The sequence below is a fragment of the Cibotium barometz genome, chromosome 51 (assembly GCF_041138505.1).
Source record: "Cibotium barometz isolate CiBa-2024 chromosome 51, ASM4113850v1, whole genome shotgun sequence".
Taxonomy (NCBI): domain Eukaryota; kingdom Viridiplantae; phylum Streptophyta; class Polypodiopsida; order Cyatheales; family Cibotiaceae; genus Cibotium; species Cibotium barometz.
Genome location: NC_141096.1, coordinates 30411430 through 30483518, shown reverse-complemented (window position 1 = coordinate 30483518; position 72089 = coordinate 30411430). Strand labels below are relative to the sequence as shown.

General features: G+C 38.9%; 1 pseudogene; it reads left to right on the top strand.

The window, feature by feature from the left end:
• Positions 1-39934: 39934 nt before the first annotated feature.
• Positions 39935-41552, top strand: LOC147609524 (phospholipase A1-Igamma1, chloroplastic pseudogene; annotated as a pseudogene).
• The last annotated feature ends 30537 nt before the right edge of the window (positions 41553-72089 follow it).

Below are 72089 nucleotides of genomic sequence, written 5' to 3'. Positions count from 1 at the left end.
AGAAATTGTGTTGTAAACTGTTTGTAAATACTGTTTGTAAATGCTGTTTGTAAATGATTGTTTTATGTCAAGAATGCTGGGGGGAGCATTTTGACCGTCTTGTGATTAAAGTCGTGATGGTAAAGTTGCAACTGCTGACGGGGAGTCAATGAAGGACGTCTCGCGTAGCAAGGTCGGCCGAGGTCTTGACCAGCCTCGGTGCGATTAAAATGGTGAGCTTTCGGTACGGTGGATGAGGGGCCAAGGAAGCGGCCTATGCGTGAAGCGCTAGGTTACCTGCGAGGGATCCTAGAGGGTGCTGACCATACGGTGCTCGGGCTCTGGGTTGCCTAGGATACCCACGCGTGCGTCGAGGAAGATATTAGAACAGAGTTGGAGTTGTTTTCTGAAATCGAGCATGGATCTGGTTGATTGACCTTGCTGGTCTTCAATGGATGAGTCCATGGCTCCTTATATGGATCTGTTGGTTGATCTTGCTGATCTTCAACGAGAGTCCATCATGTTAAGTGATTATATTGCCAAGTATTATGGGCTAGGAACTATCGAAACGGCTCCTGAGCGTTCTAGTTGCCAATGATGCCATAGATACTCTGATGAAGGAATGATGGGAAATTAAGAATCAATTGGATAAATTGGAAGATGGTGATCAATGATACTATGGTTTTATTAAAGGATTGTTTTAAACTGGTTGAATCTGGTTGAAAAAGGCAATTTCATATTGGGTGTGTGAGTGGTGTGACTAGTTTTATTTTGCATGAACATCCGGCTAGGGGGCCTTGGAACTCTTTTCCTTGGTACCCGGGACAAAACCTAACCAAATTTTTAATTGGATCCCATCACTACAGTGGTTGGGCGGTTGGCTAACCCATGGGATTGGATGGGGTTAGGCTGGACTGATGGATCCGTAAATCGAGACTCAAACTTTTGTTTTTACGATAGAAAAAAAATAAATCCCGGATAGTAACTGTTCTATGGATAGGAATCAACGGCTGTGCCTCTTGAATGGGGAAAAAAGCGTTGATCCCAATGATCCAAGTGCAAGTTTCTTCCTTGAACTGACTAAGTACCTTATAGATGTAATTGGATCATCTCGATCAGAAATGATCTTGACTACGTTAGAGTAAAAAGTTATCCTGGTGGAATCGCCCGTGCCTTCCGGTAAAGGAAGTTTTTTCGGGTTCGGTTTTGGAACAACCGACGGACTAGTCTCTTATCTGGATATCCGTGGGCGAGGCCCCGAGTGTGGGACCCCTGTCCCGCGCGAGAAGCGCTACTTCCGCTGCCAGTACCCCGAATCCGTTGCTCGGTGGGAACAGGGATCTTACAGTTGGTATCAGAGCATTTGGTTAATAAAGATCAACTGAGAAGACAAATATGTCAAAAATTTATCAAGAAACACAAAAAGGTTATAATTATGTGAGATAATTCATACAATTTGATATTCAAACGAAAATTCGTAATTTTGGTAATTGGGTCTTCAGATGGAAGTGCCGCAATTATATAGAATCCCTGACTTGCTTGAGGCCTAGACATGATAGTATTTACCTTATAATTCCAAGGACCGTGACTACCCGTATATACCGAGAGTATACTGCAGCTCTTTACTGACAGTATATACGAGTAAATCTAAGACTTGAAATTATAAGTGTTAATGCTATCTAGATGATGATTTCGAATGTGATTGATATGATTTTTAATTCTGTTTGAGAATGGATGAATTGATTTGGATTCTGATTGAAAATGCTGATTGAAAAATGTTGATTTTTAAAAAAATTAGTTGAAATATAATGAAACCACAATGAGGGGGAATGGGACGAGTCCCTGTGATGATATTCATAACTAGAATGATGATAATGAATTCAGCAAATCACTATGAGGTTAGTGGGTTGTACTGTCAGATTGCTACTGTTAATACTTGACCGGTAGATCAAGTTAAGGGATGTCAAATTGAGAACTTGCTTGACTGAAATTTCCGTGGAAGAATGTTCCGAAGGAAACTTTTCGGTCTAATGGACCATTATCATGTTAAAGATATGAATGATATGATCTGAATGAATTGTTATTTAATGATGAGTTCTATATAAGGGATATTTATCCCAGTGTTCTGTTGGGTTGACCAGAATATAAGGAACCCCAGAATAAAATTGGATCTTAAGAAAAAGAGCTGTCCTTTACCTTGCGAGATGAGGACATCTCGCATTTTTTAAGTGGGGTAGAATGTAAGATTCCTCCCCAGCCTTTGAGGTATACAGGAGTAAGAATCTCCCTTTCTGATCTTATAATTATTCCCTCTCTAAAATAAAATAAAGTTTCTGTTTAAAAAAGGAAGACCCTTTCCCTAGAATACTTCTCAGGAGTCCCACCTGTTTTAAGGCTTTAGAACAATGAGTCCAGAAGTGAGAATCGGTGTTTTGGGATACCAAGGTTTTGGTTTTCATTTGAGTACGGCCCAAAAGAAGTTCTTTATCTCTTGGGGAGTATAAGAAGTTATCCCCCAGATATTGTGACCCTTATATCTGAATTCAATGAAAGTAGGTGACTTATCCTACAAGTTTCTTTTATTCCCTCATCTCAAAATTCTTAATGCCTTCTATAGAAAAATGTGTCAAACTCAAATCATGGAAAGACGGTAAAACTTCAGTGGCAAGTTACCGTTGGCTTCTAGGTTACGCTAGCTCCTTCCTTTATATAAGTCGTAACTTTTACTTGTCGCTCACAGTAATCTTACTCCCATCAATCTCCTTTCTTTCTTAATCTCCTTCATGGCTTGGCAACAGGAATTAGTTTTATCCCTGATGATTTCTCACCTTCAAGACGCAAGAGAGTCTGTGAAGAAAGACTTTATAGAACAGTATGAGCGCTCACTTTTTCCTCACCTAGGAACTTCTGTAGCGCAGACCAAATGGCGGACCTATCAAAACATAACTAGGGTAACACCCTGGGGTCAGCAGCACCTTCGTAACAATGTCCGCTTGGCCATGGTTATTGAAGCTTTGGGTTTGGGTCCCCGATACTACTGCGTCATGAGATCAAGACATCTTGGGTTTTCTGAGCGGGTCTTCTTACTGGCGTGTTTTCTTCCTCATGAGAAGATATGCCTTTACCCCGTTTTTGGCTTGGCTCTCAGAGGTCCTTTTGTTAGATCACCTCATACCACTGAGATAGGTGCGGCAATAACCAGTAGAATCATTCCCATAGATGAGTTACCCTATACTTGTGCAGCTTGTGAGGACTGCTTTTGTGACCATATGATGGACGGGCTTATGGAAGTGTAAAGAGTTCTTCTATCTTTACTGTATAAGTTCCGAGAATGAATAAAGTTTAAATCTTGTTCTTATTTTGAATCTTGCTCTCTTTAAGACTTTTCTTGGTGGTTAATCTTGATTAAAATTTTCCTCTAAGTCTCATATTCGTTCACCTTGCGAAATTATCCCAAGTTGCGAGATGAGGACATCTCGCGTTTTTTAAGTGGGGTAGAATGTAAGATTCCTCCCCCAACCCCTTTTTGATGTCTAGTATATTCCCCTGTAATCAATTCCTTTTCTGAAATATAAGAGATCTTGTTTGTGGCTGTTTTAACCTAGAGAGAGAAAATATGCTAGAGAGAGAATATTCAGATTATGAATATTTTTGGATAGAAAATTAACTCATCTTATTAAAATAAGTTTCCCTGAAATAGAAATTCAAAAAGAATTTTCCAATGTGCAATTGGAATTAAATGGAAATAAGTATAAAGAACCTTAGTCTAAGGGTCTAGATTTTCAGAAATTTTTAGATTATGGTCCAATTAAGGTTCCTATGGGCCAATAGCATCAATCCATGTGTAGGGAGGAGATAAATCCAATTTGTAAAAGAAGATACCCAAAAATGAGTAAATGCTCACATAAGATGAAGAGTTGAAAATGTACAAGATTTATTAGTAAAAAACTATGAGCAATATTAAAAATATGAGATATTTTGGGTATCCAAAAATGAGTAAATGCTCACATAAGATGAAGAGTTGAAAATGTACAAGGTTTATTAGTAAATAAACACATATGTAAGGAAGGGGAGTTCTTTAAAGGAGGTGCATATTTCACATAAGATGAAGAGTTGAAAATGTACAAGGTTTATTAGTAAATAAACACATATGTAAGGAAGGGGAGTTCTTTAAAGGAGGTGCATATTTCACATAAGATGAAGAGTTGAAAATGTACAAGGTTTATTAGTAAATAAACACATATGTAAGGAAGGGGAGTTCTTTAAAGGAGGTGCATATTTCACATAAGATGAAGAGTTGAAAATGTACAAGGCTTATTAGTAAAAAACTATGAGCAATAAAATTTTGACACATATGTAAGGAAGGGGAATTCTTTAAAGGAGGTGCATATTTCACATGCTTGAATGAGTTTTAAACTCAAAAATAATGTGATATTTTTATCTCTCATTTCTCTTGAACCAAACCAAATCAAAATGGAACCAAACCGAATCAAAAAGTAACCAAACTAGGTCCAAATCTAGTCCAAATTCAACCAAACTGACTTGGAAAATTCTAGAATCAGTTTGTTTGGTTAGGAGCTCAAATTTTCCTATAAATAGAAGCCTCCCCTTGTTGAAAAAAAACATAGTGTCATATGCTTTGTTACTCTACCCCACCTAAGCCAAATTAGATAGAGTCTTATGCCTTGTTACTCTACCCCACTTAAAAAGTGCGAGATGTCCTCATCTCGCACGGGCAATTCCACCAGGATAACTTTTTACTCTAACGTAGTCAAGATCATTTCTGATCGAGATGATCCGATTACATCTATAAGATACTTAGTCAGTTCAAGGAAGAAACTTGCACTTGGATCATTGGGATCAACGCTTTTTTCCCCATTCAAGAGGCACAGCCGTTGATTCCTATCCATAGAACAGTTTCTGTCCGGGATTTCTTTTTTCTATCGTAAAAACAAAAGTTTGAGTCTCGATTTACGGATCCATCAGTCCAGCCTAACCCCATCCAGTCCCATGGGTTAGCCAACCGCCCAACCACTGTAGTGATGGGATCCAATTTTTAATTTGGTTAGGTTTTGTCCCGGGTACCAAGGAAAAGAGTTCCAAGACCCCCTAGCCGGATGTTCATGCAAAATAAAACTAGTCACACCACTCACACACCCAATATGAAATTGCCTTTTTCAACCAGATTCAACCAGTTTAAAACAATCCTTTAATAAAACCATAGTATCATTGATCACCATCTTCCAATTTATCCAATTGATTCTTAATTTCCCATCATTCCTTCATCAGAGTATCTATGGCATCATTGGCAACTAGAACGCTCAGGAGCCGTTTCGATAGTTCCTAGCCCATAATACTTGGCAATATAATCACTTAACAAGATGGACTCTCGTTGAAGATCAGCAAGATCAACCAACAGATCCATATAAGGAGCCATGGACTCATCCATTGAAGACCAGCAAGGTCAATCAACCAGATCCATGCTCGATTTCAGAAAACAACTCCAACTCTGTTCCAATATCTTCCTCGACGCACGCGTGGGTATCCTAGGCGACCCAGAGCCCGAGCACCGTATGGTCAGCACCCTCTAGGATCCTTCGCAGGTAACCTAGCGCTTCATGCATAGGCCGCTTCCTTGGCCCCTCATCCACCGTACCGGAAGCTCACCATTTTAATCGCACCGAGGCTGGTCAAGACCTCGGCCGACCTTGCTACGCGAGACGTCCTTCATTGACTCCCCGTCAGCAGTTGCAACTTTCTCATCACGACCTTAATCACAAGACGGTCAAAATGCTCCCCCCAGCATTCTTGACATAAAACAATCATTTACAAACAGCATTTACAAACAGCATTTACAAACAGTTTACAATACAATTTCTATTTTAACTTTCATTTTTCCACATTATCCCTCCTCAATCTATATTACTTATTCCATATTCCATTTATATGTATACTCACCCCATCACATCATTTCCATCTCATCACTGCAGATTCCCTCACATCACAATCGTATATTCACATCCATACATCCACAACTATATGCGTACATTCACATCTACATGCATACATCTACATCCCTATGCATACATCCACATCCACATTCACATTCACCTCCATACATCTACATCTACATGCATACATCCACTCCACATTCACATCCACATCTATACATCTACATCTACATGCATACATCCACCTCTACATCCACATCTACGTCTATATACCTACATCTACATGCATACATCCACATCTCCATTCACCTCTACATCTATATATCTACATCTACATGTATACATCCACATCTCTGTTCACATCTACATCTATACGTCTACATCTACATGTATACATCCACATCTCCATTCTCACCTACATCTATACATCTACATCTACATGCATCCACCCACCTCCACATCCACATCTACATCTATACATCTACATCTACATGCATACATCCACCTCCACATTCACACTCACATCCATACCTCTACATCTACATGCAAACATCCATATCTCCATGCATAATAATATTCTTTTAATTAATCTAGGATGATAGTTCCTAGGATATGGTAGGAAGTCCTCTTTTTAGGCTTTGAATGAAATTATTTTATGCGTAATTTCTATAAAAATTTTGCCATAGTTCCGCTACTATGACTGATAAATCTCAATTTTTTTTCTAAGGGATAAGGCTTATCATTAAAGAAATAATTAGAATGGTCTCTAATTGGATCATCAATCCGTAATGGTCTCTAATTGGATCATTAATAAAATAATTAGAATGGTCTCTAATTGGATCATCAATCCATAATGGTCTCTAATTGGATCATTAAGAAAATAATTAGAATGGTCTCTAATTGGATCATCAATCCCTAATGGATTGAATCATCAACATACATAAACTAAAAGCATAGAAAAAAGCCATTAATTTGGCCTCAAGCATAGCTTAATCTTGGATTAAGGAAAAGCTTTATGAAAAGCTTCATTTGGATTGAGAATGTGTCATGAGTATGACCATTTCTTGAGTGAGAGAGAGAAATTACATAAAAACCATTAGAATTTAAATATAAATGGAAATTAACTTCTATAGCATTTATTAAATTATGTAACTCTTCACTACTATTCACCAATTAACTTCAATAGCATTTAAAAAACCATACCAATTAAACTTCTCAAGCTTGAGAGGGGTTGAGAAGAGAGAATCATTGAGTAATTATAGAAAAGACCAAAATTCAATATACTTACCTTATAATTTGCTTGATTCTTTATTCACGGTAGAGGCCCCCAACCAATCAATTGGTTTAGTATGTTGATGGAGCCACCAATGGGGATTGAAGAAGAGAGAAGTATCAAAACTAGTGAATTATTAAAGAATTCACAGTTCTTGGCTTAGGTAGAGTAGAGTAACAATGCATAAGACACTCTATATTTTGGCTTAGGTGGAGTAGAGTAACAAGGCATAAGACACTATCTAATTTGGCTTAGGTGGAGTAGAGTAACAAAGCATAAGACACTATATATTTTGGCTTAGGTGGAGTAGAGTAACAAGGCATAAGACACTATCTAATTTGGCTTAGGTGGAGTAGAGTAACAAAGCATAAGACACTATATGTTTTGCAACAAGGGGAGGCTTCTATTTATAGGAAAATTTGAGCTCCTAACCAAACAAACTGATTCTAGAATTTTCCAAGTCAGTTTGGTCACTTTTTGACCATTTTTAGGTCAATTAAGCTAACTTTTTGGAACTAGACTTGAATGAGGAGAGAGGAGAGATGAAATATCTTAATTTTTATGAGTTTAAAACTAATTCAAGCATGTGAAATATGCACCTCCTTTAAAGAATTCCCCTTCCTTACATATGTGTCATAATGGAATCATTTTAATATTGCTCATAGTTTTTTACTAATAAACCTTGTACATTTTCAACTCTTCATCTTATGTGAAATATGCACCTCCTTTAAAGAACTCCTCTTCCTTACATATGTGTCATAGTTTTTTTTTTACTAATAAGCCTTGTACATTTTCAACTCTTCATCTTATGTGAAATATGCACCTCCTTTAAAGAACTCCCCTTCCTTACATATGTGTTTATTTACTAATAAACCTTGTACATTTTCAACTCTTCATCTTATGTGAAATATGCACCTCCTTTAAAAATGTAAGATTCCTCCCCAGCCTTTGAGGTATACAGGAGTAAGAATCTCCCTTTCTGATCTTATAATTATTCTCTCTCTAAAATAAAATAAAGTTTCTGTTTAAAAAAGGAAGACCCTTTCCCTAGAATACTTCTCAGGAGTCCCACCTGTTTTAAGGCTTTAGAACAATGAGTCCAGAAGTGAGAATCGGTGTTTTGGGATACCAAGGTTTTGGTTTTCATTTGAGTACGGCCCAAAAGAAGTTCTTTATCTCTTGGGGAGTATAAGAAGTTATCCCCCAGATATTGTGACCCTTATATCTGAATTCAATGAAAGTAGGTGACTTATCCTACAAGTTTCTTTTATTCCCTCATCTCAAAATTCTTAATGCCTTCTATAGAAAAATGTGTCAAACTCAAATCATGGAAAGACGGTAAAACTTCAGTGGCAAGTTACCGTTGGCTTCTAGGTTACGCTAGCTCCTTCCTTTATATAAGTCGTAACTTTTACTTGTCGCTCACAGTAATCTTACTCCCATCAATCTCCTTTCTTTCTTAATCTCCTTCATGGCTTGGCAACAGGAATTAGTTTTATCCCTGATGATTTCTCACCTTCAAGACGCAAGAGAGTCTGTGAAGAAAGACTTTATAGAACAGTATGAGCGCTCACTTTTTCCTCACCTAGGAACTTCTGTAGCGCAGACCAAATGGCGGACCTATCAAAACATAACTAGGGTAACACCCTGGGGTCAGCAGCACCTTCGTAACAATGTCCGCTTGGCCATGGTTATTGAAGCTTTGGGTTTGGGTCCCCGATACTACTGCGTCATGAGATCAAGACATCTTGGGTTTTCTGAGCGGGTCTTCTTACTGGCGTGTTTTCTTCCTCATGAGAAGATATGCCTTTACCCCGTTTTTGGCTTGGCTCTCAGAGGTCCTTTTGTTAGATCACCTCATACCACTGAGATAGGTGCGGCAATAACCAGCAGAATCATTCCCATAGATGAGTTACCCTATACTTATGCAGCTTGTGAGGACTGCTTTTGTGACCATATGATGGACGGGCTTATGGAAGTGTAAAGAGTTCTTCTATCTTTACTGTATAAGTTCCGAGAATGAATAAAGTTTAAATCTTGTTCTTATTTTGAATCTTGCTCTCTTTAAGACTTTTTTTGGTGGTTAATCTTGATTAAAATTTTCCTCTAAGTCTCATATTCGTTCACCTTGCGAAATTATCCCAAGTTGCGAGATGAGGACATCTCGCGTTTTTTAAGTGGGGTAGAATGTAAGATTCCTCCCCCAACCCCTTTTTGATGTCTAGTATATTCCCCTGTAATCAATTCCTTTTCTGAAATATAAGAGATCTTGTTTGTGGCTGTTTTAACCTAGAGAGAGAAAATATGCTAGAGAGAGAATATTCAGATTATGAATATTTTTGGATAGAAAATTAACTCATCTTATTAAAATAAGTTTCCCTGAAATAGAAATTCAAAAAGAATTTTCCAATGTGCAATTGGAATTAAATGGAAATAAGTATAAAGAACCTTAGTCTAAGGGTCTAGATTTTCAGAAATTTTTAGATTATGGTCCAATTAAGGTTCCTATGGGCCAATAGCATCAATCCATGTGTAGGGAGGAGATAAATCCAATTTGTAAAAGAAGATACCCAAAAATGAGTAAATGCTCACATAAGATGAAGAGTTGAAAATGTACAAGATTTATTAGTAAAAAACTATGAGCAATATTAAAAATATGAGATATTTTGGGTATCCAAAAATGAGTAAATGCTCACATAAGATGAAGAGTTGAAAATGTACAAGGTTTATTAGTAAATAAACACATATGTAAGGAAGGGGAGTTCTTTAAAGGAGGTGCATATTTCACATAAGATGAAGAGTTGAAAATGTACAAGGTTTATTAGTAAATAAACACATATGTAAGGAAGGGGAGTTCTTTAAAGGAGGTGCATATTTCACATAAGATGAAGAGTTGAAAATGTACAAGGTTTATTAGTAAATAAACACATATGTAAGGAAGGGGAGTTCTTTAAAGGAGGTGCATATTTCACATAAGATGAAGAGTTGAAAATGTACAAGGCTTATTAGTAAAAAAACTATGACACATATGTAAGGAAGAGGAGTTCTTTAAAGGAGGTGCATATTTCACATAAGATAAAGAGTTGAAAATGTACAAGGTTTATTAGTAAAAAACTATGAGCAATAAAATTTTGACACATATGTAAGGAAGGGGAATTCTTTAAAGGAGGTGCATATTTCACATGCTTGAATGAGTTTTAAACTCAAAAATAATGTGATATTTTTATCTCTCATTTCTCTTGAACCAAACCAAATCAAAATGGAACCAAACCGAATCAAAAAGTAACCAAACTAGGTCCAAATCTAGTCCAAATTCAACCAAACTGACTTGGAAAATTCTAGAATCAGTTTGTTTGGTTAGGAGCTCAAATTTTCCTATAAATAGAAGCCTCCCCTTGTTGAAAAAAAACATAGTGTCATATGCTTTGTTACTCTACCCCACCTAAGCCAAATTAGATAGAGTCTTATGCCTTGTTACTCTACCCCACCTAAGCCAAATTAGATAGTGTCTTATGCTTTGTTACTCTACTCCACCTAAGCCAAGATACATAGTGTCTTATGCTTTGTTACTCTACTCCACCTAAGCCAAGATACATAGTGTCTTATGCTTTGTTACTCTACTCCACCTAAGCCAAAATATAGAGTGTCTTATGCATTGTTACTCTACTCTACCTAAGCTAAGAACTGTGAATTCTTTAATAATTCACTAGTTTTTGATACTTCTCTCTTTCTTCAATTCCCATTGGTGGCTCCATCAACATACTAAACCAATTGATTGGTTGGGGGCCTCTACCGTGAATAAAGAATCAAGCAAATTATAAGGTAAGTATATTGAATTTTGATCTTTTCTATAATTTCTCAATGATTCTCTCTTCTCAACCCCTCTCAAGCTTGAGAAGTTTAATTGGTATGGTTTTTTAAATGCTATTGAAGTTAATTGGTGAATAGTAGTGAAGAGTTACATAATTTAATAAATGCTATTGAAGTTAATTTTCATTTATGTTTAAATTCTAATGGTTTTTATGTAATTTCTCTCTCTCACTCAAGAAATGGTCATACTCATGACCCATTCTCAATCCAAATGAAGCTTTTCATAAAGCTTTTCCTTAATCCAAGATTAAGCTATGCTTGAGGCCAAATTAATGGCTTTTTGCTATGCTTTTAGTTTACGCACATTGATGATTCAATCCATTATGGATTGATGACCCAATTAGAGACCATTCTAATTGTTTTCTTAATGATCCAATTAGAGATCATTATGGATTGATGATCCAATTAGAGACCATTCTAATTGTTTTCTTAATGATCCAATTAGAGACCATTATGGATTGATGATCCAATTAGAGACCATTCTAATTGTTTTCTTAATGATCCAATTAGAGACCATTATGGATTGATGATCCAATTAGAGACCATTCTAATTAATTCTTTAATAATGAGCTTTATCCCTTAGAAAAAAAATTGAGATTTATCAGTCATAGTAGCGGAGCTATGGCAAAATTTTTATAGAAATTACGCATAAAATAAATTCATTCAAAGCATAAAAAGAGGACTTCCTACCATATTCTAGGAAATATCATCCTAGATTAATTAAAAGAATTTTATTATGCATGGAGATGTGGATGTTTGCATGTAGATGTAGATGTATAGATGTAGATGTGGATGTGGAGGTGGATGGATGCATGTAGATGTAGATGTATAGATGTAGATGTGAATGGAGATGTGGATGTATGCATGTAGATGTAGATGTATAGATGTGGATGTGGATGTATACATGTAGATGTAGATGTATAGATACGGATGTGGATGTGGAGGTGGATGTATACATGTAGATGTAGATGTATAGATGTAGATGTGGATGTGGAGGTAGATGGATGCATGTAGATGTAGATGTATAGATGTAGATGGGAATGGAGATATGGATGTATGCATGTAGATGTAGATGTATAGATGTAGATGTGGATGTGGAGGTGGATGGATGTATGTAGATGTAGATGTATAGATGTAGATGTGAATGGAGATGTGGATGTATGCATGTAGATGTAGATGTATGGAGGTGAATGTGAATGTGGATGTGGATGTATGCATAGAGATGTAGATGTATGCATGTAGATGTGAATGTACGCATATAGATGTGGATGTATGGATGTGAATATACGATATGCGATGTGAGGGAACCTGAAGTGATGAGATAGAAATGATGTGATGGGATGAGTATACATATAAATGGAATATGGAATAAGTAATGTAGATTGATGAAGGATAATGTGGAAAAATGAAAGTTAAAATAGAAATTGTGTTGTAAACTGTTTGTAAATACTGTTTGTAAATGCTGTTTGTAAATGATTGTTTTATGTCAAGAATGCTGGGGGGAGCATTTTGACCGTCTTGTGATTAAAGTCGTGATGGTAAAGTTGCAACTGCTGACGGGGAGTCAATGAAGGACGTCTCGCGTAGCAAGGTCGGCCGAGGTCTTGACCAGCCTCGGTGCGATTAAAATGGTGAGCTTCCGGTACGGTGGATGAGGGGCCAAGGAAGCGGCCTATGCGTGAAGCGCTAGGTTACCTGCGAAGGATCCTAGAGGGTGCTGACCATACGGTGCTCGGGCTCTGGGTTGCCTAGGATACCCACGCGTGCGTCGAGGAAGATATTGGAACAGAGTTGGAGTTGTTTTCTGAAATCGAGCATGGATCTGGTTGATTGACCTTGCTGGTCTTCAATGGATGAGTCCATGGCTCCTTATATGGATCTGTTGGTTGATCTTGCTGATCTTCAACGAGAGTCCATCATGTTAAGTGATTATATTGCCAAGTATTATGGGCTAGGAACTATCAAAACGGCTCCTGAGCGTTCTAGTTGCCAATGATGCCATAGATACTCTGATGAAGGAATGATGGGAAATTAAGAATCAATTGGATAAATTGGAAGATGGTGATCAATGATACTATGGTTATATTAAAGGATTGTTTTAAACTGGTTGAATCTGGTTGAAAAAGGCAATTTCATATTGGGTGTGTGAGTGGTGTGACTAGTTTTATTTTGCATGAACATCCGGCTAGGGGGCCTTGGAACTCTTTTCCTTGGTACCCGGGACAAAACCTAACCAAATTTTTAATTGGATCCCATCACTACAGTGGTTGGGCGGTTGGCTAATCCATGGGATTGGATGGGGTTAGGCTGGACTGATGGATCCGTAAATCGAGACTCAAACTTTTGTTTTTACGATAGAAAAAAAATAAATCCCGGATAGTAACTGTTCTATGGATAGGAATCAACGGCTGTGCCTCTTGAATGGGGAAAAAAGCGTTGATCCCAATGATCCAAGTGCAAGTTTCTTCCTTGAACTGACTAAGTACCTTATAGATGTAATTGGATCATCTCGATCAGAAATGATCTTGACTACGTTAGAGTAAAAAGTTATCCTGGTGGAATCGCCCGTGCCTTCCGGTAAAGGAAGTTTTTTCGGGTTCGGTTTTGGAACAACCGACGGACTAGTCTCTTATCCGGATATCCGTGGGCGAGGCCCCGAGTGTGGGACCCCTGTCCCGCGCGAGAAGCGCTACTTCCGCTGCCAGTACCCCGAATCCGTTGCTCGGTGGGAACAGGGATCTTACAATCATCCACACCCACAGGAGCTTCTCCAGAGGTGATTCGAGACAAACGATCTGCCCTTAGATGAGTTGTTCCTTTTCGGACTGCCACTTCAAAATCAAACTCAAGAAGGATGACAAACCACCTCACAATCTTTCCAGTTGCACAAGGCTTATTCAGCAAATATAGCAGTGCTTGATGGTCAAAAAATATAAATTTGTTTGCCAAAAGGTAATGGCGAAACTTTTTCACTGCATATATCATTAACAAACCTTCTCTTTCTGTTGTGATATAATTCTTCTCAACATTGTTCAACTGTCGACTAGCATATGAGATTGGGAAATCCTTATTATGTTCTCCCGATTGAGCCAAAATACATCCAATTGCAAAGTTTGAAGCATCAATATGGACATGAAAGAGTTGGTTCCAATCTGGTGCCCGTAAGATGGGTGCAGTCACTAATGCTTGCTTCAACTTTTCAAAGGATTCCTCACACTCGTCAGTCCAATTAAACTTTACAAGAAGAGCATATAATGGTCTGGCTAGGACAAACGTACATGTAGATGAATCGACAATAATAGCCACAATGTCCCATGAATATTTGTACCCCTTTAGGGTTGATAGGCCAAGGTAATGAGACAATAACATCAATTTTATCCATATCTGTTGAAATCCCATTGCGAGAAACAATATGGCCCAAAATTTTTCCTTGTCTTACCATGAATTTGCACTTGTCAGGATTCAAGCATATACGATAAACTTGACACTTTTGAAACACAAGTCTGAGGTGTTCTATACGATCATCACGCTCTTGTGAGTGAACACATAAATCATCCATGAAGATCTCGAGAAATAGCCTAAGGTACTCCTTGAATACATGAAGATCTCGAGAAATAGCCTAAGGTACTCCTTGAATACATGACTCATTAACCACTGCAGGTGCATTTGTTAGACCAAATGGCATAACACGATAGGCAAAGATGCCATCTTCAGTAGCAAAGGTTGTCTTGTGTTGATCCTTTGGATCAATTGACACTTGATTGTAACCAGAGAATCCATCCAAGAAACTATATGCCTTTTTCCCTGCAACTCGTTCTCCAAAACATGATCCGTGATTGGAAGTAGGCAATGATCACGTACAGTAGCTGCATTTACCTTCTTGAGGTTTACACATACTCGAAGTTTTCCATTTTTCTTGGGCACCACTACAATAGGGGAGACCCATTCAGTGTGTTCAATCTCATAGATAAATTCTGCCTCTAAGTGCTTGTCTATTTCTTCTTTTATCTTTCGTGCAAAATTCTCATTGTAAGTATAAGGATGTTGCTTGGAAGGCTTTGCATCCTCTTGCAATGGAATTATATGCTGACATATGCTTGGATCAACTCCTTTTAGGTCTTTATAACTCCAAGCAAAACATCGCGATACTCCTTTATTGTTTGAATTAATAACTTCTCCTCATCAAAGAACAAGTCTGTGGCAATCCACACATAGCGAGGCTCTTCTCCTGGCTTAGCGATATCAATTTTTTTTGCATCTTCTAGACCATCATATGAAACCCCTGGCATGCTTGGCTTTTGTCGCATGGGCTGTTGAAGAACAATCTTCCGATCTTGAAGAGTGTACTATGTGAAGTTGGGGGGAACATTGAGACCTTGTTCTTGTCCACTTAAGTCACTAATTGAAGACCATGCGGTTTTGAGCTTTCTTTTGCAATCTTGCATCAGAGTTTTTTGTTCAACTGTTAGCTTTGCACTTCCGACACTCTCTTTTTGAAACTTGAGTTTTTGTTTTGGTTTCTTCATTTTTTTGCGATTTTTGCTAACAGTTTTTAACTTTTCTCCTGGTTGGAATCCATCTGATCGTTTTACTTGGTCTTTGATACTATCTTGTGCTTGGACATAGTATAGATATCCATTCTTTCCTGAGAAGTGAGGTGGTGGTCGAGAGTGTTCATTCTTAAACTCCTCGTCTTCTTTTTGTTTTCTCTCACATCGTTCCCTCTCATCTTGTTTACGGATTCTCTTATGGCTCTTACAGCATTTACGTTTGTGTCGGCAAGGGATCTCTATTTGAACCTCCCTTCCTCTCAAGAGTAGGCGTGCCTTTCCTAACTCTTCCTCGAGGATTATCACATCATCTTCAAAATCAGAGTCCCATCCGTTGTGTGGACAAAATAGGAGTTGGTAATGTGTACATACGTGTGCATGGTGTGTGTGAAGGTTTTGCTTTTGAGAGCATTGCTAGGTGTACAGAGTAGATGGTTTTGATGTGAGCATGTACAGGCCTGTCCGGACGTGGTCTACTGGAGGTCCGCTGGAGATGAAATCAGCTGCTCGGTTATCTTGAAGTGTGTATGCGTCCAAAATTAAGTGGCATTGGAAAGTTGCATCTTGAAAAGGTATGGAGACATGGGCAATTAAAGTGAAAGGGGCCAATGTTGCCTTTAAATCGGTGTGAAATGGAGGTGTGAGGGTGGCCATCCATTAGGAGAGGAGCAAAATAAAAATAATAAACATTAACGTGGCCACTAATAAACATAGACCACGTGGAGGCTAGAGTTGCAGCCAGCAACGGCCAACACGTGAAGGCGAATTCTGGAAGCTGGCGATCAAAAAAGGTGTTGTCATCGTGTGTTGGTTTAGGGGCTACCGAGCATGTGCAGACACAAGCAGGACAGAGCAAATATAGTTGAGGTGGCCGTTTTTTTTCTTGGCGAAGCTAACGAAGCTGAAGCATCGGGTGCTGAGGCGAGGTACAGAGTGAAGGTGTGGCCGCCGAGTAGAAGGGAGGGCTTGCTGAGGCGCGGCAAAGGGATGCGAAGAGACGCTTGAAGGCGCAGCGCTGGAAAAGGAGGCGGCCGCCAACGACTGAGAGGCCTGGCGGGTATTATGGCTGCGTGAGGTGAGAGTGGCTGGGTGGCCACCTTGTACGAAGGTGGGGACTCTCTGGCGCAGCTGCAAGATAGAGCCAAGGGAAACGTTGATGGTTCGTGTGTTCGTGGCTGCAGGCGATGATAGGTGAGAGGGCTGCCGGCTGTGGAAGGCGGCCTTGGCTCGTTGTTTTTTTGAAGCAGAGAAGCTGGACGTGCTACCAGGTGTTTGCTGCATGGTCGACGGTGGCTGGATACGTCAGCAGAGGGCGTCAACGAAAATAAGGAGAGGGAGGAGTGGCGACTGGTGCAGGTGACAGGTGAGAGTTTTGGTTTTTGATGTTGGCATAGCCAACTGATGAGAGAAGGAGAGAGAGTTGGGTTTGTTGCTGTGATGATGGCGGCTGGCACCTAAAAAGAGGAAGTCTTAGCTAAGGATTGTTTTGGGCTGGCTGTTGGGTTGTGCGTTGGTTTTTGGTGTTGGCGGTGGCTGGTGACGACTGAGAGAGATAGTGCTGAGCCAACGAGCAGGTTCTCTTTGTTTTGGACGCCAACTTGGCCGACGTGTGGAGAGGGCAGCCTCTGGTAGAAAAAACAGAGAAGGTTGTAGAAAAGGGAGCCGCCAAAGGAGAGTGTAGACAGGACGTTAATTACAGCTGAAGAAAGAAGCCAGGTGCTGGCAGCTAGTGGCACAGTGAGAGGAGGAGAGAGACTACAGACAAAGAGAGCAGTGAACCAGAGAAAAAGCTGGCTGAGCAGAGAGAGAGAGAGAGAGAGAAAATGTGTGTGTTTTTTGTGGGTTACTACCTCTTGGAGTTTCAGGCCAGGAGTGTTGTTTTTTGCTGATCAGCTATGGCTGGTGTGAAGGTCTGTTCTGAAACATAAGTCTTGTTCAAGCACTTGGGTCTGGTGTTCTGGTGTGTTTATATGCGTGTGTGGAAGTGTGGCACCCTATAAGGGCATAAACAGCTTTACCGCTTTTGTGCCATCACTTTTTGGTGCCTCCATAGAGGAGCAGATTTCCTTTGGTTTGTGAAAGAAGACAGGGGCTGTGTGAAGCAAGATTTGGAAAGATGGCTCAAGATTTTCCGGAGTATTGGGGATTGCCATAGGAGAGTGCAGTCAGGTTTCTGGAGAAGATGGAGTTTATAGCCTTGATGAAAGACAGGGCAACCCCGGAGATCCTTTCTCAGATTTTGACTTATTGCTTGCAAGGTGATGCAAAAACATGGCTACAGATGTTTGTGACTACACACAAGAACATTCATCAATAGGATCTTGAGTACCGTGTAGTCAGAGCTGCGTTTTTGGCACAGTTTGCCCGTGTGAGGAGTCCGAATGAAGTGTGGAAGGAGTTGTGTTGTAACATTCAGCAGAAGGACGGTCAGGATGTGGATCAGTATCTGATAGAGTTTGGTAGACTGTGGAGTCTATGGTGTGAAGCTTTGATTCCTGAAGTACCCCCGCAGATGATAAAGAGAGACCGGTTTGTGGTGGCTGGTCTGGAGCCAAACCCTCCGTCTGAAGGTGGAGCTGAAGAACCTGGATAGCTTTGAGGAGGCTATCAGAGTAGCTCGAGAGAAGGAGTGGAAGGTGAAGCGTCTGAGGCAGATGGGAATACAGGAAGAGCCGAAGAAGTTTATGAAGATGCTAGAGATTGAGAGTATACATCCTGAAAGGGAAGCTGTTGTTGTTCCTGAATAGGAAAACACTTTGAAGAAGGACATACATGATGCAGTGGAGCTCATGAAGTTTGAATTGGATGGAAGTAGGTGGAAAGGGAAGAAGCCGAGGTGCACCAAATAATAGAAGAGACAATATGTCAACAGGTGAAGGGAATATGGGAGGAACAGGGAGAGGACGGGGCTATTATTTAAGCAATGTCCAATGCTGGAACTGTGGGGAGCGGGGACATATCATCCCTCAATGTGACAAACCGCCCAGAGTAGGTGGAATGTATCCTGTGATGCAGAGGACTAATGATAGATCGGGGGATCATAGTGTTGAATTAAAAGATCCAAATCAACCCTCTACCAGTGGAGTTAAATGGGAGGATAAAGGAAAGGGACCAGCTCTTAGCCTAATAGGAGTAGAGGCCATTCCAAAGATTATGCCTGTGGGGAGCAAAGAGGACGAGAAGTACAATGGCAGACCCTGAACCATCTTCTAAGAAAGGTAAACATGTCCAATTTGATATAAGCCCTCAACCAGAAAAGAAGAAGAGGAAGCCAAGAAGACATTATAAAACTTCAGATTTGCATATTGGTCAAGGTCAGGAGGAGTATACATTGATGGGAGATTTAAAGGGAAGGGTAGCCAATATAACTTTTGCCCAATTGCTTGGATTGTGTCCGAAGCTTAAGAGAGAGTGGAAGAAGTTGGCAAATCCGAGGAAAGTAAATGAGCAGGAGCCCACACAAGGTGAAAGGGAGCTGATGTCTGTGGAAGACCTTCCTGATATTTGTCCATCAGTTGATGCTTGGTGTGGAAGTGTGTGTTGGAGAAGCATATGTTGATGGCGGTGCACAAATCAGTGTAATGACTCAGTCCTGTATGGAGAGATTGGGGTTAAAGCTGAATGCTAGTTCCGATTTTAGACTCCGTTTAGCAAATCATGCAAAAGTGAAGTGTCTGGGTATATGTACAGAAGTGCCAGTGACTGCTTTTGGTGTGGTTTGCAACATAAATTGCCATATTATGCCGGCTGGTTTGGGAGCTTATCCACTGATTTTGGGCAGACCTTGGCTCAGACAGGTGGGTGCCATCCAAAATTGGAGAAGAGGGACTATAACAGTACATAATAAGAGAGGAAGGGCAGGAAGTTCAATATGAGTAGTAAGCGGGAAATGAAGAGGGAAATGAAGAGTGAGCCTGAAGAAACAAGTGCTGAGTATACAGATAGTGAAACTGAAGAAGAGAGTTCTACTTCTGATGATGAGAGTCAAGTATCATTTATAATGAAGGAAGAAAATGAGCATGTGATGCAAGCTAAAGAGGAGTTAAGAGAGGAAGAAGAGAGCAGACTTGAAGATATGGACAGTCTGATGCAGCCTCCATCACCCAGTATAGAGAAAGAGAAGCTGTTACAGGGCATGCTGAATCCTAGATTGCGGCCAGTGGAGAAAGAAGAGTATATGAAGGTAATACATAAATTCCCTCATTTGTTCATTACTTCATATGAAGAGATCCGAGGGTTCAAATGTGAACCAATGCCTATAGTATTGAAAGAGGGTGTGAGGCCAGTGTTTCAGAAACTGAGGAGGATAAATAGAGAGCTATTGCCTGTATTAAGAGAGGAGTTGAGTAAGTTGTTAAAAGCAGGGTTAATTTATCCAGTAGATCACTCAGATTGGGCAAATCCAGTGGTCTTTACTCCAAAGCATATAGGTGGGTGGAGAGTCTGTATTGATTACAAGCCTCTGAATGCTGCAACAAAAAGCAATCACTATCCTCTGCCATTCATTGATGATATTTTGGATAGGGTAGCTGGATATGAGAGGTATAGTGTATGCGATGGCTTCTCTGGGTATTTCCAGATCTCAATTGCTGAGGAAGACCAGGCTAAAACCACTATCATTACACCGTGGGGTTGCTTCTATTACCGAGTAGTACCATTTGGTTTGAAAAATGCACCCTTGTGGTATCAGAGAAACACTGACAGAGTACTTGCACCTCACAGATCATTTTGTGAGAGATTTTTTGGATGATATATGTGTATATAGCTCTCAAAAGGAGCATAGTAATAAATTGGAGCAAGTATTTTCTAAAATGGATGATGCAGGTGCACAGCTAAATCCAAAGAAGTGTCATTTAGGATATTCAAAGGTGAAGCTATTGGGGCATATGATATCTCAAAATGGAATTGAACCTAGAAGATAAAAGCTCTTGTCTTATTATCTGCACCATCAACATCCACGCAGCTCTGCAGACTTTTGTCCAGAAGGTAAAATATATGGCAAGATTTGTTCCTTTAATGTCTCAATTGCTTTACCCTCTTCAGCAGGCTATGAAGAAAGAACCATTGCAATGGAATGAAGAATGCGAGGAAGTGTTTGAGAAAGTAAAAGAAGTATTGGGAAGTATTTCCAGTGTAAAAGCTCCGGATTTCTCTCAGGTCTTTTATGTGAATCCATCTTTTGGTCCAGATGTAGTTGGAGCAATCTTAATGCAGAGAGGAGATGAATCCAGATATATGAAGCCTGTGTATTATGCAAGTAGAGTGAAGATAGAAGCAGAGAGGAAATACACTAAGGCTGAATTGGTTTTGTCAAGTCTGGTGTATGCTTGCAGGAAATTCAGGTCATATCTCCTGATGAGACCATTTGTGGTACTGACAAACTATACTTTACTCCCTCAGCTGGTGAATGGTACTTCACTCTCAAAAGGTATGATGCGATGGTTAGTGGAGCTTCAAGAATATGATTTCTCATTTTTGATTGAAGATACTTGCAAGGCAACTCTGGCAGATCTTCTAACATACAAGAACGGTCCGATACTGGTGAAGGAAGTAGATTCAAAGATAGAAAAAGAGGAACAAATTATCATTTTCCTGGAGCTCATGTTTTATTCTTTGACGGTTCATATAAGAGGAGTATACATCAAGCCACCGGGGGTTATATAATCCAGGATTCAGAAGGCGGGCTAATTCTAAAGGATGGGATACTTCTGGAAGCTGAAAGTAACAATGAGGCTGAATACACAGCATTGTTTCAAGGGCTGCAGGCTGCTTTAAAACAGAAAATTCAAAAGCTAATCATAAAGGGAGATTCTCTATTATTAGTAAAGCAGGTCTTGGGTAGCTGGCGAGCAAAGAATCCGAGATTAAAAGAATGTCTGGCTGATGTTAGAAGGCTGCTACATCAATTTACAGCATGGTGTATTCAACATGTGCGGCGGGAGGAAAATCATATGGCACATGAGTTGGCTTAGGAAGCAATTAATCCAGGATCCAGTAATTGCAAAAATCGAAGAGCCATTATACAGAGGGAGGGAATACCTATCCAGAGTGGTGGATTACTTACTCTCAGGTCGCTTGCCTGAAGAGCTCAAAAAAGGCCAAAAGTATCATTTTATCAAGAAAAGTAAGCATTATGTCATGATTGGAGATGAATTATACATGCAAGGAGCTGATCAGGTATTAAGAAGAATTCCCTGGAGGGAAGAAATTTATTATATTCTATCTTCAAATCATGAGGGAGCATGTGGGGGTCATTATGCATTTAAGATCACCTTGCAAAAGATATTACTGGAGGGTTATGTATGGCCTTCCATCCAGAAGGATATTCAGCACTGGTGCAAGTCTTGTCATGAGTGCCAGAGAATGGGGAAGAGAATCTTAAAAATGGAGCCGAGAAATATCATGCTAGTATATGACATTTTTGAAAGATGGGGAGTGGATGCAGTTGGACCACTTCCCAGGACGGCCAGAGGAAAGTGTTATGTGCTTACTGCGGTGGACTACCTATCAAAATGGGTAGAAGTGAAGGCAGTGAAGAGAGTAGATAGTAAAGAGGTGGCTGATTTTGTGTATGAACATATATGCTGCAGATTTGGTATTCCTCTGGAGATATTATCAGATAATGGTCCTGAATTTCGAGGAGAGGTAGTTGACCACTTATGTAGAAGTTTGAATATCAACCACAAGTACTCCACTCCTTATCACCCTCAATGCAATGGCTTGAATGAAAGATTCAATGGTGAATTTAAGCTGATGATAACCAAATTGACAGAAGGCCATATCAAGAATTGGGATATAGAGATGAATCGTGTATTATGGGCATACAAGGTTGCAGTAAAATCTGGTACACAATTCTCACCCTTTCATTTAGTTTACGGGAAAGAAGCACTCTAGCCTATTGATGTGGAAATTCCAGCTTTGAAGCTTTTGATTGAAGAAGGGCATGAGCCTATTAATTGTTACAGAGAAAGATTACTGGCCTTGCAAATAGTTCAGTTGGACAGAGAGCTAGCATTTGATCACTATGCGGCTATGCAATTGAAAAGACAAGAGAGAGAGAATGAGAAGGTGGAACAGAAAGAAATTGAAGAGGGTGATTTGGTTCTCAGGTATAATAGCAAGCTGGATAGTACTTTTCATACTACATTCTAGACAAAGTGGGAAGGTCCGTATAAAGTTGAGAGAAAATTTGATAATGGGAGTTATCAACTTGCTGATTTGAATGGAAAGAAGCATAAAAGGAGAGTGAATGGTTTACGACTGAAGAAATATTTTGCTTGATTGATGTTACCGTGAAAGAAGAAGATCAGGAAGCTTGTGATGCATGTCAGGAGATTGTGAAAGATACAGAGGAAAATCTGAATATTTCATCCCTGTTTGTACAGCTGCTCGACATGAATGTCTCAGCACAGAAGTGGGGGGTTGCTAAATATGTGTGGACAAAATAGGAGTTGGTAATGTGTACATACGTGTGCATGGTGTGTGTGAAGGTTTTGCCTATGAGAGCATTGCCAGGTGTACAGAGTAGATGGTTTTGATGTGAGCATGTACAGGCCTGTCCGGACGTGGTCTACTGGAGGTCCGCTGGAGACAGGGATTTAATATTCACGTGATCACAAGATTTTTTGTGATAATAACACATGTGAACAAGTTATTCACATGTTCTCATGTTATCGTTCACAAAATAACAGGTCACTTGCCATTTCGGAACCCCTTAAAAGCTTGGCTACACATGGGAATAAGCTATATTCACATGTTCTCATGTTACCATGTTCACATAATAGCAGGTCAGTGGCCACCTAAGAAGATTTTTTATGCCCGACAAAGATAAATTTTTTAGGCCCTTATGAAAGCTTTGTGAATATAACATGTGATTACAAGATTTTTTGTGTTATTAACATATGTTATTAACATGTTCACATGTTTTCGTTTACGTCAGTGAAATCCCTGGCTGGAGATGAAATCAGCTGCTCGGTTGTCTTGAAGTGTGTATGCGTCCAAAATTAAGTGGCATTGGAAAGTTGCATCTTGAGAAGGTATGGAGACATGGGCAATTAAAGTGAAAGGGGCCAATGTTGCCTTTAAATCGGTATGAAATGGAGGTGTGAGGGTGGCCATCCATTACAAGAGGAGCAAAATAAAAATAATAAACATTAACGTGGCCACTAATAAACATAGACCACGTGGAGGCTAGAGTTGCAACGAGCAACAACGACCAGCACGTGAAGGCGAATTCTGGAAGCTGGCGATCAGAAAAGGTGTTGTCGCCGTGTGTTGGTTCAGGGGCTACCGAACGTGTGCAGACGCAAGCAAGAAAGAGAAAATACAATTGAGGTGGCCGTTTTTTTTCTTGGGCCGCAAAGCTGGCGAAGCTGTGTGTGTGAAGCATCGGGTGCTCAGGCGAGGTACAAAGTGAAGGTGTGGCCGTCGAGTAGAAGGGAGGGCTTGCTGAGGTGCGACAAAGGGATGCGAAGAGACGCTTGAAGGCGCAGCGCTGGAAAAGGAGGTGGCCGCCAATGACTGAGAGGCCTGGCGGGTATTATGGCTGCGTAGAGGTGAGAGTGGCTGGGTGGCCACCTTGTACGAAGGTGGGGACTCTCTGGCATAGCTGCAAGACAGAGCCAAGGGAAACGTTGATGGTTCGTGTGTTCGTGGGGCTGCAGGCGATGATAGGTGAGAGGGCTGCCGGCTGTGGAAGGCGGCCTTGGCTCATTGTTTTTTTGAAGCAGAGAAGCTGGACGTGCTAGGAGGTGTTTGCTGCGTGGTCGACGGTGGCTGGATACGTTAGCAACAGAGGGCGTCAATGAAAATAAGGAGAGGGAGGAGTGGCGACTGGCGCAAGTGACAGGTGAGAGTTTTGGTTTTTGATGTTTGCGCAGCCCCACTGATGAGAAAAGGAGAGAGAGTTGGGTTTGTTGCTGTGAAGCTAATGGCGGCTGGTAGCTAAAAAGAGGAAGTCTTAGCTAAGGGTTGTTTTGGGCTGGCTGTTGGGTAGACGATAGAGAGGTGGTGTTGTGTTGGGTTGTGCGTTGGTTTTTGTTGTTGGCGGTGGCTGGTGACGACTAAGAGAGATAGTGCTGAGCCAACGAGCAGGTTCTCTTTGTTTTGGATGCCAACTTGGCCGACGTGTGGAGAGGGCAGCCTCTGGTAGAAAAAACAGAGAAGTTTGTAGAAAAGGGAGCCGCCAAAGGAGTCACCAAAGGAGAGTGTAGACAAGACGTTAATTACAGCTGAAGAAAGAAGCCAGGTGCTGGCAGGTAGTGGCACACTGAGAGGAGGAGAGAGATTGCAGACAAAGAGAGCAGCGAACCAGAGAAAAAGCTGGCTGAGCTGAGAGAGAGAGAGAAAATGTGTGTGTTTTTTGTGGGTTACTACCTCCTGGAGTTTCAGGCTAGGAGTGTTGTTTTTTGCTCATCAGCTATGGCTAGTGTGAAGGTCTGTTCTGAAACATAAGTCTTGTTCAAGCACTTGGGTCTGGTGTTCTGGTGTGTTTATATGTGTGTGTGGAAGTGTGGCACCCTATAAGGGCGTGAACAGCTTTACCGCTTCTGTGCCATCACCGTCTTCCTTATTAGCATCATCGTGGTGATAGCCTCATATGGCTAGTGTCGGGGTTCGATTCCCCTCAGACTTGTTTTTCTTGCTCTAGCTGTGCACAAGGTAATTTCAGCTGTTCATTGAAAGAAAGCTCGTATCGGGATTCGATTCCCCTCCTCTACCAAGGCTTCTATCTCGCATTTCAATCCCAATATCAGCATCTCAACCTTCAATACCTGCAATCAAGCATTGTTCCCTGGATCGACTTGGCCTAGTAGTAGACCATCGAAGCCAGCAGTCTTCTAGCATTTTGTGGCAGTAGTTCCAGTAGTACCCTCATCAGTGAGTACCCGCAGTACCCTTAGCCGCCCGCAGCACCCCCACGCTGCCCATTTGCTACTCCAGCTCTGCTCTCTCCCTCTATGACACTATGGTCACCCCAGCCTTGATGTATGGTCACCCCAGCTTTGATGTATGCGGTAGCAGTATGGGCCCCATGCTTGTCAGCTGCCTCATGAACGCAGATTGAGAGACCATAGATATGTATGATCTCACGCTTGTTCCGCAACCGCTTGTTCCGCAACAACAAACCATCAGTACCGCTGTTCTACTATGTGACATTGGTATCAGAGCTCTCTGGGTGGTCTCATAGGCCATTTTGGCCTTTTGAAGATGTAAATATAGCATTTCATTTTGTTTCATTTCTCTCTCTCTCTACTTACCGTGCATTGTCGCGTTGATGACTCATGAGTTTGCACATTTGCTTTAGCAAAACCACTTCCAACTCCATCCTGTCTCCCAAACTCCATCTCCAGTGTGTTGATGACATATTTCTTGTCATCCTCAAGTTGATCGCTGCATTGCAAAATAAAGTCACTTAGTAATTCAAATAAAAAACTGTAATTCATATTCTTTATGTTAAATAATACTTACTACCATTGTATATGAACTTGCTGTAGATAAGACATGCAAAGGTCTCTCATCCGACGTCCGAAGGCGATGCCGGCTTTGACCTGAAGGATACCCCTGTCAAGCGTGATGTCGCATGTGACACCCAAAGTGCCAGTGCACGTGGGCATCGGCACTGGTGGGGGCTGGTGTTGTGCTACTCTGATGCCTACGTAATACAAACATACGATATATTGAGATGTGAGTTCTTAAAAAGTACTTGATATTTAATCCGTAATCGCCATAAAAGATACACCTACAGGATGAATGGCCACTAGCCTGTGAATCAGGTGTCACCTGAGTACCAGGAGGTACATCAGGAGTAAGCCGCTGACTCTCGTGATGTGATGTACCTGGGATAGGAGTCCTAAGCAAAAAAAGACATCAAAAGGATATATATATTAAGAATTCTATATGTAAAAAAAGGATGACATTACTATTTTATCAATCGAGAAGCTTACCGATGCGCTGTAGTGTGTGCATGAGAAGAAGTCTCCACTCCTGCATGTGGCTGGGAGGATGTACCCTCTCGAGGTCATACGGGCATATTGAATCTCCCAAGAATCTCGATGGCGCCGTCTAAACCCGCATCATCTATCTCCACATAATCTGCCATGGCCTCTGACAGTGTATCTCCAGAAAGTCCAGTGCCTCATAGCAAAGTCTTGATGATCGCCAGCTTCACTTTACGGGTGTGGTCACTCATCGTATCTATATATTTAAAACAACTCTATGTCAGACTAGAGATACATTGTTAGAGGAGAGCTCAATCTATCTAATCAGAAACATTGACTAAATAACTCCAAGCAAGATGCATCCACATCTCGAAGTTTGCAAGAGTCGTATATGGACTGTTGCAAAGAACGAAGAACGTCGAAGAGTCATATATAGGATCCCATAATTTGGCCCATAGCAATGGCATCTATGTTCAAGAACATTATTTCTACTAGTAACTACCCATATAAGCCCCCACTCTTGTAGCTCTCTAGCCAGACCAAACTACTTTGTGCAGAATAAGCCCGAGAAAACAAGCATGCTTGGAGCTACTAGAAAAGACCCAAATAGATTTGAATCTATAGGTCCATTGATAGGCATTCAAATTGATGCCCCATCTGTCATTCAAATTAGCTATAAGGGCAGAGTTATCACCTAGAAAGTTGATTATAGCACTTGATATCCAAGAGAGATTCCTTTTAATACCTCTTACCATCCCCTATGAGAGGGATCAGGAATTTGTCTGATCCTTTCCCTTAGAAGTGCCCTGCAACAAAAAGTAGTAGACAAGTGTTCCAACAGAAGTGAAGAGCATTCCCACTTATCTTTGTTCCACAAATCTCTCCAAGATTTGATACCAACTTTGTATAGCTTGTGAGCTCTATTGAAGTCCTATTTATCTATGCTAGGAAGGAGGGAACCAAACCAGCCAAAGTCCTCTAGAATGAGCCTAGACTTAGAATGGTGGGTGTCTTTTACCTGAAGGTAGGGTTTCCAAGTAGCCCCCCCACATGTTCCTAATCAGAGTTGAACCTTTAGGAATGAATTCCTTCCTAAACATAAAGATTTGCAGAGGAGAGAACCTTGTCCAGCACTTCTTTTACTTAAGCTCAAATATGTGACAGTCTATTTTGATCAATAGGGCTCAATAATCAGTCTATTTTGATCAATAGGGCTCAATAATCAGTACTATCAATCCCTCTACAAACCCACTTAGCTATGCAAACTTGTCAACAAGTTTACTTAGGTCGAAAACTCCAAGCCCCCATTTCTCTTTAGGTAAACTCCAAGTCCCCCCTTTCTCTTTAGGTAAAACATAAATTTTATAGGCAACTTTAGCAACCTTCTTGACTCCTACATTCCCACCCCACAAAAAACTAGAGTCTAGAGAGATAATGTTTTGCAAGTGAGACTTAGGAGGCTTCTAGCAAGAAAGGAAGTAATTAACATAAGGGAGAAGGTAGTGATTGAGGACAAACACTCTAGCAAGAAGGGAGGGTTGATAGCCCTTCCAAAGATCAACTTTGTCTACTACCCAATTCCATCTATATTTTAGAGAAACCTTAAAGCCCATAGGAATGCCCAAAAGTCTAAAAATCTCACCATTCATAATTTGCTTGCATCTAGCCTTAGTGACCACATCAAGAGCGGTGCCATTATAAGTCCAGTAACCTATTTTGGCATATACCCACTAGCTAAACAAAAGGTATTTAAGCAACTCCAAAAAGTCTTTATAGATTGAGCATCATTAAAAACAAGAGAGTTAGTATCATCAGCAAACTGTTGTAGACAAAGATATTTGGGAGATCTAGGGAGCTTAAGCCCTTTCAAAGAGCCTTTGTTCAAGGCATTAGAGACAAGCCATCCTAGGGCATCAGTAGTAATGACAAAAAGGAGAGGGGCAATGGGACATCCCTATTTGATAGTTCTCCCTGGAGGGATGGGTTCAGTGAGAGTACCATTCAAAGAATTAAGAGTGCTAAAATTCCCAAAGACGCTGTGGACTGACCCTCTGAAATTTTCCAAACCCCATATCCTCAAGAGACTAGAAAACAAAATCCCACTCCAAAATCAATTTTAAAGAAAACAATATCCATCTGATGATCATTAGCATACTCCATACCTTCCCACACAGCTACGATAGCATCCAATATGTATCTACCTTTGATGAAACCCTTTTGCTCTTTAAGAATAAAAGAATCTAATAGAGGAGATATTCTTTTAGCAAGAGCAAGAGCAAGAGCAAAGATTTTATAAACAGAAGTGAGGCAGGTAATGGGCCTTCAATTATCAATCTAGTTATTGGACCCCCTCTTGTGTATAAGCTTTATAACCCTAGTATTAACTGAAATTGAAAGAGAAAAAACCTACAAATTCCCTTCAAACCAAAATGAGATAAGGGGGAAAAAATCCACATAAGCTATATAGAACTCATTTGGTAGCCCATCAAGACCAGGGTTTTTTCCCAAAGCCAGAGCATCAACAGCCTCTTTAAACTTCCCTTGAGTTAGAGGCAAATCCAGTTGAGCCTTAACTTCAATGGGGATAGCTTTTCCCCTAGTTCTAGCAATAAGGGCTCTAGCTTGACCTAGTAGGAGACTTAGAGAAGATTTTGCTAAAAAAATTATTGCACAAATTTAAGGTTTTCTTTCATCATCATGATGTTTCCGGAGTTTTCCTTGTTTTCCTTTAATGGAGGAACCATTTCTCTAATTTTCTTTTTCTTGAGTGGGTTAAACATGTGTTTGTTTGGTTGTCTATTTTCCATGCCCCAAACTCCTTAGTGTAGAGGAGAATCTTTTCATATCCAAGAATCTCTTCCAATTTTAGAGAGTTTTTAAGATCTGAAAGCTTGGTTGAGAGGTTCTCAGTGGCCTTTAAAGATTCCAAGTCATTTATCTCTTTTTGGATCTCATTTCTCCTTCTTTTTTTGATTTTCCTATCTTTTCTCATGAGTTTACCCAAAACCCCTTGAGTTTTTTTAACAAAACTCACACGACTGAGAGTTTATCTCTTTTTGGATCTCATTTCTCCTTCTTTTTTTGATTTTCCTATCTTTTCTCATGAGTTTACCCAAAACCCCTTGAGTTTTTTTTAACAAAACTCACACAAGACTGAGAGGAAGAACAACCTTGTTGAAAAGCTTTGGCAAAAATATCAAACACAACATTTTTAACTTCCTCAAGCTTAAACAAAGAATGGTTAGCATGGAACCCCCCATTCCTTGTGCTGATGTTGACATCTTGCTTAAATTTGAAAACAAGAGGGAAGTGATCAGAAATGAGAATAGACTTGTCAAGAGAGCAATCAAAAACAAAAGACAAATTAGACAATAGAGAGAAATTTACATAAACCTTCTCAAGTCTAGCTACCTTGTAGTAACTCCCCTCCTATTTGTTAGTCCAAGAGACACTATTATTATAAGAAACATCCATCACATCAAGACATTCCAACAATTTATTCCATTCATCGAGCTCCCTCTACCATGAATTACCTGACCCAAGTTACTCCATCTATCCGAAATGACCTCAACCATATTAAAGTCTCTAGGATAATGCAAGGCCCTGCCAAACTCACCTCCTCCCAGAGCTCAGCTCTACCATTCACACTACAAGGAGCATTAACAGACACAATGTTAAGGTTGAAGGGTGTATCCAGCTGGATAGCCACCCAGTAGGAGGCACTAGCCAAGATTGAATTGGCCACATTTTTGCACAAGCCCGAATGGCAGTGCCTTTCTTATAAGAGGCATGGCTGGAGGGAAACCAGGTGAAGTCCCCCCCAAGTCTTTTGAGATTGGCATCCAAAATTGGACACAACATTCAATCTTTTGAAGGCATATAAAATCAAACTTATACTGATGGTGGTCAATTATCCATTTTGTGATAACTACAGCTTTGATGGGATCACAAAACCCCTTACAATTAAAAGAACACCCTTAAAGACTTAGGTTTTTTAGATGATTTAGGAGGCTTATTAAACACTATTTAAGCCCTATTAGGGTCAATGTTTTTCTCTTTTTTTCTTTTGGCTTTAGATTTTTCAGGAAACACTGGTAAGGTATCTTCCTCTACCTATGTCATGATGATTTCCGCATACTTCATTATCAATTTTCTCAATCCTATCAAAAAAGGAGTTTAGCTAAGAGTCCTCTACCATAACCTCATCTTGCTCAAAATTAGAGGATGAGATTTGGCTGGGGAATTGAGGCAACTCATTATCCTTATTATGAACAAGAACAATAGGAGAGACATGTAGCTACTACTGATGGTCTTTGAGCATATCACAGGTGTTGGGGGTTTGTCCTCCATTGTTATCCTCTTCTTGGGCATCAACCATAGAACTTTCAACTTCAACAAGCAAAGGAGCATATTTATTGATGTGCTTTTTAAGGATAGGCTGAGAGCCCACTTTAGGTTTAACATGCTGTTTTTTATTAACTGTCTGGAAACCATCAGTTTTTTGCTTCCCCCCTCCAATAAAGAGCAATCCTTTATGATGTGTCCTTGCCTAAAACAATTCAAGCAAGCATTTGGTAGGTTTTAATAGAGAATCTTCTATGTATGCATCAAGAAGCCCATTTGGTCAAACAAGCAAACATCATCCATTAATTCCAAGGAAGTATCTATCCCTACTATTAACAATTGAGGCTTCCATTTGGGGTTAATCGATGGGATTGACTTTTGTCCCATAACTTTATCTACGTTATTTGCATCCTATTTGAGGACACAATGTGCTCAAGTGCCATGGGGGCACTACACCCTAAAGGGGCTATCAAAGCCAATCAAGATGAGCTATCATAGGGGAGAGGTAGGCAAGAACAAAGAACTGCTAGGGAGAAGCATGCGCAAGATGCTCAAATTGGGGTTTCTTTAAAAAAAGGATGCCATATGTTCGCATCCCCTAATGCCATGTCATAAAAATTTGAAATGCATGAGCTTCTTTTGCATTGGAAAATGGTGAGATCATATCGAGTGTTGATTGCTTGCATTACATGCAATTGAATGTAATGCATTGTAGAGAGAGAAAGAGACGAGAATCCAGCTGCAAGCAAGCTCACCACCATTACTTCTTTAAGAGATAGAGGTAGAGATAGAGAGAGAGAGGCTTCAACACTAGCATACCTTGTCTGGTCCCCCCTTTGCCCTCTTGTGATCCCGACTGTCATAGCAATGCCATAGCCCCCTTTTCTCTCGATGCAATTGCCCCCCTCTGTTTTGACCCTCCTTTGCTCTCTTTGCCCTCCTTTGCTCTTGATGCTGCCACCCTCTGTCCGCGCGCGCCTCGCAGAAACAAATCTCTCTCCTGCGGGCTGGCCGAGGATATAAATTTTTTAGCCGTCGCTTAAGCAACGTATATCAGTATGCAAACGTCGCTAAAACAGTCGTTTTAGACATTTGCTTAAACGACGCCTCCAAAAATGTCATATAAGCGATGAAATTTTAAAAAAAAATTTAAATGTCGTCAATATGTCGCTTAAGCGATGCATTCGTCATCGTATAAGCGACGCTAGATAATTTAAACCCCCTCGCTAGACCCCCCAATGGCTTGTAGTGGGGCCATCTCCCTTCCTAGACTAGTTAGTATGTCCAAGGTGTAGGCATTTAGGAAAGGGTTGGTACTTATAGGATTTGCACGAATGTTAGGCAAGGGACCAAAGCCCGGTGGAATCGAAGTAACAGGGGATGTAAAACCTGATGACGCACTTGTTATAGGCATGGCCAATGGCATGGGGAGGTGAATTGGCGGTATAGATCTCAATGGCTCGAAGATGACAGCCATTGGGTTTAGTCCTTGTGTGATCCCTGGTACTCCCTCTATCGTGGCCATATTGGAGTGCCTAAATTCTCCTTAATGAGCACTTACATTTTTTTTTCTTTTTATACTTTCCCTCAGCCTGTTGCAACCTCAAGAGGCTTGGTGTACTCTTCATTGGATCAAATGGGTGTCCATTTACCCTAATTAGCTTAGGCGCTATACGCACATGAACGACCTGAGATATTTTTTTGAAAAAAGCGGTTGCTAGGAACTTCCTAGATGGAAGAGGAGGTCCTAAAACCTACTCTCCATCACTGTCTCAAGACGATTTTTTTTTTTGAGAATTTGTTTCCTCTTTCGCAGAGCACATTTTTGTGGGTGTTCCAAAAGGAATTTTGAAACTTTGTATGAGGGAGTTGTAGTATTTTTGGAGTACTACAACTTTGTTTCCCTGAGTCGTCGTGATTTTATCATTTAGACCCTCAAAAAGTAGCCCGAATATGACTTGTCATCGTTGTTGCGCTATTTTTTTACGATTTTTCGTGGTTTTTGGGCTATTTTTTCCCTCGATTTTCGGGTCAAATTTTGAGGCTGCTGGTTGGAGGCCAAAATGATTGATTTTGACTTTGGACGACTAATTCCAAAGTCGAAGAGCTCGATGTAAGCTTTTCGATGATCCCTATAGTGCCTTCATCGGATACACGGTTTAGGAGATACGGGCCTCCAAACAGGGGTGTTTTCTAGGGGTGTGTTTTTTTTCCCACGTGAAACTCTGGTGTTTCAAGTCATGAAACGGTTTTCACGTGTGAACCGAACTTCACGTGGATATTAAATTTTGATTTTTTGCCCCCCCTCCCACATGAAACTCTGGTGTTTCACGCGTGAATCGGACTTCACGTGAAAATTAAAATTCGAAATTTTTTTTTTGAGTCTAGTGGGAAATACGAATTTTCCTTTTTGGGGGAAATATTTTTTGAATTTAAAATAAAAGGGATATGGGTATTTTTTCAAAAAAGGTAAGTGGAATAAAAAAAGTCAACCTTTTAATGACACACCTGACCCCCAAAATGGACAAATTGATAACTCATGAGCATCTTCTTATTGAATGCTCATTAGCCTTAATGAGTTATGTAAAAAAGTGATTAAGAATTAATCCAAGATTAATCTTTTCACTAATCTTTTCCTCTTTTACACTAATCAAAGACTCTAATTAACCATTAATCTCTAATTAATTTACACAATTGAGCACATCATTGGTTAGAGAAAGGGAATGCTAATCTTTGTGCATCAACAATTGTGTAAATTAATCTAATTTAGAGAATTAATTAGACTCTTAATTATAGTCTCCTCTTTTGGACACAATTAAGCAAAGAGGGTCAAATTTCTCCAATTGATATGATTAGATGTTTTGATGCATCTAGATGCTCTCAAAACACTCAAAAACTCCAATTTCGACTACTCCTATGATCAATTTAGACCCCAATTAACACATTTTCTAAATTTTTAGCCTCTTGAACGATATTAATCACCCTTAATAACAAAAATCAATCCATTAAGAGAAATTAGTCAAACTCAAGGGTTTTTTTTATGGTTTTAAGAAAGTTTTTGAAAGATTAAGCTACTCCTAATACTTGCTAACATTCTAATCCAGACAATTTCAACAGAAAACACACAATTAAACTAGAATTAATGATCTTAGATCTATGTTTAAACTAAAGAGAGCTAACATTCACTAAAAAATGCATTGTATTGTATTGCTTGATGCAATGGATGAAAACTAAGCCTAATACAACTATGTGCAAGTCCTAAGAACATGAAAAACCACAAAAATAATAAATTAATATAGAAATTAAGCAAAAAACATTCTTTTCAAAAACAAAAAGAGAGCTATTCTACACCAAATCTCACACAAATCACCATCAAATCCACATCTTTTTCATGGGAAACCACTAATCAAGATAATGGGCAACGGGTTATGCATATATTAGAGACAAAATGATGGAAAAAGCAAAGGGATGGCTCCCCAGCAGTGGCACGAAAAATGTTATGGCTCACCAAAAAGAGATTACCTGGTGAACCGCAAACTATCGTGAAGATCTTTCCAATGGGGAGCTTGCAACCCTTGAGGTCTCCAAGCTCCACACCTCCTTGAGATGCACCACTGCGTCTCCTGCGAGCGTTGTCACACCGTCGCGTTGCACTACTGGTCCTCGTCCCTCCTCTCACTTCACTTCACTCACACACACTCACTAGAATGCATTAGGGAGAGAGATTTGCAAGAGCAAGACTCAATTGCACAATGGGAGAGTATGTTGTATAATGAGAGAAATTCATTTATATACATGGCCATAAGTGTTCATACTCACTTAAACTATGGCTGTATGGGCACTTTAGGCTCATAAGAGGCCTAATGCTATTACAATGACTACTCTCATAATATATCCATGAAGTACATCACTTAGGACTTCATCCTAACTTGCTACCACATGCTCTTGAAGTGGGAATTGCCATAAATACTCCGTCACACCATTACGGGCGCCCGCCCAAGTTGTAGCTTTAGACACTATTGCTTTATATCTTGAATGTATGACCCTTTGGTATATCTACCATGACTCCTTGATGCAAGATAATGGCGGTAGCTCTTGTTAATCCTAGAATTGGATTAATAATAATACATTAGAAAGCAAATTGACCAGCCATCCACATACACACACATGATTCAAATTTTGAATTTGAACGCATGGGGGGGAGGTGATGAGTGCCTTGGGGAGAGAAGGCACCTCTTTTCAATCACAAGGCCTTTTGTCAATTTGAATTTTGAATTTGAAGAAGTGGAAAAAGAGAATGCATTCAAACCCTTGTCTGATTAGATTAGATGCCTACATTTGGGCTAGAGGAAACTTTTGTATTTATTTCACTTATATATATATATATATATAAACCACACACAATACATATGCACAAACTATACATACACAAACATATATATATATATATATATATATATATATATATATATATATATATATATATATATAATAGACATGTGCTCACACACACACACACATACACACACACATGTATACACATACACACACTTTTTTAGTTAGAATTAGATAATATTTTCCACGCACGCACGTGCATACACACACACACACACACACACACAACCCCAGGGTCAGGGGGACAAGAGGGACACACAAACACAAATACACACATGCACACACATTACCCTACGGGGAAGAGAGAGGAGTTTTGTGGTTAGGGAGGGGGGATCCATGAGGGAGGGAAGGACAAGGTTGGGAAGGGATTGGGGAAGGGGGAGGGGGGGGGGGGCACACACAATATATGCATACATACATACATACATATATAATATATACATGTATATGTGTGTGTGTGTGTGTATATATATATATATGTGTGTGTTTGTGTGTGTGCATACATACATATACATGTATACATTTAGACATACATATGTATATATCTGTGTGTGTGTGTGTGTGTGTGTGTGTATATATGCGTATGTATGCATATATATGTATGTATGTATGTATGTATGTATATGCAACTTGGAAGATATAATTTCATGTCACAAATTTACAGCTTTAGAGGGGGTCGAAGATAGATAGATCAAGAGAGAGAGAGCACCACAATATACATAAGCATACAAATACACACTAATCTATACACACACACACACACATATACACACATACATTCCCTATATAATATTTATAAACCCTTTCTCTCTCCCTCACATACACACACACACACAAATATTTATATACCCTCTCTCTCGCTCTCTCTCTCTCTCTCTCTCTCACACACACACACACACACACACACAAATACACATAAATGTATACCCTACTCAAAAGCATGCACATGTATAAATATAGATGCATTTGATACAAAGATTTATATGTGCGTGCATGTATGTGTGAACGTGGCATGATGTGTCAAAGATGTACTGTTGCACATGCATGTGTGTGGGGGGAGGGGGGTGGGTGTGTGTGTGAGGTGGATCATATTTATGAACTTTAGATATATATATCTATTATGTGTGTGTGTATGTATTTATATATGTATAAAAATACACACGCACACTTGCAATCATGCATGCACACATATTCACACATACATGCACAAACACACTTGAGTGTATGTGTGTACACACATATTTTTAAAGAAACATACCCTCACATGTGCATGCACAGACACATATAGACACATAAGTGCTCACACACAGACACATATGAATGCAAGCAAAAACTTTCTGTCCTAAGTTTCTTGTTACATGTATTTGCATGAATAGATTCTAAGCCTTGAGAGGTTGAAACATAAGCCTTGTGCATGACCTTGTTTGATGGGAAATTAGTTGGAGCATTTAGAAATAGTTTTTGCACTTCTACAAGGTCTTCTATTTTCGACGGCTAGTTTCGATGGTACTCGCGTCGTCGAAATGAGCGACGAAATAAATGTCGAAAAAATCATCCATGCTTATGTTGAAATAAGCATCAAAATGAGGGTCGAAAAAAACGTTGAAATTTTATTTTTTTATTTTTTTGTGTGATTTCAAAAAAGAATTGAAGTGTTTTTAGTTCTTATAGTCATCTACCTAGCTTTTAGTTACTTTTCAAATAAATACAGGGATATGTAACAATATCAATAAAAATTAATAAGCCAATATTTGTTTGCCAAATCTTCTACTAATGAGTACAGTAGACATGTTTAAATAGATTTGTGGAAACTCATGTTTAATTATAAAAACTTTTTAGAAAACTTCAAAAGCAAAAAGTCTAGATAAGTGGGTGGTTTCAAGCATGTGGAAATGCAAGTTTAATTATAGATAACTTTCTAGAAAACTTCAAAAGCCAAAACTCTAGATAGGTGGGTGGTATGATACAATCTTCATTATTTTTGTTTCAAAAATAAACTCCTAATTTGTAACCAGTTCTTCTTACTATGTATAGAGGTGTGTGTCAACTAGAACTTACATCATTTTATCTATAGGAAACCACACTACTTTTTTCTCTCCTTGTCTTACACAAATGTTCTCTCTTCTTTAAACCATTCACAACTCTTTGAAACAAAAAGAAGCTAGAAAAATTATGGGTTTGAACTCTTTAAAAAAATTATTCGATGATGCACGTGTAACAATTATTGGCCAGGTGTGTCATTAAATGGCACAAACAAAGTGGCACCCCTATTGTTACGTAAAGGCACCCATAATTTTACTTTTAAATGTGTTGTTATGTGAAACCCATATAAATTCTCTCCGAGTGGTGCTATCAAGGTGTCCTTAAGCCTTCCCTCCCTACAAAAACGTCAAGAGAAAAATTCTAGATAAATGGTATTGCACACTCTTTTTAGGTTTTGTTCCAAAAATAAGAATCTCTATGTAGTAAGATCTTTTTTCTATGTATATGTGTGTGTGCCAACTAAGCCTCACATCATTTTACATACATATAACCATACGGGTTTTTTTCTCCTTCTTTTACATGTGATCTTTTCGGTAAACCATTCACTACTCTTTGAGAGAAAAAATGTGCATATATATTCTCTTTGAAAAATAGTGGGTTTGTACTCTTAAAAATAGTGGGTTTGTACTCTTAAAAATAAAGTAATCCATGAGTAGGTGTCGCTAGGTGTGTCGTAAACCTCACACACATAGCAATGCCTCTATTGCCACATAAAGGTATGTATAAGTTTGCATTTATAGGTAAGTAAGACATAAAAGTGTATGTGGACATATTTATGTCATGTTTACTGGCCAACTTTATGGAGTTATTTAGAACACATGGATAGTGAAACTCAAACTTTTCCTATTTTCATATCATCAGCTATATAGAGGAGGAAAATTAGGATTTATTTGGGATCACATTGGTTACGTCAAGGCTTTTTAATTTCATAAGAACTCATAGGCTACATTATAATCAAAATGCATAGCTATTTGGACTATATTAGGATCAAAAGCTTTAATTAGCCGATTTCTCATAGCTTTAATTAGCCAATTTCTCATTGCTTTTCAAAGTTTTTGGATATAAATTTCTTCACAAATATATATATATCGTGTAATACAAACCATCTTAGGCTCCAAAATCAATTAGAACTCCAAAATTTAGGTCTTATTGAAAATTCTAAAATATTTAGCTGTCTTAAAAAAAATAACTTTGAGGATTTTTATATCTAATCAAACAATCATAGACTAAGTTTAAATCTTGCATGCATGTTCTTTAGAATGTTATGCTTTGCAGCTGGTGATCTAAATATAAGCAAGGGTTCATAAACATTGTTTTGTTATCAATGCAATTTTAAAAGTTGAGACCCATTACCTTTTCTTCTAGCTAAAATTGAAATATTTAGATATATATTCTTGACCAATTACTTTAGTGGGGAGACATTGATTTATTAGTATAACTAAAATAAATCACCATATAAGCTCACACTATTGCCATATTTTGGGTATCAAAGACTCAATAAATAAAAAGAGATTCTAAGAAGTAAATTTCATTGATTTAATTACCATACATTTTTTGTCATAGAAATTCTATCTCTCATTTCTTAGTAAGGTTTAGGAAAATTTAATAATGAGTCGAGATCATTTTATTGTTGCATGTAGGAACCTACTTTGTAAATTCATAACCTATTTGGATTATAATGCTGGATATATCTCTACTTATGGTGATTTCTCAATTATATTTAAGGTTTTTTTTAATTATTTTAGTAATTTTCCAAGGTTTGCCACATTCATTGTCAATATTAATCGCCATGGACTTCTAGAGAAGTAGGGTGGGTGAAGGAACTGAGACGAAGGGTTTGACACATGCTAGAGGTACAAGAGAGAAGGGGTGGACTATAACGAGCGTGTCGTGTGTTGCTTGCCGAAGTAGCGAGGGTAACAACGCGTGGCTTGGCATGAGAGCCACACGTGTATTAGTAAAGACCTAGGGCATGGAAGCGGACCGGTTTGGCATCGAGCAAGTGTAAAGGCAAGCGGGTTGTAGAGGAGACCTAGTTGTGAACATTCTCAGCAAGGTAAATTCTGAAGACGAAGATCAAGTTGATGATGAAGGATGTTGATCTTGTTAGTGATGAAGAAGAGTTTGAAGCTCATATTTATTTATGAACTTTAGATATATATATATATATTGTGTGTTTGTTTGTGTATGTATGTATGTATATAAATACATACACACACTTGTAATCATGCATATGCACACATAGTCACACGTACATGCACAAACACACTTGAGTGTACGTTTGTACACACATATTTTTAGAGAAACATACCCTCACATGTGCATGCTTGCAACAACTCGCAGGTCACATGCTAGTTATGAAGAATGTGCGGGTCAGAGGCCGACAACAATCGAGCATCCCGGCGGAGGTGGCTTGGCATGCTGAGGTGGAGCGCCGACCAGCTGTTAGCCGCCAGAATCTGTGAAAGGTGTGGCGTACCTATGCTGACTCTGCTGGGTGGCCTCCCTTGAGAAATAAGGCACGTGTCATTTGACGGCTTTATCAATATTGCAGCTTTTTATGGGTGAAAACATCTCCGGTCTAATCGCCAATCTAGTGAAAACATCTCCTCCTCGCTCTCGCGCATAAGCTCTCCTACGGCATTATCAGCGTCATTGGCCGTTACAAGCTCTGTACTAATGGAGTACCCGCCCGCTATTCGCTCTGTACCAATGGAGCCCTCGCGCGCAGCTATGAGCTCTAGTGTACAAATTATGGTTTGCCCGCCCGCTAGACAATATAGTAAAGCCACGTCAAGCGAGGGGACTAGCCACTTGGCAAGTGTGTGGAAGGAAATTCAAGGGCAAAACAACTGGAAGGGCTTCCTCGACGTGGAGCCATTGGATCAGACCCTCCGGGCGGAAATCATCCGCTATGGTGAGCTCGCGCAGGTTAACTACGACGCGTTCGACTCCGACAGTCACTCGGTCTACTGTGGCAGCAGCAGGTATGCCGCCCGGGATCTTTTCAAGAAGGTCGACAAGGAGGACTGCGGCTACGAGGTGACCAGGTACCTCTTCGCCACATTGGACATCAAGCTGCCCAAGTTCCTCCTCCTGTCAGAGAGGGATGCATCGGAGCGGTGGACCGGGGACTCCAACTGGATTGCCTACGTGGCAGTGGCCACCGACAAAGAGATGAAACGGCTGGGTAGAAGAGACATCCTCGTCGCATGGAGGGGCACAGTCATGGGCACGGAATGGGTCGCAGATCTCACAGACGTTCAAACGCGTCCGGATTTCGAGCCAGGCCAGAAAAAGGTGAGGGTGGAAAAGGGTTTCCTAAGCTTGTACACTTCCAAGAAGGCGGGGTCCAAGTTCAATGACACGAGCGCCAGGGAGCAATTGGCATGTGCGCTGAAGAAGCTGTTGAAGAAGTATGAAGGGGAGAAGGTGAGCATAACCATAACAGGACACAGCCTTGGGGCGGCACTGGCTGTGTTGAGCGGTTATGACATATCAGCCAACATAGGTCAGTGGAACGGCGGCGGAGCTGGGCAGGCACCGATTATAACGGTCTTCTCTTTCGCAGGGCCTAGGGTGGGAAACTTGGCCTTCAAGCACAGAGTGGAGGAGTTGGGGTTGAAGGTGTTGAGGGTGGTCAATGTGCATGACACGGTGCCTAAGGTACCTGGATTCAACGTGAATGAAAGAGGGGTGTGGGGCGCCATAGCAGCCATGGGTTGCGGCCCACTGCTCGACTTGTGGCCATGGGCCTACTTCCACGTGGGCCAGGAGCTCCGCCTCGATAGTCATGTTTCACCCCACCTCCGAAAGCCTTCTTTCTTCTCCACACGAAACCTGAATCTCCACCACAATCTTGAGGTCTACCTACACACACTAGATGGCTTCCAGGGATTCGGGCGGAAGTTTGCGTCTGTGTTCGCTCGAAACCCTGCCCTAGTGAACAAGTCATCCGACTTTTTGGTGCATAAGCTATTTTTCCCATCCCATTGGTGGCAGGAAAGAAACAAGGGCCTCATAAAGAACCAGTATGGTCAGTGGTCACTTGCCCCTCGGCCCAAGCACCACCGCCCAGAGAACCAGCAACCCTGAGTAAGTAATGATACAACAGGTGGTGGTTGGGTAATGATATATAGATAGGTGCTCGTTGTAAATACTACATATTTCACTCTGGAAATCACAAGATCAAAATTGATGGTCTTGAAATCACAAGAAAAGTAAAGTCATAGATTATTGCTTTTGTTTAATATCTCACGTCTCGTTTTGAGTTGGGTGGAACACCTCTTTCTATGGCCAAGCCTCGCCTACACAAAAGACTACATATTTCACTCTTGAAATCACAAGCAAAGTAAAGTGATAGATTATTGCTTTTGTTTAATATCTCACATCTCGTTTTGAGTTGGGTGGAAAACCCCTTTCTATGGCCAAGCCTCGCCTACACAAAAGAGGATATCATCGTTTTAAAAGATTGAGCCAAAATTTTAGTGTTATTAGAACCACTCTGCTCTTATCGAAAATTGTAGTGTTATGAGACCCAATGTGATCTTATCCAAAAAAATTGCAACCCATCACCTACTCCTCCACAAGTAACATTTACTCTTTTAGAACATCTTTTTCTTTTGAAGTTAGATGTGATATTTGTTTATTTGTTCTACTCTTTTGACCACATGTTTGACATAAGACTTTTATGGTCTTAATTTATATATCGGGTTGTATAGGTCATTATCACCTTCCATGGGCATTAATATATCTTTGTTGCTTTTTTTCTTTCTATCTCTATCTTTCATTTCCTCTCTCTCCTTCATTCTATTGTATTTGTCATATAATAGTTTGACCAAGTACTAGCTAGACTTAAAAAAGGATTCACAAAGAGGAATGCCTTAATGAGGCTTCAGAAGGGGAAGCATCGCATTGATCTAAGTAAAAAATATACTAGCTAGTTTCAATCCGCGATTTTACACTCTTGATCACATGTTTAAGAGATATATAGTAAACTCAAAATTCATCAAATTAAGGTGCCCTTTTTCAAAACAAGTTCTACCAATGTTAAAGAACCCTGTTGTTTTGTTGTGTTGATAGATTTTGTACATCTCAAAACTCGGTTTCATCCTTTATTATTAGTTCTTTTTTGGCTTTTTTCCCTATGCATCGAAAGCCTCCTCATTGGTGGACACCCCTCACCGCTGTTGGTTCTCCTCTAGTAAATCATCTATACAAAAATTGTCAAATTTTTTGGTATACTTAGATGAAGAAAACTACTACACACTACCATGGTCTTTCTCTCTGTCTCTAAACCAACCTATGAGCTACCTCTAGTCTTAACTATAACTAATGTTGATGGGTGTGAACAGCCCCTAGCATTAATAACATTAGCTTAGACTAATCATTTGTGGAATTGATTATTACAAGATGTCATATCAAGAAGTGTTTCAAAGCAGGTTAGTGGGGAGTTAGGATCTTGTGGAGATTATGGGAGCCCAATAGTCACATGGGTAGCTTAGCAGTCACATGGGTATCCCAAGAGTTACAATATGGGTATCCCAAGAGTCACATGAGTATCCCAAGAGTCACATGGTTGGATGGCTATATAAATCCCCTCTTGTATGCAAATTGGATATGATATGACTATTGTATACTTAGATGAAGAAAACTACTACACATACCATGGTCTTTCTCTCTGTCTCTAAACCAACCTATGAGCTACCTCTAGTCTTAACTATAACTAATGTTGATGGGTGTGAACATCCCCTAGCATTTTGGCATTAGCATGGGTGTGAACACCCCCTAGCATTAGTAACATTAGCATGCACTACAAGACAATGCTGCCATACACGCGTTTCATACACGCGATAAATTACGAACGCGTGTATGGTCGCGCTTGTATTTGAATAGAATCGGGCGCGTGTATTTTAGCATTTAAGTTCGCGTGTATATTTGCATTTATCAACGCGTGTATAAACGCGTTTATATACACGCATAAATACACGATAATATTTACGGGATAATACTCGCTATTATACACGGATAAATACACGCCACTGTATACGGATTAATACACGCATGGCAGAGAAAAACTGAAAAAAAACTGAATTCCTTAACAAAATTAAAAACTATTTTCCTTAAACCATCTCATAGTACATTACAGTATACATCATTACACAATCCCACTACATGCATTTACAACAATGAAATATATTCAAAAATAAATCATGCATATGAGATGATAGAAATGTCATCAATTTAGAACATACAGTGACGGATTGGTTAGGGTTCGATCTCATCTTCAATAAGATCCATCCTTGTCAAACGATCAACATCAATATCCATTTGATCAATTGGTAAGGCTACGATTAAATTTATTCCACTATCGATATTCTGTACTCCATTGATAATGGTATCGATGTCCTGATCATCCTCATCAACATCACCATCATCCTCAATGGTAGGGTCATTCTCATGATCATGAGAAATGGCATGCTCATCCTCATTATCACGATCATCTCTTATTTCTTGATCATCGATCACAACATCTTCAATGGCATGTTCGACGTCATCTTCATTGCGGCTTGTTACATCCTCCATATGCTCCATATCAGTGAATGTATTATACATCACTTTGGAACGTGGTGCAATAGGGATGACGTACCACCATTTGATGTCATGCACCATTGGTAGATAGATAACCTACTCAAATACACACAGTACAGTAATTAATTAGCATATCAAAAGTCAAGGGGTACGCGAGCTTAGATATATATGTACATGAAACACATTAGTAAAAAAATGCATACCTGCTCACATTGTTGTGGCAATACGAACCTATCTTTCTTTGTTTGCCAGAACATGGCGTTTTATCGTTGCATCAGGCCCTTTTTCCACCACGTTCATTTGCCATTTGACATCCAAAACATACACAAAGAAGCGACGAAAGTCAAGCCTAAATATGTCTTGGATTATGCCACAATAATCATCCATTTTTCCATTAGCTCCCTCAAAGCTACTAATGACACCGCAATCTTGTGTATTTCTCTTTTCATCAATTCTTTGTGTTCGAAAATGCTTGCCTTCACACCATATAGCATTGAACATAGTGCACTGGACCAAAATAGAAGCAATATTAATATTGTGTAAGCAATGTGAATAAATATTAAAAGCAAATCACTTACAACTAATGCAAAACATTAGTTATATGTACCTTTGACATGCATCCTCGTGCATACTCCCATTCTTCTGCCGTGATATGCAGCCCCTCGTCACTCTCTGCTCTCTCCATTTCCTCATGCAACCAATCAACATGGATATCATTCGGAAGTGTTGCTAGATGCTTAGGGTACGCCTTCCGAGAGCCATGTTGCCTCCGAAAGAGAGCTCTTTCTGCTTGCCTTTTTGTCTTTGCATCCTCATATCTTGTAACCCATCTGCTCATCACATCACTATTAAGGATACAAGTGAAATTGAGATCATCAATCAATGTTCTGTCAATTACTTTACTCTGTCCTTTTCCTTGAGGCACAATAGAGGTCATCCTCAAGTCCTCTTCATTGCTCCATAGTCGTGGCAAAGAGCTGTCCACCTGACCAAGAAATTCTGAAATATATACAAGAGACTCTTGTATCAACCAACCCTCGGCCATGCTTCCTTCAGGCCTTGCACTTTGCCTCACAAAGTCTTTTAAGGTCTTCATGAAGCGCTCTAGAAAGAACATCCAACGTGCATGCACAGTACCACATAAAGCAATTTCGTCCACTAAATGCACAATGAGATGTAGTTGACTTGTGAGAATGGTTCGCGGAAAAGTCTCCTCTACCAAACAAACCACCTCCACTGCCATAACACGCGCATCATCCAACGTGGCTGGATCAATTGCTTTGGAACTAACATATCTGAAAAATAAATAAATAGTACGTTATACCTCATGCACGTTCATTTTGCAAGGTATAATGAAGGGTGATCTGAGCATGGGTTTTACATACCTCACAAGCTCGCCCATCTTATAAATACATTTTTTCAAACTCTTATTCGCACAATGGTCGATGCTAGTAGGTAGTATGAACTGCGCACATAAGAGCACATTTATGGTTTATGGCATTACAAAATTTAATTTCAACGTACGTACAAGACTTGGAAAACACTTACTTGAAGCATCTTGTGCCAATCGTGGGACTTCAACCCATATAGTTGCTCAACGCCTCTTTTCTTAGTGGTTGTAAAGGCTCCCTTCAATGATCTCATGCATCCAGTGGGAGTACGCAAAGTGGTGATGGCCTGCTTTACCTGCTTCTCCTCTTTCTTTGATATAATCCATGGTGCAGGCGGAAGACGAACGTGCCCACCCACCTCTCGTGGCCAAGCTTGACGCATACGTCCTGCGACCCGCAAGTCCTCACGTACGCTAACATTGTCTCGTTTACCAGTAATATGTTCCCAAATACCAGATCCCACATTCTTGAAGATGTGCATGGGATCAAGAAGATGGTTGATCTTAAGATGGGTCCAATATGGCAGCCGAAAAAAAATGGAGTACCTGCACAAGGGATTGCTCTATGTGACCTTTAATCCAATTAGAGACTACACAAAACAAGATTGAAAAAATATCACTATACCTGTTCATGCCATCTGGAGGAAGAATAGTTGTAGACTCCCAAATACGCTTCCAATCTTTTGCACGAAGTGTTTGTGGAGGAATGTTACTCTTACTAGCAACATATTTAGGATGATCTGAGGGGAGAAATCGATGATGATTATCGAATATAGTCTTACACAAACCATCAGCATACTCATGTACTAACGAAGGACCACAAACAGGACATGCATGTTTACCCGATGTTTTCAAACCTGTTAAAATATAAATAAAAGTTAGAATAATAAAGTCAAACCGTCTAATTAATATATATAGCCAATAGTAATAGAGTAGGGAGGTAATTAGAATTCTTACCAGAACAATCGCTGTATCCTGGAAAGTCATGCATTGTCCACATCAACACTGCTTTTAAGTCGAAGTGTCGAGAGGAGGGAGGCCTACTAATGTCCACCACCGCAACACCTCTCCATAGTTCCTCCAACTCATCAATCAGTGGTTCAAGATAAACATCCATATGCTTGACTTTATGTTTCCCTGGAATTAGAAGGGATAACATAAGATGTCCCTTCTTGATCGCCATTGATGGTGGAAGGTTGTAATTCACCAGCACAACTGGCCACACGCTGTATGCGGTGCTTTTGAAACCAAATGGATTCACTCCATCCATACCCAGGCCAAGTCTCAAGTTTCTGGGCTCTGTTTTAAAGCTGGGCCACTCATCTTCAATATGCTTCCAAGCAGGAGTGTCTGCGGGAATTCTCCACATGCCATCATCCGATCGATGTGAGGAATGCCATGACATGAGCTCTGCTATGGATTTGCACTTGAACATGTGTTTGATGCGAGGAATTATAGGAAAGTGTCGCAAGACTTTACGAGGTACATCAAAACTCTTCATATCTGTTCTGTACCTTGCTTCACCACAAGTGGGACATGTCAGAGCCTCCTTATGCGTCCCACGAAATAGAATGCAATCATTGACGCATGCATGTATTTTATCATAATCCAGTCCTCCAAGAGATGTCACATAGCGTCTCGCTATGTCTCTTGAGGTGGGTAGTCTATTTTCCTTTGGAAGCATGTTTGACAATAGCCTGCATCCAATATCATCAATTATAATTAGTCTTAAATCCTAAACCTTAAACCACTAATTCAAATTTATAAGTTAGAATGCTTACTTCAACAATGCGTCAAGACTTGCATTGCTCCATCCATAAACTGTTTGTATATTAAGTAGTTCAAGGGAAGCACGTAAAACTGAGAATGTGCACCCTTCAAACACCGGTGTCGATGAAGCTTTATAAAGATGCTCTTGTTCCATATCATCGTCGTCCATACCTTTGGGATCATCCTTAAAAAGATTCCGCACCATATCATCAAGCACCTCCTCTTCCACAACTTCGTGGGGTGCAGGGCTATTGTCGTCCCTTTCCCACTCATCTCTAACAATAGATCCCGAAGCTCCAGCATCATCTCGTCGACGCTTTACGTGCTCTCGTCGCGCGTAGGGTACCATGTTAGGGTGTGGTACTGCATCCTGTTTCAATTTATCAAATTATATGTTACAACTCTATTAATTTAATTTGGATACCATGAGTCATTTGAATACCATCAATTTACATCTACTCACCTCTAAACCTGTTTGATTCCATTCTCCATACATGGAGATGTGATTCAAGGTAATTCGACGTGCTCGTACAATGCATCCTTGACATCGATTGCACATACATTTGATCCGTTGTCCCAACCACACATCGCGATTACGATGACGCATTGTCTCATCTTCCCCAGAACTGCTTGAAGAGGTTGATGACATCCTGTGTACAAACCAGAAAATACAAACTCATTATATATTTTTAATGAAAGCACAAAATCGCATGTATTCACGCGGCTATCTCCTAAAACTTTCGTGTATAAACGCGGCTACTTCCTAAAAAACGCGTGTATTCACGCGGCTAATTTCTGCAAAACGCGTGTATAAACGCAGCTAAAATCCTATACACGCGAATATACCTGCGTTTGTAAACGCGAACATAAACGCGGCGGCATATTTAAACTAAAAATAGCCCGCCTTCCCCAAATATAGATTTTGAACTTAGAAATCAACAGTGCATGCGTTTTCGCCTATTTTCGCCTCTTCCAACAGCAAGGAGGGAGCAGAGAAAGGAGCACACACACGGGAGAAGGAGGGAGCAGAGAAGGAGCAGAGAGGACTCACTTTTTCAGAGGTGAGTCACTTTGTCCTGTGCCTTGTCTCTTTTGTCAGATTTGTTTACTTTGCTCTTTGCTCTTTGGGTTTGTCTTTTTGCACACGATTGGGTTGCTGCATCCTGACAGGGGCGACAATGGCTGGTCCTTTTATAAGGACATTCTGTCTTTGTCGGGGGGTCGGTCTTTTCGAAAAAACATTTTCGCAGGTCGCGTGTACAAACGCGTGTACAAGCGCGTGTAACCTGTCTGCAGAGTTTTTTCACGCGCATATACACGCGTTTTTGGCCGGGTGTATACACGCGTTTTTTGACGGGTTTATACACGCGTTTCTGCAGACAGAAAATTGCGGCGTTTCAGATTTCATGGTTTGCAGGCAATTAACTTGTGTAATGACAATGTGTGAGTCAAGAGACAGCCCATGATGTACATGATGATGTTTGTTGCAGGTTCTTTATGGATATTCCAGGTTCATCATCCGATCCATTTGCGTACAGCAATTGGTTGATGGAGATGATGAATCACTTTGGGCGCCAACCTGGTCCGGTTGAGCTTACAGAGTATATGTATGCCCATCCCCCTCCTTCCCTGCCTGGTGTCTATACCCCTACCGCGAGTATCCAGGGCACTCCAGTGCCGTCTATTCCTCCGAGTCCGACGAGACGGCATGCAGCTTCTCCTCTTCCACGTCCACCGAGGAGACATACCTCGTCCCAGACACACTCACGTACACCCTCACAGCCACCATCACGTGCTCCCTCAGAGCCACCGTCACGTCAGGGCTCACAGCCACCGTCACGTAGACAATCCCCCAGTCGTGACTCCACCCGCAGCAGTAGGAAGAGTGGGAGTGGAGGATGCGGCGGGTGCTTTGGTGGGGGAGGTGGGGGAGGTGGGGGAGGTAGTAGGGCACGGGGTGAGAGAGGAGATAGAGGGAGAAGAGTTAGAGGAGACAGTTCGGAAGAGGAGGAGATGAGAGAGATGGAGAGAGTGGTTTGCTATGATGTGACGGATAGGGGCGGGATAGTGATGGATGCGAGGGGGAGGGAGGTAATGGAGTACATGCGTGGGGTAGTATCAAACTCATATAGAAATTGTTTTATTAAATTTAAAGATCAAAATAGCCGATTAGTTGGGGAGGTGATAGAGGCTGTACACAGTCGGTACCCCAATCCCCCACATGCTACATTCTCGGATGTATGGGGAAGGACGCGAATAAGGGAGATCTTAAGTAATAAAAGATCTCACCTTAAAAAACTCGCGTACGATGACCGGCTAAATGTAGCTGCGGGTGGCTATCCTGCCGAGAAACCTGCCACTGCGCACAAACGCGAGTGGAAGGAGGCAAAGAAACGAGCAGAGGGTGGCGTGAAGAGCAGGCAGCATGTGGAGGCACGACGGATCCAGATGGAGACCGTTGGATCTTCGCATTTCGGATCTGGCGGCGTCGAGTCATGGGAGGCAGAGTTCGTAAGTATCCTGTCACTTTATTTGATTGTTTACTTAATTCATTGATTCTATGAATTGTTTTAATCTTACAAATTGTGTTGATTATGATACAGCGACGGGTTATGGGGAGGAAGCCCACAACCCACGATACTGCGTATGCTCGCCGGCATAGCAGACGTGACACGTGGGCCATCTTCAGAGCCGAGGGACGTATTACGGACGCGCAGTTTGAGTTGGCCATGAGACCATACGGTCGACAGGTACTTGAAAATTCGTAACGAATGGTTTTGGTTTATTGAATTGCATATATATATACTTATATACTATATATTACTTGAATAGGCACGAGCTGCTGATGATCCACCGGCCGCCGCTGCAGAGGGTGGACGTGAGCACTACTCCTCGGACATTCCGACCGATGCGAGCTCATCTGAGCATGGGGGGAGCACCGAGTCATCATCTGGGTCTGAGTAGTACTCAGACTTGTAGTATCACATTCCATATTTAGGATGTGATTGTATATATTTTTTTGTAAACTCAAGCCATGGGCTACTTCGAGATATGGACTCCCTTGTATACATGTATGAAATTTTGATAGTAATATTGAATTGATTGATCGATAGTATTACATTCATGTCTGTCTTGAATCGTGTAATGACAATGTATGCATTCATGTCGTTCTTGTCTTAATCTCCCTCGTGCATATGTTCTTCGTGGATGGTCTAATGGGATGGTCTAATGCACCAAAAACCCTAAACCAGAGAGTGCTATTGGGTGCTGGAATGCTGGAACAGTATTCAGGCACCAAATAGCACTCTCTGGATTTTTTTTTTTGCTCTCTGTTCGCGTGTATAAACGCGAAAAGAGTGGTTAGCAAACACCATAAGATAAGATAAACACAAATATTAGTCTACTTGATAAACACAAAGATTAGCAAGGAGTATTCCCAATCTATTCAATAAGAGAGCAAGCATAAATGACTTGTCTCTAGAATAGATGACTCTCCAAAGTAATACACTACAAAGGCTACAACAAAGAAGTGTACACCCACATAGGGTGTGGGGATATTTATACATCTAGCCAAGGGGGAGTGCCTAGATCAAGTGGGCGTGCCACTTGTCTCCATAAGATTATCATCCACAACATATCCATTATACCTAAGGTCACCTCTTGGACCACTATGATTGTGCCGCTTCATAATTTCGTATAAATAATTTTCATAAATTTTTGTTGTAGAAATTGTGTAGAATGTTTTGTTAGGACATCTAACATGTTTTGACAAAAATTTATGTTATAGGAAATTTTTGGTTTTGGTCATTTTTCAGGTAGTTGCCATTTTTGTGGATGATTTTTTATTAGGTTAGAGGTGGACTTAGTGGAAGTCTTGTATGAGAGAGTTTTTCTGTTTTGTACATAGAACAACTTTGCTCAAGTGAAATCTTTGTGATTCACATTATTTCATATCCGTTTGGTGACTCCAAAGTGGGTTTTGAGTGGTTTTGTGCTAAAAATGTGCCTAGATTTTTGTGTCAAGATATTGCAGGTCCTAAACAAAGGTCAAGAATAAAGATTTAGCCTCAGACTAAGACATACAAAGTCAAAGAGGAGGATGGAATGTTTGAGATGAGATATTGAGCATCCTCATCGAGGTAACCGAGGCGCAAATGGCGCACCATGAAAAAGGGTTGTTTTCCTAATAATCTCATGGGAATGATGATTACGTATGAAGAAAGCTTCCCGAACACGCTTTTTCCAAAAAGGACATCATCAAAAATATGGCATGCGGATTGAAAAAGATCCAAAAGGGCTACTTTTGCCTTTAGATGTGAAGAAGAGGAATACACAAAAAATCGAAGAAGAGATTGAGAGTGCGAGTGCGAGTGCGTGTGCGTGTGCTTAGCCAAGCATTATTAGAGGTGGGGGAGAAACTGACTTGATATATTTGGTTATCACTCAGGCCATTGATAATGCATGAGAGGGCTTTTGCATCATTGCTCTCCCATTTTGTAATCATATAAGGACTCCTTGCATTTGGTTTCCTCTCATTCCCATTCACAATTTCCTAAAGCTATCTATCTGTCAAACACATTTGCATCTTGATGGCCCAAGTGTGATACTTAGATCCATCAAACCTATCTCCCATTTTGAAATACCCATTTCCATTTCTCCCCATTGTTATAAAATGAGAAAACTACCCTCTCTGAACCCTCCAAAGATAAGGGTTTATACAAAAAAATAAGATATGAGTACTACTACTCTTCCACTGTAACACGTCGAGGGCATAATAGCATTTTCTAGTAGCATTTATTTTTTTGGGATGTCGGGGATTCCACTCACTACTCCGCAGCAAAATAGCACTTCCCACGAGTGCCTATAGCAACAAATTTTCATTGTTCCTCCGCAACGCTTATAGTAGTGCCTTTTCGCCTATTGAGCAACACTTATAGTAGGAAAATTTTGCTGCCATATTGTGATTTCGCTACTATTCGTCGTTGTTCCATAGCGCTTGTAGCAATGCCTTTTCGTTGCTCATCAATAGCGCTTGTAGCAGGGAAATTTCGCTACTATATTGTGATTTTGCTATTGTGCAACGAAAATAGCAGTGAGATTGTGGTGTTATTTTCATTGCATAAAATTCAAGAGAATTGTTGGATGTTGAATTAAGTTATATATGTCACATACACACAGAAAATGATTTATAGTTTTAAAAAAAACATCCATCAAAACCGTAGGAGCCATGCTTCAAGCAAAAAAAAAGATAGTTAAAAACTTTTGAGAAGTGAAACAATGTCAAGATCATGAACCTATCCCATCTTGTAGTAAATCCATATGTGTTGCTTCATCAATGTCTACATCTAAATGAAAATATGGGGTTTCATCTAAATATTAATATCACTATCATGATCTAATGAAACATTGCCATGATTCATAGGTGATTCATCATCTTCTTCGGATTGATGTTCCTCATGCTCTCGACCTCCTCCAAAATGTTTTCATCATCATCTTCTTTCAATAAGTTGATTTGAGGTAGTTTTTGGACCTCATCTAGAGATTTGATCTCCGCATCTTGATCTTGAAAGATATGTTTTGAACGAGGGGAAACTTGTATAACATACCACCACTTTGGATCAATTCGATTGGCATGAAACACAACCTAATATCACAAAGCAAAGGGGTTACACTTTTATTATACTACATCAGGATTTAATTTGGGATTGGTTGGATTGCTAATCTATTAGAAGTGTTGAGATAGTACGAAATTATCTTTCTCATCATTCCAAAACTTGGTGGAATCAATCTGAAAAAACCTATTTAGATGTTTCTTTACAATTGCTTGATTACCTCTATATATCAACTTGAACCATTTGACATCAAAGATGAATAGACTAAACGCTCTAAATTCAATCTCAAGAATATATTGAATAGTTCCACAATACTCAAGATTGTCCTCTATGACATTGGTATCATGTCTACTATCTCAAATTTTTTGCTTAAAAGTTGTCATCACACAACAATCAAATGTCTCTTTTAGAATCCACCGTGAAAAAGTGTCTTCCCTCTGACTATATTGCATTATATATACTTTGCACTAACATTAAACCAAAGCATGACATTTAGTATAGTGCATTAAAAAAGGTGTATCCATGAGACAGAGATAAAGAATGTACTTACTTGAGGTTCACATCCTCTTGCATACTCATGCTCTTCTCTTGTGATCATCTCTCCATTTTGCGATGCCATCAATATTGCCATACAAAGCTATTCTAAATTGATCACATTTGGTAGAGATTCCAACCTGGCAAGAATGGCAAGCATCTATTTTAAGCTCTTCTCTCATGCTCACATCTATTGATTGCATCATTGTATCTCCCAATCAACTTCTCCATGAAGGGACTTTTAGAATGTAGAATGTATTCACCTTGTGGCAGAATGCTTCATCGAGTCTTCATTGCCTTCCTTTTTCCTGAAATACATTAGTGATTAGTTGGTCATCCTTCGCATTGGTGCACAAACATGGCATGGAAGGATGTATACGAGCTGATAGATATTTTGAGATATACACAAGCTACTCTTGCATCAATCATCCCTCTGCCATGCTTGCTTCTTCCCTTGCTCTTTGTCTCAAAAACTCCTTTAAGGTTTTTATGAACCTTTCAAGGAAAAACATCCATAGAACATGAACAACACCACATAACACCACTTCATCAACCAAATGCACCACAAGATGCAATTGACTAGTGAGAATTGTTCTAGGAAAGTTATCCTTAATTATACACATTGCCTCAATAGTTTTGAGATAAGCCATCTCAATCGATGTAGGATCTATCTCCTTTAAGGATATGTACCTACATACGTAGCATCATGTGTACTATTTACCAATACATAACTTGTGAGCACATGAGAATACCAAATATGTAATATAACATGGCTAGTGAGAATTGAAGAGGAGATTCATACCTCATCAAGCTTCCCATTTTGAAAATAGCCTCTCTCACCTTCTTGTCTCCACAACCAACTATAGCAATTGGAAAAATAAACTATGTATAGAAAAAAATGGAAGTTAGTTTATGAGCCTACAAATTATGTACCATAAAGAGAAAATGAAAGAGAATACCTATAATATCTTGTGCCAATCATGTGTCTTGAGGCCATATAATTGTACCTCTCCTTTCTTTTTGGTCTTTATGAAGGCACCCTTCAGTGAATCCATTACTCACGTTGGTGTACAAAAAGAGGCAATCACACTTTTCACCTTATTGTGCTTCTTCTTGGTTAATACCCATGGTGCCTTTAGTAGGACCATGTTGCCACTCTCACTTTCAATTGGCCATGCACTTTGAAGGTGTCCAATATTTTGTAAGTCATCCCTTGCACCCTTTATATCTCTTTTGCTAATTAAATGGTCCCAAATATTTGTTTGCCACATTCTTAAAGAAATGCATGGGATCTAAGAGACGATTGATCTTCATGTCACACCAATATGGAAGTTGAAAGAAGATTAAGTGTCTAGACATCCCATCGGGTGGTGGATTGGGGTGCTTCTCCATGCCTCAAACCAATATCTACCTCTCATCACACAAGTGCTGAGACCTCATGTGGCACATACTTGGGATGTGAAGGAGGGAGAAATAGATGATGTTTGTTATACACCACCTTCTTAAATGTAGAGGGTGTTTGCAAAACAAGTGATGGTCCACAAATTGGAAATGCATGATTTTAGGAGGTTTCTAAAACTATTTTAAAATTGAGATGATTGAGATAGATATATAAACTTAAAGTTTAGATGTTAAAGCTTAAAGTTATCCAGTTCAAGTAGGTATGTGAGAACTCCGAGAACTCGAGGTAGTCATGCATCGTCCAAAGAAAAAATCCTTTCACCTCTGCCTCATGCCTGTTTACTGGCCTTGAAATGTTATGTACTTTGATACCTCGTTGTAGTGTCTCAAGCTCCTCAATCAAAGGCTCGAGGTACACATCCATGTTCACCATATTATACTTGCCTGGTACAAGGAGAGCAAGCATGATATGACCTTTCCTGATTGCCACCAATGGAGGGAGATTATAATTCACCAATACAATAGGCAAAGTAGACCATGATGTGGACTTGAAGCCAAATGACTTAACACCATCCATGCCTAAGACAAGACATAAGTGACAGGGCTTACCTTTAAACTTTGGCCATTGATTCTCCACATGTTGTGATGCCAGTGAATCAGCTATGATCCTCATGATGCCATCGGTTGAGCAATGATGAGTAGCATGTAATTTCATGAGTTTCAGCAATCCTCTTACATTTAAACATGTGTTGGATGTGAGGATTGATAGAGGTGTCTCAAAGCCTTTTGTGGAACTTTATCTCCTTGCAAATCATCCCTATAGCACCTCTCCCCACATTTTAGACATTATGTTGTATCTTTATTAACCCCTCTAAATAGCATGCAATCATTGAGACATACGTGTATTTTTGTGTAATCCATACCCAACATAGAGAGAATTTAATGACAACCATGTTGTATCTTTATTAACCCCTCTAAATAGCATGCAATCATTGAGACATACGTGTATTTTTGTGTAATCCATACCCAACATAGAGAGAATTTAATGACAACCATGTTGGAAATATACAAACACGAAGAGATACGGACATAGTAACTTAGAGATAGAGAAGGAGGAAGAGAGTTACACCATATACGCCTTCAGAAGACTAGTTCATATTGATTGAGTTTATATGTATATAGGTGAGATCTAGGTCAAGTTAGGGTGTGATATATATAGCTCCAACACCCCCACTCAAACAAAGGTCTCTATCTGCAAGTGAAAAAACCCCTTGGGGAGTACAAGGGAAAAACCAAAGCCCCTATACAAACATATCATATACAAAAGATCAATGTGCATAATGTGAGAGAGTATCTAGAAGGATACAAAAATACATTTTGCACAAGTTTAATTATTCAGGGTGTGAGTGTGAAAAGTATTAATCTCCAAAGCATGAAGCTGCAACAACTTGGAGTTCTTTGAAACGTACCCAAATTATGTTCTATATTCTAACATAAAATTTTCCAAATCATGCAGAAAACAAAATCACTCATACTTCAGAAAAATGAAGAGTTTTTCAATAAATCATATTCATTTGCAAAATCCAAAGTAACAGTAATATTTGTCAATACAAAAATCTAAAAAAATCATAGAGAGAGTCACCAACAATAGATCTAGCCAATAGGGCCTTTCTCTGACACACCCATCCACCAAACCACCATCTGGACGTCGTGGCTATCCTGGGTATACCTCTAGTAAATTTCATCCACTCTGGGTTCTACCAAATGGCTCCCAAAGGGCATAAATAACAATCTTTGTTCGGTGTTCCCTGTCTAAGGACAGCCGCCCGAATCTTAAAATCTCTCTCTCTATCCTCCTGTACAAGAAATTCCTCAAGGCTATGAAAGAAGCCCAAAAAAATAGCCCACAAGAATTAGTAGATTATCATGCACGAAATCATCAAAGATAGAATTTTTTTTCTAAAAACATGCGTTCAAACCAAATCTTTTCTAAAAACTAGAAAGTGGTGTCGGATTTGTTTTATGAATGCCGGCCACCACATGCGAAATCTCCCAAATATCTGAACACAGACTTTATTTGTCCTATGATGAACTAACTTTCTTTAATTCGCCTTTCTTTATCTACACCCTCATGATGCGAGGTCGTATTACTGAAAATTAATGGTCAAATTGGTGTCTAGGCCTCGTTTCGGGCACTCGTTGCGGCAGTTATATTTATTATGTAAACCCCCATATGAGTTTCCTTTAGGCTAAACCACTCACTATGACCATATTATACATTATCTAACATGGTTAAGTATAGAATAGAAATCACATACAAATGACACCCCAAAACATGCATAAAAAGTCCCAAAATTGACTCAAAATCGACATATCTAAATTACTAAATTTGTGACCAAACTTAATCTTTTATGTCGACTAAGTATTTCCTACTATTCAACATTGAATATAGATGCTAAAAATCACCGAATCAAAATCGACATATCTAAATTACTAAATTTGTGACCAAACTTAATCTTTTATGTCGACTATGCTAAAAATCACCAAATCAAATGGATCTAAAAATACGTACATATGAGTACGTCACATTCTCCCCGAGTAAAAAAAAAAAGAGCGTTGTCCTCAGCGCATGAACTGAGGATAGTGAGTCCTCATATGATCCTCGAAAAACCAAGTGGCATCTTCAATTGGATATGTCTTCCATTTTATTAAGAGATCGACTATTTCCCGATGTCTAAGCTTATTAACCCTGCGATCCAAAATTGCCTCTGGTTCTATCTCAAAATTGCCCACTTCCTCCACTCTTGTACTGTCACCCAATAAGTGATTTGGATCAGCTAAACATACTTCTTCAATAAGCACTGAGACTCTTAGGGCAGCACAGCCAGTTGAAGACTTTGATGTTCAGAGCAGCAACTATGCAGTGCCCATGCTTCCAGGTGTCTTGATTGGTGGTAAAGATTATGTTTTCCTCCATGATATAGAGTGTATGTTCAATTTGAGGGAGGACTATGCCATTTCCCTTATTGCCCAGGCTTCAAGGCTTGACAAGGAGGTTGGCATAGAGGATGACCATTCACTGCTAGCTTTGGAAACAACCTTTGATCCTGCAGAGGCCCTTACTATTTGTTTCAAAGAGGCTGAAAGTTTCCAAGAGCCAGATGAAGCTGCCTTCCAGCTCACCCAGGAAGCTATGAATCTCTCATCACTTCATAAGGAAAAACTTAAAGAAGAGGCTGGACTGGAGGGGAGAGGAATAAATCTTTGGAAAGATGAACTTCTTGTTGCTGATGAAAATGAGAGGGTATGATATTATTACTTCAAATCAAATACTTTATGTTGTGTTTAAATGTTTTGTAGTTATGTATCATTGTCTCACTATAATCTTTTGATACATGGCAGCTACAAATTGAGGATGACACATTCCTCCAGAGATCAAGTGGAAGCAGGCCAGCTGGGTTTGGCAAAATGTCAAGCCTAGCTCATTATATTCATGATCTAGGTAGTGCTAAGATCTTGATTTACCATAGGCAGTTGAGCAACAATGGAGAAGCCATTGTTTACTTCTTTAAATGTTTGTCTAGGGTATTAGGTGGACATGATCTTCCATGGCAAAAGGAAAAGATCATTTTAATAGAGAGGTTGTCCGCCATAGATATATTTGGGGATTATGTGAATAAGCAGGCCTCTAGGGCCTCTTACTTTTTGTCTTACACTTCTTATGCATTAGCATGTGGTGTTAAGGAGCCCAAATGTCTAGAGGGCTATGGAAAACACAAGCTCATAAGGTTTCGAGAGCCACCCATGATTGCATCAGGCCACACAATCCAAGAAGAAGAACATGTGGAGATAGCTGAAGACAAGGATACCCCTCTCAGACAAGCAACAGAGGCAAGCATTGATAAACAGAAAGTCGACATCAAGCCAATAAGGAAGAAAAAGAGTCCAATCAAGTTCAAAAAGAGAGTTCCGACTCGCAAGCCTTGGGAGTAATAGGATTTAGTCATCAAATATAGCACAAACATTATGTTGAAGTTGAACTGATTTGTACAAAGTCTTTGATCCTCATCAGTTCCTTGTCCTTAGACACTTCAGTACTCTTCCCACACTCAAAAGCTTCTAAAAGTGTTTGACACTCAGTATTTTATTGGTAAGGATCAACAGTATGTCTAGCATAATTAAGTAGTATTGATTGAATTTTTTGTGTGTTAATATATGGATGTATTGATGCTTGTTAATATAGATCACATGTTTCACAAAAGACTTACTTTTGATGGAGTCTCAAAACATATAGGCATTACACCAAGAGTCACTTGTTCCACAGAATAAAAATCTATTGATTGAGTTTGAAAACATGTGGACATAACACCAATAAGTTACAAACTGCTATTCATGTTTACTTGTCCATTTATGGTTTCTAAATATCTTCGAATCCCTCCACTGTCTATGTCTCTCTGCTGCCATTGAATTGTCCAAAGTTTGTCTTCGTCTTTGCTTTTGGGCTAGAATAAAAGCAAGCTTGACTTTGGAGCTAGCAACTTTTCTTTTAGCATGCAGCCTTTGTAGAATGCCTCGGTAAAACCATTGGAAGACTTCCTTCAGACTATTTGCCTTTTGACTCCCTCCATAGTGTTGTGTGTGTCTGAAAAATGCATTACGTGCCATGTAGTGAGACTTCTCCATGCCTTGGGTAGACCAAATTGCTGGGCATCCATACTTTTTGACAAAATAGGGAAGGTGGTTGTAGATGATATGCTGTTTTCACAAAGACATAAGAATGCATAGTAAGTTATAAAAGAAAAGAGGATCACACTTAAGTAAAAAAAAGAAGACATCACTTTACCATGTAGTGAGTTATATTGCAGGCTGTCCATGCGTCTTTCATTGACTTCCCAAAATGTTTTATTGCCTCTTCAAAGTTCTTGTAATCACTCTTTGTCCATGTTACATTGTCACAGAACATGAAGAGTTGATCAAGAGACCTCCACACCTCTGCCTTCACATTTCGTGCTTCCCCATCTGCCTCATGATCTTTCACGGCATTATGGACTTGCTTCCACAATCCATAACTAATCCTTGAAACTGTTTTACCTTGCCTTACTTGCTTACTATTGTGTTTGGGTCGAGACAAGAATCTTCTTGCCTTAACACCACCAATAGAGGGCTTGATTGGTACCTCCTTGCCATTGCTAGACTTTTTAAAATCCTTTGTGATATGAACATCACCTCCATGCAGACCTATATCGGATAACACTTTTTCCAATGCATGAAGAGCATCCTTTCTATTTCTTTCGGGACGGAGTTTCCAAGCAAATCCAATATACAAAAATACCAATTTCTCAATAATTCGACATAGAGCATGCAATGTGCATATGTGAACATTACATAGTGGAATGTCAAGAATGGCCTTGAAGTCAGGGTCAACTTTATCTCTATTAGGTGCTCTCTTCCACCATTTAGAATCCATTACTTGCGCTGATTCTTTGCAGTAAAGACAAGGAGACTTTGAGTTACCTCCTTTACTAACGTTATACATGCACTTAAGTGTTTTAAGATCCCCCGCCATGTGCCACTCTACTTGAAAATCACCTTTTCCTGCAACATGGAGATTCTCTCCTTGCACCTGTCTTTTAGTTATTCTTGGTATTTCCGTGTGGTGAAACACCCAATCTAGTGTTTCATGGTCTTCTGTCTTTACCTGTGATTATACAAAACAAAAGTCTTACTATAAAAGATTTGAAAACATTGACTAAAATCAAGTACGAAATAAAAAATGATCATACCTGGAATGAGCCCAACCACCATATGTGTTTCTCCGACTGCACACTAAAATACTTCGAACTCGCTTCATTCAATGATGTATCAAGTGCTCCATTCATCAATGTGATAGTAATCCTTTCCATTTTCTTTTCCTTTACAACCTCACACTCATCCAGTTTGATAACAAATTTCAAAATGCCTTTGCACTCTTCAAATGTTATTCCATAAAACTCGACCATTCTTCTTTGAAGTTGTTGTAGATCTACAAATATATTGTTCCAAGGGTCATACACGGTGGTTCCTTTAGCACCATGAAATACATCTTCAATATGGATATATGGTCCAATAAACTCATCTATACTTTCATTCAAATGACCTCTTATCTTCCACACTGTTGCTGGATTTGGCAGTAAAACTCGCTTAATCCTTTGATCTCTCAAAGTTGAGGATATCGCATGGAAAATCGAACTATATCCCTTCCTGCTAACTCCACTAACATCAAGAGCCTCTTGGATTGTAGTACCATCAACTTGATTATTGGATATAAAGTCCTCTACAACATTGCGTTTGATTGTTTTGTATTTTTTTTCTTCAATCAAACCTTTTGCTACACCACAAGAAAGCAATCCTTTCATTTGTTTAACTGGAAGAAGGTTGGGATCCATATTTTCTTTTGCAGGCTCCAATAATTTCCTATAGTAACAATATAGTAACAACACAATATGCCTATATTATTCAACACTTCCAATCCTGTTTTGCATTAATGGACAAAATACATAGTCATTTGAGAGTATTTTTGAGTTTAAAAAATAAAAAATTACAAACTAACCTTGCTTCCTGAATTCTTCGCTTGCATCCACCAGTCCCAGCCTTCAAATTTGCAATGTTTTTAATCTTCCTACTTCGTTGTCTGTCTCCAAGCATGGTTCTCTTCCTTCTTGATCTTGTTAACTCTTTTTTACTCTTTGAATGCTCCTCAATTTCATTCTGCAACTGCTGCTCCAATTTTGCACGAATAGCTATCTCTTGAATCCTGGCTCCCTTTTCTTGTAGGTACATTGTTTTATATGTTTCTGCAAATGCAGACTGTGCTGAAATATAACCAAGAAGTCCATTTTGTCCATCGCCCGCAAACCTCAATAGTGTGGTTGGATTGACAAATGGAGGTGTAGAGTTTTGTACTAGACATTTTGGATATATACTTCCATCACACCATAAGTCAATATGTTGGAGCCCTTCTCTTCTCATATTTTCCCGTTGTTGAGCATTTAGCACCGTATCCTTTCGTCTTTTTTGTGCTGGAGCATATTGTTCTTCTAAGTCGATGTGAAGATGATATAATCGCTTCTTCTGAGATTGTACTTCACTAGTATCGGCCATTTTTGTGCTTCTGAGGTTGCAAAGTTGGCTTGTCAATCTCATAGTCTTTTTGTAACATGAATTGTGGAAGTGTGGCGGTATCCATACAATCATTAAGTTCAGTGATGGATTCTTTATGAGAGGCCTGCACACGTCGTCAAAAGAGATGCAAAATCTTCGAGAAACAAAAAAAATTAAGGAGATATTTAATGCAAAATCGTGTTAGTTAGACAAAAGATTATCTTATTCTTTTCTGAACTGACAGTTCAGTGGTCCTTACTGACAGTTCTGAGCCACGTTTCCATATTTTATTATTTTTGAGATCTTTTAGGAGAGAAATAAATCGAAAAATAGTGAATTTCTTACAGGGCCCCAAAATGAGCTCCGTTTTTCCCTAATGAGGTGCAAAAATGTGATACAACAGAAGGAGTTTTCCCTGTCCAAATTGTAATGGGAATCTTACCACCAGGTGCAATTGTGGGAAGATGATTTTGAACAAAGACGGTTGTATGAATCGATTGAGCCTAAAAGCTCCTGGATAATCTAGAATGAATAAGCATACATCTTATAGCATTAAGGATGGTTTGATTCTTACGCTCTGCAATGCCATTTTGTTGAGGAGAATATGGAACAGTGAACTCATGGTGAATTCCTTGTTCAATACAACAATCATCGAAGAGATTTGAAATATATTCTCCACCATTGTCACTCTACAAAGAGTCTTGATAGAGTGACCATTATGAAGTTCAATTGCTTTCTGATATTGCTTGAATATGAATAAGGCTTCAGACTTATGTCCCAAGAGAAAAACATATATGAAACAAGAGAAATCATCAATGAAGGTAATGAAATAATGATAGTTAGATTTGGAGGGAGGAAAAGGTCCACAAATATCCGTATGAATGAGATCTAAAAGGGCATACAAATGTCTAGAGGGAGAGATATGCAGAGGTTGTCGATGATGCTTGCCAAGAGCACAATACTCACACATGTCCATATGAGGATGAGCTTTAAGATCCATATCTTTGATGATATCACAACAATGAATATCAAGAAGCTTTGATACCATGTTGAAAATACACGAGCACAAAGAGATAGGGACAGAGTGACTCAGAGAGAGAGAAGGAGGAAGAGAGTTACACCATATACGCTCCCAAAATACTAGTTCATATTGATTATGCATTTGTATATATAGGTGAGATCTAGGTCAAGTTAGGGTGTGATATATATAGCTCTAACAAACCATCTCATGAGTTTAGTAATAGATTTTGAGGGGGAAGAATCTTCTTAAGAAGCCTACAACATAACATAAGAAATCATATATCAAAATATTAGCAAAGGAGAGGATATAGAACATGAAACATTTTCTTTTTGAGAGAATAGAATGAGATGGTCTTACCGAAGAATACTGGTGACACTTACATCACTCCATGCATAAGTTGTTTGCACGTTTAATAGCTCCAAGTTTTCTCACAGTGTGGAGTACGAACATCCCTCATACAAAGGGGTGCTTGCCTCTCTATGTAAGGTTTCCTCCTCTTTTTACATTGGAGTTTGCTCCACTATCATCTATGACCTCTCGTCCAAAGAAGTCATTCACCAGGTTACCCATGATGAGATTCTCTTCCTCCTGATGTGGCAATGGTGGAGGCACATCATTCATTGGTTGGGGAAGGTGAGTCTCAACCATCTTTCTTGATTTCCATTTCATGAAAGGGAATTTAAGTAGGCTAAATATTATTTTTTTAACCTTTTGTTTTTTTTTGGGTTACCTAAAGGTTGAGTTATTCAATGATTTGAAGAACTCCATTTTTTCTTGTCTAACTTTTTCACTTATCCCTTAGACTCAAGGTTGCTCTTCTCATTGGTTCTATTTACTTAGTTAGCTAGACCAGACATTATCCAATAATATTTAATCCCAAAAGAAAAACACTACATGAAAAACAAAAGATAGTTACACGTGAAAAACCCGAGATAGTCATGGTCATGAAAAAGGTCTGGTTTTTAACGCCAAATATGTTTCAAATTTTGGATGCCAAATTACTACTAATTAATTCCTACATCTTGTTTACAGTGATTGGTTACCTTAGAATTCAAAATACGTGAAGTAATTTTATGTGAATTTCTTAAGGTATTCACGGTTGTGAAAAACCCTGGTTTCGCATGCCAAAATAAGTGAATTTGGTTGATCTTTCAATATCCTCAATTGATCTTTCAATATCCTCAATTGATCAAAATATTCTCCTTTTAATTTCTTAAGAATTTAATGGCTTGAATTTCATTGAGTCTTTCACATGTTAAAAACATAAATTTTCATGACCATGAAAAACTCTAGTTTATCGTGTTGGATCTTACATGGATAAGAGCATAAGATTCTTAGAATAAAATTTTCTATTTTTAGGCAAGTAATCTCGAAATCAACGACATGTTTTTTGGGTCTTTCTATTGGCATGAAAATCTTCGATTTTTCAGGGCCATCATGGAATACTTGCAAGCATGGAAACTTTCTTGGAAGAGAGAGAGAGAGAGAGAGAGAGAGAGAGAGAGAGAGAGAGAGAGAGAGAGATTCCTAGTTAACTAGACATGCCACAAACTTGTCCACCTGAAAAGTGAAAGAAAACTAAATGTTATGGGTTATCTAGCGCATTCAGAATCTTGCAAAAAAATTCACTCTTTAATCTTTACGGGCCTTTTTCTCAACGAAATCCATACGTTGACAAATAGACCTTCATATTTAATGCAAAAGTTAGTATTACAGTTCACATAGGTCGTATAAAGGGGCTACTATTGTGGCAAGTCTCTTCCTTGCAGTATTTGGTAGAGAATTACATGGCTATATATTGGATGAGGGTACTCCCGAGCTACACCTATGGCTCGAAGTAATTGGTGAGGGAACGCTAGTACATCACATGCTAGCCATGTGGCTATTTGTAAAGTAATTTTTACTAATATATATTCTGTTATGAAAAGATAGATAGATAGATAGATGACACTGTTTGCGAGAAAAATAGGTAACTGCCGAGGGATACCTAAAAAGATTCCCTCCCAAAATGTGTGAAATCTAAAAAATAGCTAAAAAACATAGTTTTTTGAAAACACATCTAGAATTCCATATATAAATTTAAAAATTACATCAATTTTGCTATTTTTTTCAAGATTGAGAACACATGTGACCTTCGTAGATTAATAAACTGCTGTTGTTGTGACATAAAAATAAACTTGACTTACAAAATGACATAGGAGTCTACATAGCTTAAAGAAATATCAATCTTTTTCAAGAAAAAAATTATTTTATAAATTTCATGAATCCAAGACACTTTTTTAATCGACTTTCTTGGGTCGAATTCTACCACTATGCATAAATATGCACATTATTTGATAAGCACTCAAAAAATATTAGAATACATAAAAATATAAGCTCCATAATTTATGAAAATTGCTACAAACATCCTTGAGTCTATTTCTAGACCCAAATAGCAAAGCCTTTAGTATATACTTACCTTGACAGCTTACATGACATAATTATTTGCTCTGTTATTTATAAGCAGATAGTGGGCAGCATGATATACAACCAATGCTAAGAGTTTAAAGAGGTCAACTTATAGGTGTGAAAAGGTAGACTTCTATTCATATATATATGTAGAATATGGTAACTATGGAGACTCTTGGTAACTATGGAGACTCTTGGTAAACCTAAGCATGTTAAAAGAGTAGAAAATCAAAATATTGTTTTGGTAGGACAATCTTAGAGGCAGACATCATATAGCCTATGGGAGTAAATTTCGACCCACATAGGCATTTGTTTTCATGATGGAAATTTTTGTTATGGAATATGGATAAGGGTGTCAGGAAGAAATTGTAGCCTATATCATGTGCATATGTGGTGGTGGCAAAAATTCATAGTATGCATATATTGATGTTTGATCCAAATAGCCATTATCATGAACGTAGGTGATGGTATATCTAAGACTAGTGTAGGAATGAGCTCTAGTTATAATCATTTAGAGTACATGTGAAAGATGTTGAGAGATGGTATGTCTAAGGGTAGTGTAGAATGAACTCTAGTTATAATTAATTGGAGGATATGCGAAGGATGCTGAGAGATGCAATCTTCACTCATCAAAACATTGTCTTTGTGTACAAAGAGAAAAGAGAGGAGCTTAGGGCTTTTGGAATGGTGGTAGAGAAGAGCTTGGAGCTTTCATGATGACGGTAGATTTAAGGTCCCCTATGATGGAGAACATACTACTGCACATAGGCATGGTAGAGTCCATGCTCACATGCACCCCCCTCCGTAGTAACATAGATGGTCCCACCACGTGTATTTGCTTATAGTTCTTCGGCTTTAAAATTGAACTGTAGAACAAAAATTAGGATTGACAAATCAATCGACTCGTGGTTTTCCAAATCAATGGAGCCTTGCACATCTGGATTAAAACCAATGGATTACAAATGATCATGGATTATCAAACTTTTCGCCTAAAAGTTGATGTTTTGGGTTACGAGTTGATGCAAAACATCAACTTTTCCACACAACTCGATGTTTTTGATGAAAAACATCGAGTTGTGTGGAAAAGTTGATGTTTTGCATCAACTCGATGCAAAACATCGAGTTTTGTGAAAAAGCTGATGTTTTACATCAACTCAATGCAAAACATCAACTTTTTCACAAAACTCAATGTTTTGCATCAAAGTTGATACAAAACATCAACTTTTCCACAAAACTGTGGGAAGTTGATGTTTTGCATAACGTTGATAAAAAACATCAAGTATTGTAAAAAATTTAATCTTTTGCATAGAAAGTTTATGTTTTACATTAACTTGATTCAAAATATAAAATTTTCACAAAAGTTGATGTTTTGTATCAACTTGATGAAAAACACCAAATGTTGTAGCTAAAACTTCCTTACCATGTGTAATAACCAGTTGGATTCGAACCTAAGTCCATGCTTGATATTTTACAAAAAAGTATTTTGGAAAGTATAAACTTTTGTTTCTTGGAATGAGCTTTTTCATGCTTTCTAAACGCATTTAATATCTAAAATTACCATTTAACCCTCCCTTTTTGTCACATCAAGGACATATCTTCTTTAAAAATGAGTGTGTAGTTATTTTTCAAAATTAGACAACTTTTAAATACCTTATTCATGATATTTTGAAATTCATGTATATGTAACGAACTCTTTTTTTAAAAGTATATATTATCAATTAAGAAATTGTGATACTCAAGAGCTTCAAAATGGATTTTACTCAAGAGCCAAAATAAGGTTTTATAATTAAGATAGTAATTGTATCAAGATAACGCTTTTGTAATATAATCATATAAATAGTTATTTATAGTTCCACTCTGTAGCACATCCTCAATCATGCTAACATGGCAGATGACCGAAGGAGTCTAAGCTTCAAGTGTACACATAGAAGAAAAAAAAGGTATTTGTGGATAGTGAAGAAGAGGATACCTCGTCTACCTTCTTAGGGAAAGGCACATCAAGTAGTCACGATGTAGCAATGATTATGAGGAACCATAACTATGCCATAAGCTATATGTTTAGAAAATAGCTTCTTTTTATAGTTGTATCATTTTTTAAATGGATTGAAGATGAAAATAATAAACATTGTCTCTATTTTGGTTGAAAACTTATTGTTAGACTTTCAATTATAATCTCAAAAAGTAAGCAAAACGAAGTTATTTCTTTCATGTCAATTTTTGTAAGAAACGTCTAAAGTGCCCAAAATATTATCATTTTTTGGCAGTTTTGTACGCATGCGTAGACCACTTTTTAAAAAGAGGTTAAAAATTCAACTTTTTTATGAAATCTTTGAAAGATACCAAATGTTTCTCGTTTTTAGGAAATATTACCTATTTTATCTGCAACAATGTTTAACAGAGAGAGACAGAGAGAGAGAGAGACAGAGATAGAACATGGTAGTGTGTAGTTGTAGTGTTCTTCATCTAAGTATACCGAACAAATTGATAAATTTTGAGCAAATTAATATAGATGATTTTCTAGAGGAGCACCAACAGTAGTGATGGGTGGAGTTTTTGGATGTACAAAACCTAACACAACTAAACAACATGGTTCTTTAACATCAGTAGAACTTGTCGTGAAAAAGGGAACATTAATTTGAGGAATTTAGAGTTTATTATATATCTCTTATCCATGTGATCAAGATTATAAAGTCTCGCATTGAAACTAGCTAGTATATTTTTTACTTAGATCCATAACGATGTTTCTCTTTCAGAAAGCCTCATTAAGGCATTCCTCTTTGTGAATCCTTTTTTAAGTCTATAGCTAGTATTTGGTCAAACTATTATAGTGACAAATACAATAGCATGAAGAAGAGAGAGGAAATGAAAGATAGAGAGAGAAATAAATAAAGCAACAAAGTATATTAATGCCCGTGGAAGGTGATAATGGCCTATGCGACCCCATATGCATATGTTGATCTCTATCAATCAAGGACTCTCACTCCTCTAAAAATAATTTCTGAATCCTCCAAGCCTTTCCCTTCAAATAGGGTCTTGCACAAAGCTTATGTTTCAAGCGAGCCCAAGGCTTAGAATCTATTCATATGCAAATGCATGCAACACGAAGCCTGGGATGTACTGGAGCTTGATACACTCTCACGTATAACCCTCCTCCAGCAAGTATAGTATAACCTGCCCAAAATCGATAAAAACCCTAGCATGGAATGAGTAAGAATATCCACCCTACCATTATTTATGCCTCGTTGATGTAAATCACTGAGCCCACACTCCTATCTATCACCCATTAACTAGTCCCTTGTAATTGTATGTATGCATCAGTATGACCTTTTTAGCTAGCTTCGCTTGACCTTTGAACTTGGACTCCCTTAAGCTTCTTGATTCAACCAATGTGCATATAACACACTCTCATGCTGCTAATGTATTGAGTCTCCTCCTTCAGATGGCTTGGCCTTGTGTGAACCAAGTTATTTTCCTTATGTAGAAATTGCTTTAAGTACGGAATAACATGAAAAACACTCAGTGAACACAATAGCCTTCTGGTACTTTAAGCTTTTTGTAACCCACATCTCTAACCACTACAAGGAGTGGAAGGGCGTAAGGACACCCTAATAGCACCACTAGGAGGGAATTTATATGGGTGTAAAATAATTATACATTTAACACTAGTTTGGTACCTAAGTAGGATATAAATATGTTTTTTTAGGGGTTTGCTAAAATATCATATCTTGTGAATGGAAGTGGTATTTTTGCGTTTCTCTTCTTTAAAGGCATGTCTTCACATGAACGTGGCAAACCTAATAAAAATAACCTTAAATATAATTGAGAAATCACCATAAATAGAGATATATCAAGCATTATAATCCAAATAGGTTATGAATTTACAAAGTAGGTTCCTACATGCAATTAAAAAATGATCTTGACTCATTATTAAATTTTCCTATAAACCAATATGTCCACTGAAGTAATTGGTCAAGAATACATATCTAAATATTTCAGTCTAGCTAGAAGAAAAGGTGATGGTCTCAACTTTTAAAACTGCATTGATAACAAAACAATGTTTCTAAACTCTTGCTTTTATTTAGACCATCTAGTGAGAAACTTATAAAAGTAGTGTTTATTATTATATAAAATGACTATATATTCCACTTAAAGCCTTACGAGATGTTTAAAAATGTGTAAAGTAGTCCCTTATTCTATAGTAATGAATATGGTTCAAAATTTATAGTAAAGATTATTACTTATAGGGTCAAAGATGTGATGTAGAATTTAGAATGATGTCTGCTTTGCAGTAGAGTAAGAAAAGTATTTCACGTAGTATACTAGAATGATGTGTGCTTTGTAGTAGAGTAAGAAAAGTATCTCATGTAGTATACTATTTTCTTATTAATAGTAAGTTATCATTGTGAAGTTAATAAGTGTAGGTTTGAAAATCAATATCTATTGTGGAGGTTGCAAGTCCATCAATAGAAAGGTTATGTAGCCACATTTGTTTGTAAAGTTTGAAACTGTTTCACTTTCTAAGCTTCTTAATTGAAGAAAGAATAGATGACCGCTCTCTTATTGAAGAAATTTGACTAAGTCTAAAGCTGTAAGCAAAGTGAAAATAAGAGTTTGCAAATTGATTGATTACCTTAAAGTTTAATACAATATGATGATGATTTTTTTCATCAGATTTATTATCGTGTATTAAGTTGTGGTTCCAAGAGGGCTTGTTTATAACATGGATAGTGATTTACAAGATAAAGATACCTTGTGTAATGCCTCAAGATCTATCTAGTTTCTTATTTGGAGTAAAATTTTATGGAATTAAGATGAGTTTAGGAGACTCTAGTGTATACATGACTAGCTTAACATATAAAATCATTTATCCAAGATAAGATCTATCGGAGCTATGAATGGAAGAGAGCACAATACTCAGAGAAACTAATGCTATAATATTGAGGTTCTAATAAATACAATGATTACGGAGTATATTGATTTTATCCAAGAGATAGGTAAGAAATGAAAAATCAAGCTAAGAGCTTATTATATCAAGTTAAGATCTTAGAGAAGCAAGTTGTCAAGTCTTTCTTTCCAAGGCTACTTGAAGAAATCTTAAGATGAAGACATATGAATATTTATAGTTTTCTTGCAACTCAAAAGCATATGACTTCTCAAGTACTATATTAAGTATAATACTACCTGAGCAATAAAAACTATTTCTCAAGGTCTAATGATTTAGGATAAGATGCCTTTATCGTCGAGGACGATGATTTCTTAACGGGAAGAGAATGTAGCATACCTCCGAGATTAACCAAGTTATGATTAAAAATAATCCTAGGTTTTGGATGCTACAAATTTCAGTAATGAATTCTATTCACTGTTTTTTTAGCACACTAAAGATTCTAAGTATTAAAATTAAGTGAAAATTCAAGATTGAGTTTTCAATTAGTTAGTATACTCAAGGGAAGTCTTTAAGTATGTAGATGGACATGTAAATGGAAATTTGAAAAAAAAAAGTAAAGCGTGACCTATTTTTGGATGCGACTTTCACATACGGCTGATTTTGGCGATTCCACCCACGAGGGGTTGTAAACCACATGCATTCTGGTAATTTTAAGTACCCATACGACTAGTATCTGATAACTGTGCACGAAGTTATACCTGTTGTAGATTACAGCCTTGAGAATAGATCTGAGAGGCTTGCCAAATCTACAAGGAGCTCTTTCACAAATTCTAGAGAGTAGACATGGATTCCTAAATCAATCAAGACATCAAAAAATATATCGGGGAAGTACACAAATACTCTTTTTATTATTTTGCTTTAAATTCTGTTGAGATTAAATAAATATATCGATAAGCATGTATATGGGAGAATTTGAGTCGATATATGGCATTCTTAACCATGGCAATGATGGGGAAACACCACGAGAAGAGGAGAGGGGGGGATTTCCTGCTAAGAACTATTGTTGATTGCCTTAGTCTAACTCAAAGAATAAATACTTTTGGAGTTAAAGAATTAGAAGATAGAATATTTGACTAGTTTGTGACTAGATTTTAGATATAACCTTCATTAGGGATTGTTTTGCAAAGCATTTATCTTTCCATGTGTTGAGAATCAGATATTTATATAAAGACAAAAGTTTTAGAGGACAAGAAACTCTACAAGAGTGTATGAGACTATAGAAAGCCAAATCCCTTTTATTTTTAAGTTATTCGAGTGCAAGGTGGGGCACTTAGCTGTTTTTGGCAATTTTATGCTAAAAACACAACTTTGGCTATTTCGAATGCTCTTAAAGAGACCTTAGAACTCATTTTTAGAGAACCATCACTGAGACATGCTTTATAGAGCATTTAAAGTCCTAAAACTCTGTAGTTTTGACTTTTCTGTAATTTCAAATAGATTGGAAGATATTACTCTTCCAAAGAGACCAGTTATTAGGCTTTGCCTTAGAAATTGCTATCAAGATTGATTATCTTATCTATATAGACCGGATGGACTAATGCATAAGCATAGTTAAGAATCAGCTATAGTAGAGATGACCTTGCTCGTTAGATTATGATAATTGATTATGTTAAAAACAAGGATTCCCATGTGACTTAAAAGATAAAGAGAAGTTAAAGAATGTTTAAATTAAAAGCTTGTTTTATACTTGAAATTGGTTCTGATTGATTTGACTATGCAGGCCTTGAAAGATTATGGACTAGATATGAGTGTGAGATGATATGTATGAGTTATGATTGCTTTGTTTTGAGATGAATTATTGATATGCATGTGTATGACTAATTGATATGCATGTGTATGATGAGACTCGACATGAGATTTTGACATTCAGGTTGGCCGTCGTTAGATAGGGA